Here is a 64,983-nt window from a genome sequence, read left to right on the forward strand (position 1 = left end):
ACTTCATTTCATGAAGATTTCATGTATATACACAACCAAATTGGGGTTTGGTTTTTAAATATTAATTTTCCCACTATTTGTTTGCAATATCCCCTCTCTTTTAGTAGGATATAGCCCGCATATCTCAGTATCTCAGTAGTCCTCGCTATATGAGAAGTTCCTAAATGAGCCAAATCATGTTTTGAATTATATCAACAGGTTTGTGTGGGTTTGGGCTTTGCAAATATCAACACTTCTGTACAGTATACACCATTGCGCCTATGAGATGTCCTCATTAATATAATGGAACCAACATGTTTGTGTTGATGCTTGACATGTAAACATGTTATGGTGTGTGACCTGAAATGCAAAATATATCACTGGTCTCTCCTGTTCATTTAACGGATTCTACATATTTAGTGATTTGGTAAAAAATGTTTTTAGTGCGCCTCACTTATTTTTCTCACTTGAATGTCTTTTGACTTCCCATCCCAGAATAACCCTTTTCTGTACATTAGTTGGTAAGAGTGGCACCAGATAATAGCGTGTGCCCTGCCTTCCTTATCTTTCAAATACACACTCTTCCTTTACTTGACTCTGGCAGCAAACCATTTTGCAAGCTAAATTGTGGCTATTGCGGACATTAAGATATCAATCATTTGCACGCACAACTTGCACGGATTCCAAATGAAATCATTGATGGATTTGTTCGTAGAGAGAAGCAAACAACTGTTGATGTAGTGAGAAGAGAGGAAGTTCAACAGGAGGGGCTTCAGAGTTGACAGCGTGAACATAAAGCTAGATGTCACTCAACGAAATCACACCTTTGGAGCTCGCTGTCGTCTGCAGGTGGTTTGAATATAGATTTCTGTAGTTCTGCTTTTCATTTTTTTAAGTGGCCAGCCAGAAAGTGCAAATGCGTGTTATGTGTCATTTTTAGATGAGCACTTGGTGCCTGGAAACGTATTAGATGTGGAAAAGCTATGCTGATGTGACAGGTAAGAGACCTGCATGTGTTTAAACTTTATTTGCTATGTTCATTTACCATATAGACAACTGAAATTTCTGCCACATCGCAGGCTTCCTGTAATATTATTGTAACTTAATAGGTCAAATATAATGGCATGTATTTAAATGATCAAAGGTGGAAGTGTAATGTAGCATTTACTACATGTAGCAAGTCTATTGGTCAGACTTTGAATCTTTCTGAGTAAGATTATTTGGTTTTATTAGTTTAGTATTAGAACAAAATATATATATATATATATATATATATATATATATATATATATAATATATAAGCACGTCTATAATCTAGCTTGCTATTTGTGTGTATCGCATGAAACCCTTAAAGTGTGAGATTTGCACTTTTTAGTCTTTCAGCTGCTTTTATTCATTCTTAATGATGGATAAATAAAAGCGTTTAAGCTGCACAAAATTACCCAGAACTTTTGGAAGTTAGACTTTGAGATTGTTATGCATTGCGATGATTTTGTCATCTTGACTGAAATGTTTCCCAAGAGCCATTTAAGTCAAAAATAGGTCAGGCAAATTGTAGGATGAGAATAGCATACCATACTTACATAAATCACCCCTAAATCAGACAAACAATTCTAATTTTAGCTTCAGGAAGTGGATGAGTTTCTTCTATGTGCATTTTAATAGAGCACTTCCTTGTCAGCTGAAGGGTTACCATAGTGATCCAGCCCAGATTGAGTGCAGCATGGTTTCTGCGGTAGCATATAACGAAATGGTAATGATGTTTCGGTATGTGTTGAGTTCATAAAAAAAAAAATACAGAGAAGGACACTGCAGAAACTGAAAAGCCATTTAATGTCTTCTCGCTCTAGAGGAACTATTCTGAACTATTTGTAACTGTTTTTTTTTTTACTGGGTGACTGTGCAAGTACTTTTACTGGCGGGGGTAAAGTAAGTCCTGCATTGCTGAACCTATTGGACTAAGGACTGTTGTGATACTTTTTGGCTTAAAGAGATAGTCTCTTCCCCCCAAAGTTACAATTGTACAATTTATTTACAGTTACAATTGTAATATAGATATCTACATAGTTACACTGTATTACACAACCCTGGTTAGCATGCATACTGTAGTGTAATTTTGAAACAAGCCTGTTCTGGAACCATTGATATTCAATATTCCAGTTTCAGAACTGATATTCTGTCTCATCCTCATTATTCAGATGTCTCAACATCCGCACAGGAAGCTGGAGAGAAGGAGGGAGAGCGCACAAGTGGGAAAACAACCATTTAATCAGCCTTTGAATAAAAAGAAGAGTGAACAGAGTATACTCATATTTTTCTTTTTCTTTTTTTTTTTCTTTTTTACAAATATATATATTTTTTTATTGTATACCAGTGTCAGAAAGTGGGTTTTTTTTATTAATTTTTTGTTAAGGGTTGATATTTGGTCCGATGGATTGATTTTCAGGGGCAAATATATTTTTTTTGTATGTAAAAGAATGGCTTGTCTATTTATTTCCAAAACTAATTAAATTGCAACTAGAATGCTTACTCCAGTGTCTGAACCCATACAGGCCTAGAGTAGAATATTATGAAATAATTAAAAAATGTCAGATAAACATTTATTTTTTGCTCTGACATTTTTCATCTGCATTTTTCACCAAGCCGTGGTTCATTTCTGACCCTGTTGTAGGCTATACTGTAATTCCATATGGTGTTTCTAATTTGTCTGGTCTGGTGTGATTTGATGATTGTTGTGATTGGCAGGTGCTGTCGCCAGTGACCAGGTGAAACGAATACTAAATCTACATATTCGCAAGAAGCAGATCAGGTTACAAACAATAAAAACCTGCCATTACTGTATCCTTACTGAGATCAGAAATATTGGTGCCCTTGGTAAATAAATATTAGCAAAGCAGGCTATGAAAATAAATCTGCATTGTTTATCCTTTTGATCTTCGAAAAATCGAACCTTTCATTGACAAAACAATTGAAAATGGTGGGAATATCTCATTATGAAATAAATGTTTTGCTCCAATACACGTTGGCCATAATTATCCCTTTTATTCAATACTTTTTGCAGTCTCCATTTGCGAAGATAACAGCTCCAAGTTTGAATATCACCTTAGTTCACCCCACTAATTTTCTGTAGGGTTCAGGTGAAGAGACTGGAATTGCCATGGCAGAACCTTCATGTTGTGTTTAATGACCCATTTTTGTGATCATTTTTTATGTTTGTTTTAGATCATTGTCCTGATGGAAGATTCAACCACGGCCCAATTATAAGATTTCTAGCAGGGGCAATCAGGTTTTGATTTTTTTCATCTTGTGGTATTTTATCGAATCCATGATACCATTTATCTGAACAAGATGTCCAGGACCTCTGGCAGAAAAATAATTAAGCATTATATTTAACGGTGGGCATGAGGTACTTTTTGCACTAAACCATCTTGTGTGTTTTCTGCCAAAAATATTTTTGTTTTAGTGTCATCTGACCATAGAACCCAGTCCCGTTAGAAGTTCCTGTAGTTTCTGGCATGTGAATATGCTGGAATCTGTTTTTGGATGAGAACAGAGTTTTTTTTTCCTCAAAACCCTCCCAAACAACTTGTGGTGATGTAGTTACCGTTTGATATAGCCTATTTGTTTTGAGGCTTTCTGACACCAAGACTCGACTAATTTCTGCAATTCTTCAGCAGTGATCCTTGGAGAGTCTTTGTATACTCAAACTATCCTCCTCAGCGTGCATTAAGACAATATAGACATGCCCTCTTCCAGGCAGATTCATATAGTTGATTGGAAATAATCACTGCCCTGATGTTGGAAATGGACATTTTTAATGCTATTTTCTTACAGCCCTTTTTTTTATTTTGCTGCACATCAGAAATACAAAGTTCTGTCATGAAACACTAGACGGCACATGTTGATAGGTCCTTAACTCAATCTACATGCAATCATCATTCTCTATAGGGCACAGCTGATTGGATCCTCCGTATCGGTAGCCAATGAGCTCACTGCTCAACCTTTTTAAATACTTGGTCAGCATTTGCTGTTGCCCTCCACCTTCCCCAGCTCCACCTGTAAAGATCTGCTATGGGTAATTCATGTATGCTATTTTGTACAGCAGCAGCATGTCTTACTTACTTACAGCAGCATGTCCTGTATGTATTGGCAGTAGCAATAACCAACAGCAGCAACAGCAACAGCAGCAGCAGCAGCAGGATAGCATAACTATTTTGCCAAGACCAAACTTATCAACATTGTTTATATCAATTACCATGCACTTTGAGAGTTGTCATGACAGAACTATATCATTTGGGGTTTTTTTACCCATTGTGATTGATTATTTAGGAAATATTTATACTCCTGTGAAACAGGAAGTCATGGCTGGCAAGTTTCATGTTCCTAGTCACCATGATGTGCTAAAAAAAAAAAAAAGTAATATGAATGGGAATATACTTAAGAGACATTTTACTCATAAGAATTTCTAGGGGTTCTGTTAACTCTGGCCAACATGTATTGGTAAAAACATTTATTTCATAATGTAGTTTCCTCCCACTTTAATTTTTTTTTGCTTCAATGACAGGTTTCGGTTTTTGTGATTTCTTTTTAATGAAGGATCAAAAGGATAAACAATTCAGATTTATTTTCACAGCTGTCTTTGGCCATATTTACCAAGGGGGGCAATAATTCTTACCTCAACTGTGTACACATATACTGTAGGTTGTGCATTTTAATTGTTTTAATTCTAATTTTAAATTCTTGTTTCTCAGAAAATCTGAAAGTCAGGATCCACAACAGCTGCGTGCATCTAACACACCTGACTCTTATTTTGAGGAGGAAAATCCAATAAGAAGAACAGGTGACACATGTACATTTTCAAATAAACATGTGAGCTTGAAATGAGCAAACATCGAAGGACTTCATGTGTCTTCATGTGTTTATACTGTAAACATAAATTTGTGTGTGTGTGCATGTTTGTGAGAAGCCTCAGAGCCAATTCTAAAGCTGCGACCAAAGAGAAGTGTAAACTCAAGACAGAACCCACTGCAGTGTAAAACCAGTGCGCCCCCTGCTGTCAGAGCATCTGACTTTATGGGTGTGTATTAACTTAAGTGCTTTCAAAAGTGTCATATTTTTCATCTCTATCATAAACTTAAAAAGCAAAGATCCTGTGGTGACTTGCTGTTTGCATTTTGTAGAGGTATCTTTCAGTTCTGCTCCAGTGTACAAGAGAAGTTTATCACCAGATAAAAGGATGAGCCATCAAGAGCCACAGACCTATAGCACATCATCATTCAAGGTCCGTTATTGGTTCTAAAATGATTAATATTTAATTGATGTGAAGCTGCGTAACAGTGTTTTTAAATTGAGAGAAAACTTAAATAAAATTTTATAGAAATGAAAAAAAAAAAAAAAAAATATATATATATATATATATATATATATATATATATATATATATATTAGGGCTGTGAAAAGATTAATCGCGATTAATCGCATCCAAAATAAAAGTTTGTGTTTAAATTAATATGTGTGTGTACTGTGTATAATTATTTTGTATATATAAATACACACACATGCATGTATATATTTAAGAAATATTTGCATACATATACTGTATATATTTATATATAATTTATATTATATATAAATATATATTTTTTATATATATAAATAACACATTTTTCTTAAATATATACATGCATGTGTGTGTATTTATATATACAAATTTAATTATACTCAGTACACACACATATTAATTTAAACACAAACTTTTATTTTGGATGCGATTAATCGCGATTAATCTTTTCACAGCCCTAATATATATATATATATATATACGTACATACATACTTGGAAAAAGGTATCTTATGGTCACAAAGCTTCAAATACCGTAATAATATAATTTCATTACAAAAATAAAATAACTTTTTCCTGTTTTAAGATATTTTCATATGTAATTCATTCCTGTGATGGCAAAGTTAAAATTTCAGCATCAATACTCCAGTCTTCAGTCTCACATGATCCTTCAGAAATCATTTGAATGTGCTAATTTGGTGATGATGAAACATTTCTTACTATTACCACAGTTGTAAATGGTTGTGCTGCTTAACAATTTTGTGGAAACTGATTTTTTTTTTTTATTATTATCAATGTTGAAAAACGTTGATCATTTATTTGAAATAGAAATCTTTTGTAACATTATAAATGTGTTTACTGTCATAAAGAAACCCTGCTAAAAAAAAAAGAAAAAAAAAGAAGTATTCATTTTTTTTTTTTTTAATCATACTGACCCAATCTTTTAAACGGTAAGTTTAGAAGGTAATGCTACGATAAGCCTGCACCCTGCTCATTGCTAATTGCAGCTTCTTTTCCTCAGGATGAATTTCCTGTACACATTGACGTTCAGAACCCCATCGTCTTGTCTGAATGTCCTACCGCTCATTTTCAGCCACTGCGTACACAGGTCTTTACCATGCATTCACCACCTATTATTACAGGTAACACACACATTCACTGATCTTTAGAGCAAAAAAAAATTGGTGTAAAGAAAAAGTAAGTTAGTGTAATTTGCACTTTCTCTCTCACAGTCCCAGAACATTGTGTAGTGATGTCTCATAGGCCTTTGAGCAAAACCCAGTCGGCACCTTCTTTTATCCAGCATTTTACGCACATACACACTCAGACTCTTATGGTTCCACACCCCATGTACCATCATCAGTGGCCACAGGAGGCATTCCAACAACACGCTCCAAAAAAGGTGAGGCGAATGCAAATATTTTTGCACTCAAACACACAGAGTTCTTTTTCACAAGCTCTATCTCTTTATAAGGTACCTGTTCGCTCAGTGTGGCCTGTTTCTCCTGGAGAGCTGGAAAGGGACAGACAGAGAGCAAGAGAAGCAGTAAGCGTTCCATCTCAAGCCCCGCTTTATAACTGTTGCAGTAATACCCCGGGAGAACTGCACAGTGATGAATATTGGGATTTCCAAAACAAAAAATACCACCGGAAACTTGCACGTGTGCAATCCACTCCAGACACCTCTGACAGAACTCTGCCATCATATTTAACCGCACCTCTTGCCTGGAATATAAGGAGCAAACCAAAATACACCACAGGTAGGAGGATAGAAGTTGTCACAATAAAACATCCACTTAAACGCCCTGTGGAAAATATTTAAGAAATATTTAAGTCAATAAGTCCAATCAAATAAGGAAATTTGTTTCATTGAGCATGTGAATTCCTTTGTACAGATGGTCAGGTGTTCTAGCTCCCATTGAAGCAAAAGATCATCAGGATTTAGACAAACTTGAAATCATGCATCTCAAACACTACTGTCATAAAAAAGGGTGACATGCAAAATACCAAACAGTATATTCTAAGTACTAAGAAGTTAATATTAAAGTGCAAGTTCGCCAAGTTTCAACCCGCTTTGTATTGTTACAATGTCGGTAGTATATGTAAATTAACAAAGTTTACTCTATATTTGTATTAGCTAGGCTGAGAAATTACTGTTAATAACTACAGATTATATTTTGCATTTTTGCATCCCTGCCCACAGAGGGTTAACAAAACAGTTATTGTAAGAGTAGGTTTATCAGTGAAAATTGTATCAAACTTTGTCTTCTCTTTAAACGGCATTATGATAAAAATGGAACACTATGGCAACAGCTTTATTACCTATACACGAAGGGGTTTTGCTTTGAGGGGTTGGACAGAAGGCGTTCCTTGTTCCTTTTCTTCTGAATTAATTTAAAGGAAAGTTGGCTTAGAAGTACAGTATTTCCAACTCAAACAAGGCAGTATTTGTCTCTGGTCAAGCCTGTTTGACTCCCTCAAACCTAACCATAGTGTTGCCCAATGGCCAATCAAAAACAGCCCAAACGTAGCCCAAAGACCATATCCCAAATATACTAAAACTCAAAATATGGCATCCCCATACTAACAATTTTTTTTTTTACAGTCACTTTTATACAAATTGAAAACCACTATATCATGGGGATTATAAATATAATTTAAAAGCTCCCTACCAGTGGTCCTCCTTCACAAAACTTAACTTCCAGCACAGTTTTATCATTGGTATAAGATAAAATATTTCAATACAAGCATTTCAGTCAATCTAATTTATGCAATATGTCAAAACTTTAACCTTCAAGGGAAAAAATCAACCCGTGGCAACAGTTTAAATGTAGCCCAATTCAGTGGGGAAAACCATAAACTTGGCAACCCGTCCTATCCAATAGGAGCAGACTAGGAGTGGCCTTGGATGGCAACATGCCCAGTGCATTATGGGTGCTGAAGTTTTCCTACCTATTTGGCACAAGGGTAGACAACAGCTCTTTTTCTCTGTGTTCTCTAGTCAGGTAACACTGATTTTAAAGAGAAAAAAGAAGGAAAACAGTGTAATTGACAAAGAAATGTCAAATTGATTAGATAGAGAAGTACAAGTTAATAAAAGTATTTATACCACTAAATGACAGACTGACTATCTGTCCGAAACACACAAACACAGATAAGCGGAGTGATAGGAATTCCCAGTGTTGTTGGACTGAATATCAGCACTCTTGTAACTGTTGTATAAAATGCATTTATACTGTATATAGTATGTATGTGTGTGTGTAGGTTTGGTGTATGACTCTCGTATGCTGAATCGTGAGTGTGACTGTGGAGATATCAGCTTTCACCGTGAACATGACGACAGAATTAGGAGTATCTGGTCAAGATTGCTGCAGTGTGGCCTCAAGGATCAGTGTGAGGTAAACAATGCTGAACAAAACATATAGCTGTAACTATTATTGCACTGGTGAGAAGTTACATCCATGTGTGTGTGCTTGTGTTTTAGTGGGTTAAAGGCAGGCTGGCCACTCCTAAGGAACTGTCAGTTCTTCATTCTGGGCTCTCAAAAACCATATCAAATAGTTCCTGCAGCACAGCAGCACTGCATATGGCATTCGGCAGTGTGATCGAGCTGGCTCTGCATGTGGCTAGCGGAGAGCTAAGGGTGAGATTCCTATTGTCCACAACTCTTTCTCCTATAACCACAAAGATTCTCACTTCTTCTTTTTCTGACTCATCCTTAGAATGGGTTTGCTGTGGTCACAACCTCAGGACACCATGCATCACATTCTCAAACAAAGTGAGTTGCACTTTACAACATCAACATGAAATGGTGTTCACAGCCACTTTCGCGTAAAGTAAAACGGGATGTTCAGCAAGAAAATATATAGAATAATATTTGATATTGTGATCACACACACTACCGTTCAGAAATTTGGGGTCAGTATGATTTTTTTAAAATCTTTTATTCAGCAAGGACACATTAAAATAACTTTTACATCGTTGCTTTGCCACCACATGAGTAAATTACATTTAAAAATATATTAAAATAGAAAATGGTTATTTTAAATTGTAGTGATATTTCACAATATTGCTGCTTTACTGTATAATTGATCAAATAAAAGCAGCCTTGATGTGCAAAAGAGACTTCTTTCAAAAACATTAAAACATCTTACCCGACCCCAAACTTTTGAACGGTAGCTTATGTAGGAAGCTGCTAAATATGTAAGGGATAATGTAGAGCGAGGCGGATGTTGTCTTCAGGCAACGTATTCGCTATAACAACTGCCTCGCTCTACATTATCCCGCTTAGTACATGGCTAGCTACCAAATAAATCAATAATTTGACACAAAATATTGATTTAAAAAGGAGTTTATTGATTTAAAAACGATTGTATTGCTTCCGCTAAAGAAAATAGTCTGTTCCGACTCTACGGTTAGAATCCTGCGTCCATAGCAACGCTCTGTTTTTCATGGCAACGGTGTGTTATACTTAGCAGCGGTCTGTTATCAAGAAATAACAGACCGCATTCTACATTAGAATTCAACCAAGCCATGTAATAATGCTGTATATTACTATGTGTGTGTGTTTTTTTTAATAATGTACATCAATGAAACTTTCACAATACGTTCAGGAGGGTTTTTTTTCATACTGACTTTAAGTAGCACTGTAAAAAAACTGATCTCTCTCATTATGTCTGTTAAAGTGACTCCACTATGTTTAATTCTGTGGCCATTGCTGCTAAACAGCTTCAGGACCGAACAAAGCTTAAAAAGATCCTTATAGTCGACTGGGTAAGACACACAAAAACACAGTATTTGCCTTTGTGGATTTATTTCCACACTTACACATATTTCCACTTACTGATAAAGGGTATTTGACCATGAGATTTTACAACCCCATTTCCAGAAAAGTTGGGACATTTTGTAAAATGCTATAAAATTCACAATCTGTGATTTATTTATTTTTTTAATTCTCTTGAACCTTTTTTTAACTGACAAAAGTACAAAGAAAAGTTTTCCAATGTTTTTCACTGAACAACATAATTGCATTTTGTAAATATAAGCAAATTTTGATATTGATGGCTACAACAGACTACAAAAAAGTTGGGACAGAGGCAAATAAAAGTGAAAAGATTATTAAGTTTTAAGTTAGATTATTCAACTCCTTTGATACAGTCCACAATGAGCAGGTGAACTGGTAATAGTGGAAGGTATCATATTTGGGTGTAAAAGAGCTTCTCAGTCTTTGCAAGCAAAGATGGGTCATGGTTCACCACTTTGTGCCAAATATCATGAGAGAATTGTCAAACAATTCAAAAATCACATTTCTCAATGCAAGATTGCAAAGAATTTATGTCTTTATGTCTGTGTAGGGCAAGGCAGGAGACCTCTGTTGAATGTGCGTGACCTTTGAGCCCTCAGATGACATTGCATGAGAAACTGTGTTAAATATAGCCACATGTGCTCAGGAGTACTCTAGAAAACCATTTTCAGAACACAGTCTGACACTGCATTAAGAAATGCAACTGGAATCTCTGTTACGCAAGGAGAAAGCTATCAGTTCTATGCGGAGATGCTGCTGAGTTCTCTGGGCCTAAGATCATCTCAGATGGTCTAAAACACAGTGGAAATGTGTGCTGTGGTCTGATGAGTCCATGTTTCAGCTTGTTTTTGGAAAAAAATGGACATCGAGTTCTCAGTCCCAAAGACGAAAGGGACCAACCAGATTTTCATCAGTGACAGGTGCGAAAACAAACATCTGTCCTGGTATTGGGGTGCATCAGTGCAAACTGCAAAATTTTACAAAATGTCCCAACTATTCTGGAAATGGAGTTGTAGATTTAGATACAGTATATAGTGTATATTGTACTGTGCCTAGTCAGGGTTTCTTAAGTTTTAAGCTTCACCTGATTTCTGATCTCCTTCTTGCCTTCAACAATCATACTTTTTGCAATTTAATTTGCCGATAATTCCCCAAAAATTACACGCTTCAGCTTTTTTTTTTGTGTATGAATCAATGAAGTTTCCAAAAGGTTTGTGTTTTTATTAAACATTGCACTCCTCTGCACTTTTGTCAGGATCTTCATCATGATAATGAAACTGAGCAGATGTTCTACACCAATCCTAATGTCCTCTATATATCTCTGCATCACTATGATGGTACTGGAGGACCCAACAGGGTTTGTTTTGTGTATATTCTTCTATGAAACTATAAAGTGTGTTTGATATTTGAGCAAAGCTGTGCTTTCTTTAAGTGTCATACTGCTATGTCCGCATGTATATGTAAACTAACTGAATGTATTGCAGACAGGATCTGACAAAGGGGAAGGCTATAATGTAAATGTGGCGTGGTCAGGAGGGCTGAGTCTTCCAATAGGAGATGCAGAATACCTAGCTGCATTCAGGTAATATTCTGCAGTCATTTTAGTGTGTTTAGTTTCATTCTGATCTCACGTTAAAGGGATAGTTTGGCCAAAAATGGAAATTCTGTCATCATTAATCACCCTTATGTTATTCCAAACCTGCATGATTTTCTTTCTTCTGGGAACCCGTTTGCAGTTCTATCTGGTGCCACTATTAAGTCTACATGTACTAATTAAAGGGGTGGTTGAATATGATTTCACTTTTTTAACTATAGTTAGTGTGTAATGTTGCTGTTTGAGCATTTACAACATCTGCAAAGTTATAACGCTCAAAGTTCAAAGCAAAGGGAGATATTTTCTTTTAAAGAAATTGCTTTTTAAGGACTACAACTAATGGCTGGTAGGGACTACACGACATTCCTCCCGGGTTAGTGACGTCACTAACCCTAAAATTTACATAAACCCGCCCCCGGAACACGAATTGTAGATGATCAAGACTGAATATGCTAATCAATGACTAGAAGATAACTGCACATAAGCTAGGCTACATAAATACATCAACTAACCATTCAGAAATGTTGTCTACATGTTTTCACTTCTTCTTGAGTCTCTCCATCTTTCTGACTCCGGTTTGTACATAAAAGGCTAAAAGTTTTTGAAATTTTCAGTGCATGTGTGTGTGAGGTAAAAGGACACAAGCTGTTGAATCTCCGCCCTCTGTGCTGGGAGCAGCAGCTCATTTGCATTTAAAGGGAAAGACGCAAAAACTGTGCGTTTTTGCTCGCCCTCAAAAAGTGACAACTTTAACATGCTATATAAAAATATCTGTGGGTATTTTGAGCTAAAACTTCACATACACACTTTGGGGACATCAAAAACTTATTTTACATCTTGTGAAAAGGGCATTATACCATATATTTAATCAAATATTGTGTCTCTCTTTATAGAACCGTAGTTATGCCTATTGCTCATGAGTTTTCCCCAAATGTGGTGCTGGTTTCAGCTGGTTTTAATGCTGCAAAGGGTCACTCAGATTCTCTGGGAGGATACATGGTCTCAGCAAAATGTACGTATTAAAAATACAAACTGTGTAGAGTTTGTGTCTTCAATTTCCAAATGATAGTGCTATATATATATATATATATATGGGTTTTTTTGTTTGTTTTGTTTAATGTTAACTACATTATGAAATATTACTCACATTTTATTCCTATTTAGTTTACTGTTAACATGTTTACATAGTACTGTAATAAGCATGAAGATACCTAGCACATAAATACTGGTTAAAATTATTATTATTTTTTATATTACCTTGCTGTATTTTTTGAAATATTTAATAATTTAAATAGTTTTTAATGATAATTTTCCGTACTGAATAAAATATTATTTTATTTATAATCAACTTTTTTTTGTTGCCTTATTAGCTCACTAGGTTTTGCAAGAGCATTATATTATCTGAGCTTGAGAGTGTTTGTGCTTGTCTGCATTTTCTTGCTCTGTAGGATTTCCCCTAAGAATAAAAATAAGAGTCCTTCAGATGGGAAGCAGAAGAGCTTATAATGACTTTGCATTTTTGTTGGGACTCAAACGTTATTGGCTTAATCATGACTGTTATGCCCATGTCAGCTATCGCGAATGTGTCAAGTCATTAAGGCTCTCATATGACACATATTAAACTTGTATCAAGAGTCGCTGATATTTTTGTAACTAATGACTAATGTGACTGATACCTTTAGGGTGTGACATTTGTGTCCGTATGTGCCATTGATTGGTTTTGGGTTTATAAGGTTTTATGTGAAATTTCTCAGGTTTCGGGGTCTTGACCCAAAAATTAATGGAGTTGGCTGAAGGTCGAGTGGTGTTGGTGTTAGAGGGAGGTTATGACCTCATATCCCTCTGCGATGCATCTCAAGCCTGTGTCAGTGCTCTCGTGGGAAATGAGGTGTGTGTGTGTGTGCTTACAGATGCCAACATGAACATGTTTAACACAGTGGGTATTGCATGAATTGAGTATTGTTTGTTTCTGCAGCCTGAGCCTTTAGCTGAGAAGGAACTACAGAGGAGTCCCTGTGCCAACGCGATCGAATCTCTGGAGACGGTGCTGCATTTTCAGAGTGAGAATCGCTCAGTTTGTGTTGTTTATGTTTATTTTCTGTGGTCTTGATGATCTTTTCTTTTCATACTACTCTCTGTCTCCCTCTCAGGCAGGTACTGGCGTTCAGCGAGCTTTATGCTGAAGACTCTGTCTTATGAAAAAGGAAAGAGGAGATACTCGGCGGGCACTGAAGCTGCTTTAGTCCTGGGTGGCCTTACTATGAATGTTCCAAACAGAAGCCGGTAAGACAAACAGTATAGAGTGCAACATTCAGAAAATTCCACTCATTTTCTCCATAAGGAAATTGATTTTTAATAGTAACTTTTATAGACAGACCTGCCGTGAACTCTGAGGTTGTAAATCGAGGGTATATGCTTTTGCTGAAGCCATCAGTTTGCATTACTATTTGTATTCAACTTACTTTTTAAAGAATCTTGTGTTATAGTGGAATTCCTGGTAAAAAAAAAAAAAACTACATTACCCATGATTCTTCAAAAATCTCCACCAATCAGAGTGTCACGATGAGCAAAAGAGCTCTACAGGGAACACCCTCTCCCATGAAGCACCGCTATGGATGTAATTGAGTCTTGTCACACTATAAAAAATACTTCAATATTTGTATATATCTGCATATTTTGCACTGAACTTAAAATATATTATTTCTGTATATAATATGCAACTGCAAATTAATACATTTATATTTCTCTATTGTTTTTAATTCGATTACCGGTATGTCATTCACAATGCTTCATAGGATTGTAGTTTTTTTGTAGATTGTCAAGTACACAGTCTTGTTTTTCAAATACATTTTTGCTTCAAACTTTGTAATGTGACTGGTTGCTTTTGTTCATGGCTTATAACACTTTAACAAAGACTTTTTTTTAAAAAAATCCCTATGGGAAAATTGAACGGAAAAATACTTCCGTAACCAACCCTGCTGAAAAAGCGGTTGTGCACTGTTGCACTCTATGAGCTTTCAGTTTTAGCATATTGGAAACTAACTGAAACTAACAAAACTATTGAATATATTGAGCTTGCTCTTGCTTTGTATCTGCTTTGTAGTTTCCCAAATGAGCCAATGGAGCATGATGAAGATGATGTAATGTAGAAGTCTTACTCCTTTTGTGGGAGACTTCATTCCTCTCCAAGCAGAAGCAATCCAGAAGACATCCAGACTGAAGCTACTGTAATATTACTATGTGAGACAGGAGACAATCCTCAGGAACTAAGATGAACAAAATAACTTTACTGTCATAATCACATCTAGTGTGTGATTTATTCAAATGCTGACTCATTTTTTTGATTTTGCAATTATAGATTGCACATGAAGCCATAGTGAAAATGTATGAGAAACATTAAGTGAGAAACAGAATTGTTTTTATAGGAGTTTGATCATCTGTTTATACCATAGAGGTATTTACACTACCGTTCAAATGTTTAGGGTCAGATAGAGTCTTTTCTAAAAATAAAAATAAAATAAATAATTAATGCTTTAATTCAAGGATGCTTAAAGCTTTGTTTTGTAGCACGGTCAAAAATGTAGCACGGTTTCCACAAATATATATATATATATATAAACATATATAAACAGCACAACTGTTTTCAACATCAACAGTAATAAGTGTTTCTTGATCATCAAATCAGCAGAAATAAGAATGAAATCTGAAGGATCATGTGACACTGAAGACTGGAGTAATGATGCTGAAAATTCAGCTTTGCCATCACAGGAATAAATTACCTTCTAAAATAAATTAATAGAAATTTTTTTTTTTTTATTGTAATAATATTTCACAGTATTATTCTTTTACTGTATTTTTGGTTAAATAAATACAGCCTCGATGAATATAAGGGTTCTTTGAAAAAATCGTACCGACCCCAAACTTTTGAACAGTAGTGTAAAGGGTTACCATGTGGATTGTTAAATGACTACAATTTTAGGTATCTAAGTTTTATATTCAAGTCTTTAAAATGACAGTAGTCCTCTGGCCTTAGTGCATTTGAAGGGTCTTGACAATTTATATCTAAAAGCTTTAGTTAATTGCACTTTATATTCATCCATTTAAAAATGAAAAAAAAAAAAAAAAAAAAATCCTGAGACATTTTACATTGTTTTTTATTATTATTAATATTGATTTCCCTTCAATGAACATGTAAGGCAGCTATCCTTGACTGTAAACTACGTATATAACAAAGAAAAGGGTACAAACTGCTTTTTGCTATGTCAGTTTGCAAGTCCATTTGGGTTGATATTAATTTCTGAGGATATTCATTTTTTTTTATTACCAAATTGCTCTACAATTACATTCAAAGCTTTTTGTGTGAAATGCCATCACATAATTTGCCTGGATTTTTATGTTTTGTAGGCTTTTCAGTTTTCTTCAACATGTTTTGCTGTTCTCAGAATTAAATAAAGCTGTATTTTTTAAAACAGTTTGGAAATCAAGAAGCATGTGTCTGGTTGCCATAACAGGTTATTTTATTAATGGCCCGCTCACACATACATAAAGTTATTAATTTCATAACAATACAATATAATGGATATGTTCACAAAAGTGTCTGAAATGTTAGGCAAACGCCAACATCACATTCAAACAGTATATCACAATGTAAATATAAAAAGAAATCTCAACATTATATAAGATATGCATGCAGTATTATCTGAGTGAATGAATTTATACTAAACAACACTCAGATGACAGACATGTGATGGTAAATACTGAAATCACTAACCGTTTGTAAAAAAAAAAATGCTACAAAAATCATTGATTGAATCATTCAATTCAAATGTGTGCTGGATGTTGCTTTGGGGTCATAAAAGTATAAATAAGAAATAAGAAACAAAAAGCCTTTCAAACAACGTTTCCCTCCTCAATAAAGCCTCAAGATTCCCACACAAGGTTTGCGATTGTGATTGCAAATGTTGACTACATTGTCTAGACAATAAAGTGCTTATTTAACAACCAATATTTATCAGTTTGGACTACCTAAAGCTATGCAGCAGCAGGAGAAATCGGGTTTTAGTGACAGATCAGCTTAATAAAAACCTGTGACATCAATATCCCATAGTGAAACTGCAGAAAAAACATTCAGGACAAAAGAGCAGCAAGGAGAAAGACAAAAGACTCCTCTTAATACCTATAAACGATACATACTCAAAGTGAAAATATTGACATTGATCAGAGCTATTAAAAAGTCCAAAAATGTAAAATAACAGATGACATCCTTCAACATACTCTTGCGTCTAACAAGATCTACAATAGACTGTCTGAACAGACAACAGTAGAAAGAGAGAGAAGTGATACACTAATGTCATATATTGATATACTAAAAACACGAAAGCTTTCTGACTCTCCACGTTGAGTTTTCCTGGTCCAACAGCCAAGCATGTCTCCGTTCTCTGTGGGCACAGTGTGTTATTGTGTGTATATTTAAAAGTCACTGAGGATGGAGATGTCGGCAAATTCTTTGCGATATCGATGAGAATAGAGGGCCAGCAGGAACGCCCACTTCAAACTCATGAAGCTCCACACACACGACAGGTACAGACTGGCAGGATTTGTGAGGGCTGTAGACACACACACACACACATTAAAAAGAAAGTGAAACAGTTCAAACAACCGTCCTCCTGTGAGTTTAATGTCCTGAAGGCCACTCTCTCTTCAAAACATTTCATCTCAGACTGATATGAATGAAGTTCACACCTAAATGTTACAAATACAATGCCTTTCATGTGCTTCAGTACGGATCTCTACTCACATTCGCTGTGGGAGACGGCAACACAGAGGAAGGAGATGAACGCTATGATGGAGACCATGGAGAAAATGACGCCTGTGACCAAGAAGAACTTCAGTCCCTTTAGCCATGTTCTCCAAAAGTCCTGAAGGTACATTATGTGTGTGACCAGAGTCCACAATGCCAAAACACCTGGAGAAATACATGTATAAACACACAATGAGCAATATGAAGTTCAAAGCACATACTAGTTTTGCACGTGACTGAATCTATGAGTCTGCAATTTATTATTGCTTTGTCATATTCTCACATGCATGTGTAAACTGCTGCGTTCCTGTTTGATTCTTTTGACAGCACTTATTTGCTCTCAGTTCTGCATGTGCTGCTAGATTTACAGAAGAGCACTTTGTGATATTACACAACAAACCATAATCTCCCTGACCAACACCATCATATTTTCATTTTTTTAAACAGCGGTGTATGTGGGCAGGATGTTTACTAATCAAAAGTTTTACTTGCCCTCTTAAAAAAAACCAAATTCTATAAATAATAGGTTAGTTCATGTGAAATATCAAGAAGTGACTGCAGTGTGACATGCTTTATTATTCCTGTATAATTATTATACAAGCCGTTTTTGTGACCACGCACATATAGGAATATTTTTGTACTTATAAAAAAACGACCATTTAACTTGTGTGCATCAATTTAAAAAAGTTACTCTGAGGTCCTTAGAGGAATAAAATGTCCATGTCAAAAAAACTGTCATAAAAATTGGAAGCTTTTGAGCTTTGCCAAATTTCCCGAAAATGCTGAAGTTACTGCATTAGACTAAAACTTACTGACATTACCACGGGTATAACTACTTCCCCAAAATTTTGGGAGAATTTTTTGAGATCCCCCTCCCACATACACACATTTTTTCCACACTATTACACTTAAAAAAATGGATATAATGAAAAAAAAAAAAAAAAAAATTGTAAAAGACAAAAATGTCCTTAAGTGAACTGCAAACAGTTAAAAGGTGATTTTAAGCGGTGGCCACAGTTACAACACCTGAAATATGCTCTGCTTTACATTTTTTAACCTAATATTTGTTGAAATATTTAATATGACTGGTCAACCATCTAATAACTGCACAGACCAAAATTCTGTAAAATCATGCCATCATTTGCAGTAGAAGCTAGACTGACCAAAGTATAAAACTTGTACTCAAAGTACAAATGCACAGACCATACTTGCATAACACAAACTCAAAGGCCCTGAGTTTGAAGAGCATAGTGACGGATCAAAGTGCACTGAGGAACAAAGGTTTAGTGAAAACCACTGGTCTGGGCGAAATCTCAAATCTTTTGCTGGCATTTATTAAGGTAAAGGTGATACCCTTCTTATCCCAAACACAAAGATTTTGGACTAATTTGCTTTAGATATGGAAACAATGATGATGTCAGGCCAACTTCTACGTGTTCGACACAACCCAGTGAACATGTTGAATGGTCGTCTGTGGACGGATTTGTGTGAAGTACCTTTCAAAAGTTTTGGGTCAGACTATTTGGTTGAAAGAAGTCTCATGTTTTTAATCTTTTTATTTAATTTAATCATAAACACAGTAAAAACAGTAACATTGTGAAATGTTAGTACAATTTAAATGAACGGTTTTCTATTGTAATATTTTAAAATATAATTTATTCCTGTGATGGCAAAGCTGAATTTTCAGTAGAAATTAGTGCTCAAGAAATTAACATCACAGTGTTACAGATTGTAAAAGTCTTTACTGTCACTTTTGATCAATTTAATGCATCCTTTCTGAATAAAACGATTGCCTTCTTTTTTTTATCTTACTGACTCCTCACTTTTGAATGAAAGTGTGTAAATACTACTTGCTACTCGACGAAAGGCACAAAAGTAGCAATTACAAGCAAAGTTTACTTAAACTCCATTATCTATTTGAACACTGTCCTAGGCTAAGACTAATTATTTGCCAACCTAGACAACATTTTAGCATCCCAGGTGCGTTCAGCATCAGTTTATGATGACCAGAATGCTGTCTAGGTAGGCGGCTCACTTGCATTTGAGACACAGCCAAAGAATGTACCTGATAATCCACCCATCGCGGCTGTCCACGGCTGTTTATAGGCGATGTTCCACACTAGAAACGCCGAAAATCCCACCAACATCCCAAAACACGAGTAGCCCACGCGTACATACGTCTTATTGAATGCCATTCCTGTCGTCAAATATACATGAATAAGGGAAACATTATTGAAAAATCCCAAAACAACAAAGAACTATCCAGTTACTAAAAATAGTTGTTCAGGAGCATCCGCTCTTCTGACCTGGAGACAGCGCAAATCCAGCTGCAGTAACAGCTACTAGTGCAGAATTGACATTGACCGGAGTTTTATGAACGACAGTAAGACCGCCTCAAACGACCAATCCACGTTTACTGTCATTTATTGCTCCATAATCCGCGCTGACAGCGTGTTATTGTTGTTGCTCTTCGCCGATGTACAGCAGAGGAGCAAAAGTGAAATAATGCGTCCGTCTAACAGAAAACAGCGACTCCTGCAGGTATGGATGAAAACGACACGTCTTTTAGAGACTGACTTGAGTAAGGCTTGAATGCGCAAAATAATGCTAACTAAATGTTTCGAGAATGACGTGTGATATTAGGCGATGTTTTGAATTAAAATGGTTATCATTATCATGACGGCAAATGTAAGAAATATTAAGTTAATATACGAAACCTTTATTTTTTTAAAAAGTGTAACAGTTATATGTGACCCTAGACCACAAAACCAGTCACATGGGTCAAATTTGGGAAATTGAGATGTATACATCATCTGAAAGCTGTATAAATGAGTTTTTCATTGATGTATGGTTCATTGTGATAGGACATAATTCAACTATTTGAGGGTGCAAAAAAATCGAAACACTGAGAAAATCACCTTTAAAGTTGTCCATTTATGTTCGCGTTTGTGCTGCATTCACTTACAAAAATAAATGTTTAATATATTTACAGTAGGAAATTTACAAAATATCTTCATGGAACATGATCTTTACTTAAAATCCTAATGATTTTTTGGCATAAAAGAAAAATCTATAAATTTGACCCATACAAATATACCTGTGCTAGGCCTACTTAATTGTGACTGGTTTTGTGATCCAGGGTCACATATATTTTCTTAAATGCGGTAGCTGTAGTATTAGAAGTAAAAGTAATAGTAGTATTAATATAACTAATAATATCTAGGACTAAGTAATCACAGCTGTAGTAGTGGAAGAAACGTGGCTGCTGGTGGTTAGCAGTATTATCTTGAAAATTACACGTGCTTAGTTGCACTTTTATTCCATATAAGCTTTCCCTGCCATCTATGTTGAGCAGGTAATATCACCTCTATGGTAATTTACAAGCGAGTCAGACTTTACTGGTTAATTAATAATAATAAAAACAAATAGATGTATAAATAAATGTAAAAAAAAATTGTTTTCTCTACACTATGGCAAAAAAAAAAAGTGTTTTTTTTTTTTTTGCCATAGTGTAGAGAAAACAATAGTATGTAAACGTTACAATATACAGTAAACATGTGCATGCGCATATTTTTAGTCGCATCATCATTTCTCTGTTGTATGAGAGTGTTCGTGTTCTGTGGTGTGAGAGCGTGAGGCAGAGCGCCAAAGGCGGGAGACTTGCCAACCCTCTATTAATGTTAACTGTGCAAATTCCACTAATGTCCACTAGATGTCACAAAAACTTAAACCATGTGCTCCACATGTGGTTGGTCACATGTGCTTGTTACCCCAACAAGTTTGGTAACCATACTTTCCGCGAAAATACCAGTTTCTCCATCTATAGTCTCTAGTACATTTTAGGACATCCTCAGACCTCAGACATATGAAGACAAGGCATCATGCCTCAGACTAAAAAGCTTCAGGTCTCAGGAAAAACAATGTCAGGTGTCAGGTCTCGTACAATTAGGCATCAGATGAAACAGCCACAGACAAAAAGGCATCAGACGAAACGGACTCAGACTAAAAGGCATCAGACGAAATGGACTCAGACTAAAAGGCATCAGACAAAAAGGCATCAGACGAAACGGACTCAGATGGAGTTTGGAGATTCGCATTGCCCCGCCCCATATGACATCACATGTACGCGGTTCATAGCTCGAAAGAACGCTTTAACTCCACGATAGTTTGCCAACATACAAACTAGCTAGTTGAAATATGGCATCTAAGTTTTTAAATGTGCAAATAAAACTTGCGAAATGCATGTTCTCTTCTGTAAACAACTTAATTAGTGTAACATTTCATTAAAGCATATATATATATATATCGGCTCCACCCCTAATATATATATATATATATATATTATATATATATATATATATATATATATATATATATATATATATATATATATATATATACTGTATACAGTACAGGCCAAAATTTTTGAAACATATACAATTTTTTTTTTTTAACAAAAAAAGTTTTTAACCCTATACAAATATGGGATACATGCTAGGACAGAGAGAATGTTTTTGAAAGAAGTTTCTTCTGCTTATCAATCCTGCATTTATTTGATAAAAAATACAGAAAAAAAAATGTAATATTGTGATATATTATTACAATTTAAAATAATTGGTTTTCAATTTATTATACTTTAAATTATCATTTATTTCTGTGATGCAAAGCTGAATTTTCAGGATCATTACTCCAGTCTATCACATGATCCTTTAGAAATCATTCTAATATGATGATTCATTATCAAAGTTGGAAACAGTTCTGCTGCTTAATATTTTTTCATAACCTGTGATACTTTTTTAGGATACTTTGATGAATAAAACGTAAAAAAATAAAAATAAAAAAAAGAAGCAAATGTTTTAAAAATATAAATCTTTTGTAACAACAATATACACTGGTCAGTAATTTGGGGTCAGTAATTTTTTTCTTTATTTTTTTTAAAAATAAATCAATACTTTTATTCAGCAAGGATGTGTTAAATTGATAAAAAGTGATAGTAAAGAAGCAGGGGCGGATCACCCCAGTTGGCAGCAACGAATTAAAAGTTATGGCCAATTTAACTGTGATTAAATTCAGTATATATACATCTGCCATATGTTGCCACCCCTCAAAAATTCCTGCACCCCTCTCGCCACACCATAATATTTTTCTAGATCCGCCCCTGTAAAGAAGATTTATATTATTAGATGTTGTTTATATTTTGAATAAATGCAGTTCTTTTTAACCTTTTATTCATCAAATATATTAGGCAGCAGAACTGTTTCCAACACTCATAATAAATCAGAATATTAGAATGATTTCTAAAGGATCATGTGATAGACTGGATGTCACATGTGACACTGAAGACTGGAGTAATGATGCTGAAAATTCAGCTTTGAATCACAGAAATAAATGATAATTTAAAGTATAACAAATTGAAAACCAATTATTTTAAAACGTAATAATATATCACAATATTACATTTTGATCAAATAAATGCAGGCTTGATGAGCAGAAGAAACTTCTTTCAAAAACATTAAAAATAGTAATGTTTCCAAACTTTTGGCCTGTACTGTATATACACTAATTATGTTGAAGAGAACATGCATTTCACAAGTTTTATTTGCACGTTTAAAAAGTTAGATGACATATTCAGCTAGCTTGTATGTTGGAAAACTATCGTGAAGTAAAGCGTTCTTTTTTTCTTTTTTCTTTTTCTTTTATTGAATATGTATCAGATAACAAGCGGATATAAAGGACATAGAACTTCTACAGGAATTCAATTATATCAAGTATATGTAAAGCTTCACATATATAAAATAAATAAATAAATAAAAGACATACACAGAGGAAACATTATGCATCAGTGGTATTGTCAAAAATATCATCATAATATTTCAAGAATCTGTCACTTTTCTTGTTTTTAATCAACCTTAGAGACTTCAGAAATGAATCAAGTAAAGCGTTCTTTCGAGCTATGAATCGCGTACATGTGATGTCACATGGGGCGGGGCAATGCGAACCTCCAAACTCCATCTGAGTCCGTTTCGTCCGATGCCTTTTAGTATGAGTCCGTTTCGTCTGATGCCTTTTAGTCTGAGTCCGTTTCGTCTGATGCCTTTTTGTCTGTGGCTGTTTCATCTGATGCCTAATTGTACGAGACCTGACACCTGACATTGTTTTTCCTGTGACCTGAAGCTTTTCAGTCTGAGGCGCGATGCCGTTTTGTCCAATGACTGAAGCCTTTTAGTCTGAGGCATGATGCCTTGTCTTCATAGGTCTGAGGATGTCCTAAAATGTACACCGTACTCTAGCCTACAATCAGTGTTGCCAGATTGGGCGGGTTCTTGATTGCCGTCCACCTGGACATTTTAGTCATATTGGCTAATTCTCCTTAATTATTGCCCTGTTTTGATCTGTTTTCCTGGAAAATTTATTTATTTTTTATTTTATCATCGTTATTTTGTTTTAAGGAGATACAAATTGTGCTTATCAACCTTGAATGACATGGTAATGAAATTATAGCACATTATTTTGGCAGTAAAATTTTGGGCGGTTTTTTCTTGTAGTGGGCGGGTTTTGGTGAGCTTTTGGGCTGGAAATCACCGTCCCAATCTGGCAACACTGTCTACAATGAAACAAAAGAAATTTGGTAGAGTCACACACCGTTTCTCATATTAATTCAGTATAGTGGAATACTTATACAGCCAGTAAACTGGTACCCTGTGTCACCTAATATATTTTATTTACTACAGAAAGTCAAAATCAGTATTTAATGATTGTTGATACTGAGAGAAGCAAAATAAATTATGCAAATAAAAATGACACTTGCATTTTTTCCCCCACTTTGAGCACTGGACATACAGTAACAATTCAATATAGAACTTTTTCCAGCAGTCAACTTTATTATAGTAAAATTCATTTATCTTGTTCATTTAAGAAAACGGTTTCAAAGTAATACTCATATAAACACATTTTTTGGTCCTGTAAACACTGTAAAAAGCTTGGTAGTCTATCTTTAACACTGAGTTTATAAGAGAAACAACATTGACAACAACATTACACTGTTAATACACACATAGAGAAGAGATCACAGCTAGTTCAACAAAACACCAGAAAGTGCAGTATGTTTTGAAATATTTTTGCATAATACACAATTTTTTTTTTCTGATACAAAATATGTGGCTTCATTCGTGCAAATGAAACAGTGAAGAACTGTATGAACAATGCAGAAATCCATTGATCAAAATTCAAATCTATAAAAGTCAGAAAGTCAAAGATACAAATAACAAAGACTACGCAGTCGAGGCTGCGACAAGAACTTGTAAAGACACCATATCCTAAAGAAGTCAGACTGCATTTCATGTCTAGTGGAAAGGGCAGACAAAGTTCATATTACGACATCCAGTCATAAGTGCACTCAGACGGGCACTCAAGGCACCTCTGGTTCACATGCCATCCTCTATCTTAATCAGAGGTGATGCGCTCAATCATGGTCTCTTTGACAATGCCAGAGAGCAATGTTAGATCCTTGTACTGGATCCAGTCCTGCTCTCTCACGCCCCATACTGTGCCCTCCGGCTGCAATAGAAGATTTTCACAACATTACAAGAATGTTGAAAAGTACTAATAGATTTCAGACTGATTCATTAGAATGAACAAACCATTATCAAAGCTAATAATAATAAATTATGAAATAAAAAGAACACATTTACAAAAAGGACAAAGAAAGCACTTATGAATGTAGTCCATACAAGCTATTCACTGATAAACTTCCTAAAATTCTATTTGACGTGTGTATTCTATTCAAACTCGCTGCATTTTGATGCCGATGCCAAACACAGCTGTTTTTTGCGCATGAGCATGACACGGCAAATGTGAATATACAAAAGCATGAATGAGATTTGAAAGCCATGATGGCTTAAGTTCATAATAATGTTAAGTTATTCAGGTAATAATAACTGAAATTTGGAAAGGAAAAAAATACACACTACTGTTCAAAAGTTCGGGGTCGGTAAGATTTTCTAATATTTTTAAAGAAGCCAAGGCGGCATTTATTTAAAAATACAGTAAAAACAGTATTTTTGATATGTATTTATTTTATTTTACAATTTAAAATAATGTTTTTTTTTTTATTTTAATAGATTTTAAAATGTAATTTATTCCTGTGATTAAATCCGCAATCTGAATTTTCAGCATCATTACACCAGTCTTCAGTGTCACATGATCCTTCAGAAATCATTCTAATATGCTGATTTGCTGCTCAAGAAATTATTATTATAATTATCAATGTTGAAAACAGATTTTTGTGGAAATTATGACTTATTTTTCAGGATTCTTTCAAGAAATAAAAAGCAGCATATTCAAAATAACAGCATTTATTGGAAAAATAAATTGTCTGAAACATTATAAATGTCTTTACTGTTACTTTTGTTCAATGTAATCCATCCTTACTGAATGAAAATCAAACAAACAAAAATCTTAAGGACCCAATATGCTTAAGGACACAACAATTTCCTTAACAGTGATGGAACCAATAACCTTCCAATTTCAAACCCTGTTCCCAGATGCAAGAAAGTCCTTAAGTTAAGTAAAAACTCCTATGCCATACAACAAATATATATAGACCTCACCTTTTCTTCTTCATCGACATATATAAGGATCACATCTCCCTTCTCAAACAGCAGAAGCACACCTTCATCTGAGTCCTGGTTCTCCAGAGCAACAGCCTATGGAAAAGAATAAAACACAAAAACAATGATTACCCACACAAATACAAATCAATGACTTTCCTTGTTTTAACACTTCCAAAGACACTGTACCTTATCGAGGAAGCCAGGAGGATTTTCATACTCTGTCTTTTGGGCTTTAACGTCTTCCTTTGCTTCCTTCGTCTTGCTGCATCTCGTTGTATTTTGATCCATCTCTCCTTCATTTTTCTTGGAGAAGCTGGGTACTCGAGGACTGGGGACAGGTGCTGTTTTGTCTTTGTCGCCCGATAAGGGCTTAGCCTCATTGTCTCCATCTGCAGATGCATGATGGGTGTCTTCTGATTTACTTTCCTCCTCTTCACAGTGCTCAGTGGCCACTGAACCTTGATGTTCCTGGCCGTTTGCTTGCACAGACTCATCAGCGGTACTTTCTGACATGTTTTCAGCGGCTCCCACGGAACGAACCCCTTCACCCTCCGAACACAAAGACTGTCGTTTGGGTGTGTTGGGCTCACTGTCAAAAGAGTTCGACTCAGAGTCTGATATTTCAGATGCTGTGCTTCCTGTGCTCTTGGAGGAAGTGTGCGAACGCGTGTCCGTGTGCGTGAGGGTGTCGGGCATGCTGAGCTTGCTAATGCCCGGATGATCCGAAGGGAAGGCGGTGTTGCAGGGGATGGGCGCAGAGATCGTGACAGACTTTCTCTTCTTAGATTTAGAACTAAACAAAAGAGGAAGAAAACAAGGGATATAAAAAGACAGTACAGAGATTCTTTGATTTCTATGGAAGCTTCCACCACAGGATAAAAAATAAAAAAGGAAGTTGCGACTTTTTATCTCACAACTCGGAATCGCAAGAAATAAAGTCCTTTCAATTCTGAAAGTTCTAAAATTTTAAATTTCTTGCAATTCCCAGTTTGTATTTCACAATTCTAACTTTATTTCTCACAATTCTGAGTTTATAACTTGCAATTCTGACATTTTTTTCTCAGAATTGCAAGATATAAACTGAATTTTGAGAAAAAAAGTCAGAATTGTGAGATACAAACTCAATAAAAAAAAGGAAATTGCAACTTTTTATCTCACAATTGTGAGTTTCTCTCACAATTCCTACTTTTTTCTCTTTATTGGTACACCGACGTCCTACTTTTAAAGACGTGCAATATACAATGGCTGCAAAAAGTATTTGAGCACTTAATCTACACTTACGTAAATCGATGATTCAAGATCTTTACTTATAATTAAGTTATACTTTCCTTTGCAATGCCATCTAACCAACTTGTGAAAATGTCATTTTAGAGAATGTATGAAGTACACTATAGATCAAAAGTTTAAAATAATTATTTTATGCTATTTTATGAAATATTACAATTTAAAATAAATGTTTTCCATTTTAATTATTTATTTATGTGATGGAAAAGGTGAACTTTCAATCTAATACGCTGATTGGATGCTCAAGAAATATTAATTATTATCGATGACAGAAAACAGTTGCTGGGAAATGTGATACTTTTTTTGTCATGATTCTTTGATGAATTGAAATGTGAAAGTTCAAAAGAAAAGCATTCATTTAAAAAGTTTTGTAACCATATAAATGTATTTACGGTTACCTTTCTTTAATTGAATGCGTCCTTCGTGAATTTTTTTTATTTATTATTTTTGAACGGTGAAGTAAGTTTTCTTCAAATTCGTACAGGTGTCCTATCAGGGTAACCAAAAGTAAGATGTTCATCATGTTCCATTAAGTTGGCAACCACAAAGTTTTGTGAAAGGTTTTACTGGAAAAGTATTTGTGTTATCCTTCTTACTATTATTTTGTATGAAATTACATTCATGCATTTTGAATATGGACCAATAGTCTAAACTTTGGGGCCACAGTAGATCTTCATAGAAATGAATTATTTCCAAATAAAGATATTACCTGTTCAGGCCTTTGATGATGAAGGGTTTGGTGGAGTGCTGATCCTCAAGCTTCTTCATCATATTATAAATATTGTGATTTAACTGAAACATGAAATTAAACAACATTAAACATTAACATTAAACAATGTTACTGAAAAGGAAATGTTGCGAGTCATAATGAGGTGTATTTTCCAAGTTAAATAAGTAAATGTAATTAATAAAACCCTGGCATTTCAATGACAGAAAGAAGAGAATACTATGTACAGTGAGGAAAATAAGTATTTGAACACCCTGCTATTTTGCAAGTTCTCCCACTTGGAAATCATGGAGGGGTCTGAAATTGTCATCGTAGGTGCATGTCCACTGTGAGAGACATCATCTAAAAAAATAAATCCAGAAATCACAATATATGATTTTTTAACTATTTATTTGTATGATACAGCTGCAAATAAGTATTTGAACACCTGTCTATCAGCTAGAATTCTGACCCTCAAAGACCTGTTAGTCTGCCTTTAAAATGTCCACCTCCACTCCATTTATTATCCTAAATTAGATGCACCTGTTTGAGGTCGTTAGCTGCATAAAGACACCTGTCCACCCCATACAATCAGTAAGAATCCAACTACTAACATGGCCAAGACCAAAGAGCTGTCCAAAAACACTAGAGACAAAATTGTACACCTCCACAAGGCTGGAAAGGGCTACGGGGAAATTGCCAAGCAGCTTGGTGAAAAAAGGTCCACTGTTGGAGCAATCATTAGAAAATGGAAGAAGCTAAACATGACTGTCAATCTCCCTCGGACTGGGGCTCCATGCAAGATCTCACCTCCTGGGGTCTCAATGATCCTAAGAAAGGTGAGAAATCAGCCCAGAACTACACGGGAGGAGCTGGTCAATGACCTGAAAAGAGCTGGGACCACCGTTTCCAAGGTTACTGTTGGTAATACACTAAGACGTCATGGTTTGAAATCATGCATGGCACGGAAGGTTCCCCTGCTTAAACCAGCACATGTCAAGGCCCGTCTTAAGTTTGCCAATTACCATTTGGATGATCCAGAGGAGTCATGGGAGAAAGTCATGTGGTCAGATGAAACCAAAATAGAACTTTTTGGTCATAATTCCAGTAAACGTGTTTGGAGGAAGAAGAATGATGAGTACCATCCCAAGAACACCATCCCTACTGTGAAGCATGGGGGTGGTAGCATCATGCTTTGGGGGTGTTTTTCTGCACATGGGACAGGGCGACTGCACTGTATTAAGGAGAGGATGACCGGGGCCATGTATTGCGAGATTTTGGGGAACAACCTCCTTCCCTCAGTTAGAGCATTGAAGATGGGTCGAGGCTGGGTCTTCCAACATGACAATGACCCGAAGCACACAGCCAGGATAACCAAGGAGTGGCTCTGTAAGAAGCATATCAAGGTTCTGGCGTGGCCTAGCCAGTCTCTAGACCTAAACCCAATAGAGAATCTTTGGAGGGAGCTCAAACTCCGTGTTTCTCAGCGACAGCCCAGAAACCTGACTGATCTAGAGAAGATCTGTGTGGAGGAGTGGGCCAAAATCCCTCCTGCAGTGTGTGCAAACCTGGTGAAAAACTACAGGAAAAGTTTGACCTCTGTAATTGCAAACAAAGGCTACTGTACCAAATATTAACATTGATTTTCTCAGGTGTTCAAATACTTATTTGCAGCTGTATCATACAAATAAATAGTTAAAAAATCATACATTGTGATTTCTGGATTTTTTTTTTTTAGATTATGTCTCTCACAGTGGACATGCACCTACGATGACAATTTCAGACCCCTCCATGATTTCTAAGTGTGAGAACTTGCAAAATAGCAGGGTATTCAAATACTTATTTTCCTCACTGTATGTCCATCACAGATGTACTCTATGTGCTTAATGTTTGCTGTTGCACTTAACAGACTTTCTGTTATGTAAGAAAAGGAGCATCAAAGTAAAATAAAACGCAAATGTTGCATTCTTACCACACTCATTTCCTTGTAGAAGACATCCCGCAGGTTTGAGATGTTCTGGAACATGGTGACGTAGCAGCTTATACGGCTGAAAACAGGAAGACAATGTAGCCAAATTAAATATTACATTATTATTATTATTATTATTAGAGACCTCGTTGACAGGAAGGAATTGGCTGAATTTATCTCTTTTATGGGTGTGTTCACACGTGTAGTTCGGTTCTCTTGGTTCTTTTGGTCCGGACCAAAAAAGAGAAAACTATACATTTAGACCTGGTTCGCTTTGCGTTCACACTTATTAATCCAAAGATTAAAAAAAACAGCTTTTATGACATGTATTTTGCGACGAAACTTGGGCTAAATACATTCGCTGTATATGTGTACTATGATGGTATATGATGGAGCTGACAAATTGTGAAGCGCTTATAAAATGTGTAAATGAGTCAAAACAGCAGCAGGATTCCCTCCGTCACACACACAAACTAAGATCTGCTGCGAGGAGACACGGTCCTAATGCCCGTACCGAACTGTGATGGGCAACATCGCAACTATGACAAGAAAAGACAGGTATGCTTGAGAATTCTGTCTTTTTTAGGCTCGCATCTAGTGACATAATGTCCTGGTTTTGGTTCGTTTACAGTACATGTCTTTGTTCAATGTTGCGTTCATATTTTTTTAGCGGTCTCGTCTTTTTAGCGTTCACGCTTATTCAAATGAACCGTACTAACAGAGCAGATGCACCAGGGTTTGTTTCATTCGAACCAAACATTCAAAGTGTAAATCACACCCTAAGTTTCATTTTTGTTAATAAAGCTGTACCAACCTTTGATAGAGGACAGGCAGCTCCTCTCTTAACTCCTTGTTAATTTCTTCAAACACCTCCTGGGCTTTACTGAACTCCTCCTCGGCCTGAGAGGAATCAGCACCAATGGTCATGTGATGAGCAATAACAAACTAGCAATACGAACCTTTTCTAAAATGGGAGATTTAAATGATCAAATGCGAACTGACCTTGCCTGTTCTGGCCTCATCTCTCTTCTTAGCGTTTTGTAGCGCCTCCAGATGATGACGAGCTGAATCATAATCAACCAGCTTCCTTCCTCGTTTAGCCACTCTTTCCTGCAAGATTACATTATTAGAGAATTTAAAGCTACAGTAAACTTAAGAATGATTTTGAAGTACCATGTAAATACTATGAGAATTTAATAAGCATTCAATGCTTTGGTATGTATCAAGATACCATGATATTAGCATCTTATACTATCTATCACTCTGAACTAAAGCTGTGACAAAGTTATAGCTCCCCTAAGGATTTTTTGTTTTGTTAAACAATATCAAAAAGTCTAAGAAAACTTTAGATAACAGCCAAATTGTCAAGGCTAAAAACAGTCATTCAACACCAAGCCTGACAACCTTTCAAAAACACACTAAACAGACCTAGGTTACAGATAGTGAACACATAATTGATCACGTTCAGGTTTGTAATTTGGCAGCTATACAAACTTTGACATCTTGAAACTGTCCAGTGTAATTCTCCATTGTTCGAACGACTTGATCACTCAGCTTCTCCTCATAATCATTCCACAGGAGATCCTCACTCTGTAATATCAAGCCAGAGAGATGATGAAGGCAAGGAAGGTAGAGATTTCAACTATTAAATGTCATAAAAAAGGCCTGATCTACCTCCATAATGACAGTCAGATCTTCGACTCCATGCCAGTCTGGTTCATAGATATCTTTAAGAGTCTGGGACAGGCGCTTGGATGATTCATGCATCACTGAGAAACAGGGAGTGTACAAAACATCACGTGAGGACTTCTTTTAAAACTGTTACACAATTTGGCAGTAGTACTAAAACTCTGTCTATTCCCAACAAGTCATTGCAAGTAACAAAGCTGTGACTGTATTAACAAGAAATTATGAAATCAACCAATGAGCATTCTTAAGTATCTTATCATCAAGCTCTGCAAAACATACAGTGCTGGACGGAAATTTGATTAACAATTACATTCAATGTATACACCATCTTATAAATTAATAATCTGTGAATAATCTGTTCTCTAATACGGCAGTTACATAAACTGTTTTAGATTCAGCCACATTCAGAGATTTAGCAAAGATACCAATTCATCCTTTTAGAACACCTGTGAGATGAGGCTAAAAACACATGCGGTGACTTTGGTTTCTATCAAAAGCGCGCAAATGGTTCGCGTAATGAGACCACGAACATCTTGCGTCTTCCTCAAACTCAATAACCTCTTCATATTTTCATATAGCTCTGCAAACATACATCTGGGCCGTGCGCCCACAATTCAGTTGGGAAGGTCACCTATTCTTGTAGACATTTACACAATAAGCATTTTCAGTTCCATTATTGACAGACATTCACTTCCCCAAATGCTGAATCGGAAAAACACAACCAACACCATCTCATATCACTTTCACTCTCACCCAGCAGCACAATTAGCAAGTAATTGCAAATCTAAAATCTGAATCAATTTAAACAAGTATTATGAAATACAAAGTTCTGTAGAGTGCCAAAATTAAGTTTTCAATTGATTCAAAAGATTCAGTCAGTAGATTTCAATACAAAAAAAGTCTGTATTTCAATTAAGTACCTTTAACAGCATTGTAGTACGCTTTAACATCCTTAAAGAGTCTGACGCCATCAGTCTGGAAAGAGAAAAGAAACAATCACATGTTTGTCTAAAGGCTAAAGGTTTATTAAAGGGATAGTTCACCCAAGAAGAAGAAGAAAGAAACTCATACAGGTTTGGAACAACTTGAGGGTGAGTAAGTGATGACAGAATTTCCATTCCCGCAAGTTGTTCCAAACCTGTATGAGTTTCTTTCTTCTGTTGAACACTAAAACAGATTTTTTAAATAATGCTGGTAATGAAACAGTGGACGGCACCCACTGACTTCAATAGTTACTATGGAAGTCAATGGGTGCCGTCAAATGTTTCATTACCAACATTCTTTAAGATATCTTTTTTAGTGTGTCATTTTTGGGTGAACTATCCCATTTCAAAAATGTTTGGTTACTTTTATAGTCAAGTGCATTTTGAAATGTGTACCCTCAAGACACATAATACAGGCATATTATGGAAATGGAAACTTTCTGAATAAAAATAGAAAATGTGTAGGTGGTAAGGAAATTAGTTCAATGTTTGTGATAAGTGCATTAAAATAAAACATGAAAACTTCCATGTATGTAATATGTAAATGTGCATTTTATTTATGGTTGAAAGTAGCAGCCTCTTGACTTGGTTGCATCTACAGAGTGTAAACCATCTATGGTAATATATTCTCAGTGCTACGAAGCACGCAGGACATGGAATAGGATGTGAAGTTCCTAAGTGAGAAACTACATCAACACAAGTGTACTATAATAAAAGTTTGTTAGTGTTATTAATGAAAAGCATTACCAATCAAGTATAGCATTTTATAGGGGGTTCTTGGGTTGGTTGAGGGAATAAATGGGATCAAATTAGGCCAGAAAAGGTCAACCTTTGATAATGTAAAGAAAGAGAAAGCTGCAGAGGCTTATTGACATTTTCTAAAGGTGGAGTTTCCTGTGCTACTTTCAATAATCATTCTGCCAGTGTTCATACAACACAACACAACTCACCCAGTCCAGTTCCTATAAATAACAATGTTCTAATGTTGACCGGTGACCCCATTTAATGCAGCTGTCAATTGTTTGAGGTAAAAAAAACTGCATGTTTTTCTCTCTCTCTCTCTTACATACCTGTTGCTTGTTCAAGTTGGAAGAGCACTCCTCAAACTGCTCATCTTTCGTCTCCATGGCTTTGCCCAGCTTCTGCATGACCTACAACCAAGTTGATCACACTGCAGTCAGACATGATGTCAGGTAGAAGATCAAGAGTTGTCACTGTATGGCCACTGAAATATGACTCGCCAGGCAGTTCCCCATTTATTCTCGAATATCAATTGCAGCAATTGTTCCTTGTGATGAGGAAAGATCAGAAATGCTCTAGCGGACACTACATTTCCCAAATTAAAACAAATGAGTGGTTTTAAGTTAATAAGATACTGTGTGCAGTCTGCAAAAGAGTGAAATCTAGAAGAGGAGGTAAGCTTAGGGAGGAAGTGATTGAGGCAGGAAGTGGCAGTCCTTGTGTTCACAAAAGTGAATTTGAAAAAAAAATAGAAAAAAAATTAAAGAACCAGCTCTACAACTCACAATATTTTCATATCCTGTGTACATTTGTACCATTTTTCTTCAGGACTTATAAATACGTACAAGTAGAATAATGTTGGATAGTCACACACAAAATACACATCCAGAGCAGCATGACCTGAGAGCCAAGGTCCTGAACTAAACCAAAAACCACACCTACCTTCTCTTGTGCTCGGTTCATTGATTTCTGAAAGCGTTTGGCCAGGATGCCAGCTCCCGCGCCGATGTTGCCCCCAATGTTGGCACCTTGTTTTCCCTCTGCCATCTTCACTTCTGATCAGCTGGCACACAAAGCGATCCTTCACTCAGATGTCTCAGCGCTTCCTTCTATAAACTGACGGTTCCTGGGCGGAGTGAGCAGAGAGAGTGGGTGTGAAAGCATTCGTGGTGTGGTGCTGTTAGTTTCTACTTAATAGTTTCAAAGCCTCAAACTTACGGGACCCCACGTCACACTAACCGATTGTGCAACATTCCACTGTCGTGTTCAAACGCGTTTGGTATTGTCATCGACGTGCGACTGCACCATCATCAAGAAGTTTACTAGTCAGCAGTGTTTCCTGTGGGTTTAACGCTAGCAAAAGTGACAGCTATATTTTAATATAGTCATGTCACACTAAAAACCTTTAGCGCTATAATGATATGCTGTGCACTTCAGACTGAGCGGATTATGTTTGCTGGACAATTGTAACGTTTAATGGCATAAACACCCGCTCGAAACTGTAAAAACTAGTCATAATTTTAAGTTAATTGGCGGGCGTAATTTTTTGGAAAACAACGTATAAAGCCTCCGTACAACCAGACTATAACAGAAATAGTCCGATAGACTCTGTAAACATAAAATGTGACCACATGTTAAACAATCTGAATACTTTGAGACGGCTCTCTGAAAATGCCGTTAGTTTAAGGCGGGACTTAAAATGAGCACATTGATGATTCATATATCATATTATACCACTCGTATACTTTATTCAATGGTAAGAGTAGTAGTATTTAGTATGCAATTTCGAATTAAGCCAGGGATCGGCTGGTTAGTTAGTTTTTTCGGTCTAGAACAAGAACAATATAAATCTTTAGGATTAGCCCAATAATAGAAAATACTAACATAAGTTTTTATTAGGCCTAATATTTTTTTCCCCTCTCAAGTCCTTTTATTTTTGCTGTAGGCTATGTGATCAAACTCAAACTCTCCTTATTAATCTCTAAATCACTACATCCACAAAACAAGCCAAAACTGATATGAGATAGCCTAGGCTACACATTAAACTATTTGTTCTACAAGAAGTAGATATAATTTCAGATCTCATTTGCAGGCAAAACAAAGAACGGTCTTGTTCTCTGTTTAACTCAGCTGGAACACGATACCTGCACGCACATTTGTGCTGTCATGCCAAAGGTGTGGAGACAAAAAGGCATTTGCATTGTAAATCATTTGGTGTCACACTATACTGTTTTCTCCTTCATTGTATTATAGGCTACACTGCTTTGAATTTAATAATATATTTTTTTACATCAATCATTGTGTTAAAATATAATAGCAATGCAGATAAAAACGTTCTGCTTTTGTCTGAAATACATAAGCAGCATTATATAAGCTTTTAGCATATGCTCCCTGCCCTTTATTTAAACTGCTCAGGATCATATCTTAAATCTAAAATGACATAGCAGCTCTGCAAGTGTTTACCCTACATTTACTTAGGGCTCTTAAAGTCATCATGACATCAAAATGGTTCATTATGGAATATGCCATATTTATTATAAATGATTTATCTGTGCACATTATTATTATTTTAATGCATGTGTCCTTAAAATCTTTAATCAAAATAACTTCCCATCCTGACATCTCGGCTGCGTCCGAAATCACATACTCTCTTGAGTATGGGGTTCTATTTGTGCCAAAAATGAATAGACTGCTTTGTGCTAGGACATTTATTTGTCCTTGTCAACAGTCAGTGCCTAGTTGTTCAGGGAAATTAGTATATGTTGATCTGTATGTTCTCTGTTTATGTCAATTTGTTCTGTTGTTGTCATCTTGCTTTGCTGTCCTTAATGTCGTCCTGTTTTGTTGTCCTTACTGTTATCTTGTCATCATTACTGTCATCTTGTTCTGTCGTCTTGTTCTTTGTCCTGTCCTGTCGTCCAAATTGTTATCTTGTTGTCATTACTGTTGTCCTTGCTGGAGTTTTGATCTGTTATCTTGCTCTGTTATCCTTACTATCCTTTATGTAAACTGTTTCAAATGTATTGTCTACATAAGCAGACACAGACCTCAGGCAAAGCTGTCAAAATTAAAGCAAAGTAGGTTTACAAAAAAAGTACATTTACAAAATAATTCCATTGATGTGAGAAGGTTATGAGAAGCATGGGGATCCCTCTAGCTCTGATAACAATACCACAGTAAGGACAACAGAGCAAGCTGACAGTAAGGACGACAGAACAGGACGACAGTTAAGATGACAGTAATGACGACAAGATAACAAGACGACAGTAAGGACAACCGAGCAAGATAACAGGATGACTGAACAGGACGACAGTAAGGACAACAAAGCAAGATGACAGAACGACAGAAAAATACGAAATAAACAGAGAACATACACATCAACATATACTAATTTATCTGCAACTAAAGGCAATGACTGTTGACAAGGACAAATGTAGTACAAAGCAGTCGACTCATTTTTGGCACAAATGTAACCCCATTAAAGGGTTAGGGTTTTTTTCTTGTTCAAGAACCCATCTCAGTCACAACTGGAAAGAAAAGACTATCGCAACTTCCATGCCAACTTTAAAAAGACTATCTGACCAACAGCACAACAAAAACAGCATTAATTAGGCTACTGCTCCAACATCACCACAAGGAGGCAGCGGTGATCATCTTTAATCGAATTGTATGTTTATTTACTGTAAAAGCAATGTGATTTTTTTTGCATGATCTATAAAACATTAATTGAAAAATCACACATTTAGCCCACCGTAAAAAAAAAAAGTACTCTCTTGTGCACTTTCTAGGCTAACGATTCATTGGCTGCATGTTTGGTTGTTGCCTATTTAACATTTGATTCAACAGTACAGTGTTACATCATCAACAGTTTCCATTTGCTAATTAGATGATAATATGTCTCTTTGTGCAGAAGCTTTTAAAGATGTGAGACAGAGAATGATGAGTCAGCACGGTGTATCAGCTATTTCACGGCACAGCTGCTTTCACCACCCTTTTATGTTTCCTTGAGGCTCAAGCTCTCATAAATGCCAAGTTTGCCAACCATAAATCATTCTCTGCCTGAAGCTTTAAATCAAAGAGTTTGTTTTCACTCAAATCCCCTTCTAACTTGAGAATAGTTGATGCTGTTATTTAGACATCTTAAATTAGTTAGTCTGACACAAGAGTTAGATTTATAACTTGTCACTTTTTATTGAATTGGGTTCCGTATCTATTTTGATCATACACTAGCTCTTGTATTTTGCTGACAGCAGTTTCATGATAAACATGATATATATATATTATAATCTAGAATCTTTTTCTGTGATTGCATGTAGACAATCAAAACTCATCAGTGCCCGTCACTGATGTCGCTCGTCCGGGATTGGACTATGCTCCATTTAGAGTGACCTAAATCCAGTGAAGCATTATTCATGATGCCGCATTCTACGGCAAGCTTCCAGAAACACTCATACCAGTGACTCCTGTTCCATCGTACCTGAAATGCATATACGATTCCTAAAATCCTTCACAGAAAAAGTAGAACCCTTAAATAAGCAGTTAGTTTAGTAATGTTTAATGGAATCCATGTTAACCTCTGTGAGCCATAGATTCTAACTAATCCAACCCTTTTAAACACAACCCTTCTTCCACTCATCAATCCAGAAAACAGAATGAAATGACTTATGAACATATGATGTGCCTGCACATATATTGTATTATATTATATTATACATTATATTGTATTATATATTGTCTCAAGTCTCAGTTTGACCATTCTAAATGGTTGTGATGTCTTGGTCTGCGTTTTAGGTTTGTAATATTCTGAAATATCCTTAAAAACTGGTAAATGAGTTCAACAAACCTTATAACTAGATGTACATATCACTTAAGATATCACTCAATTATTCAACAAATTGTATTCTGTCAAAAATATAGACTATTTTAGGAAGTTTGATGGTTTAATATGACACTAACAATCAAACAGGCGCTATTTATATATTACATGACAAAAGCAGGGTGAAAGTCTGTCCTGGATATCTCTGTTTAGTCACTTTGCAGATGGACATGAGCCATTTTCACTACTGGTCAAATGTTTGGAATAAAGATTTTTTAAATGTTTTTAAAATAATTGTCTTTTGCTCACCAAGGCTGCATTTATTTGATGAACAATGCAGTAAAAACAGTAACAATTTTTATGTTACAAAACTATTTGTTAAAAAAATAAATAGTTTGGAACATTCAAAAACTGTTTTCAAGATTGATAATCATAATTGATAATAATTGAGCACCAAATCAGCATATTAGAATGATTTCTGAAGGATCATGTAACACTGAAGACTAATGTTAATGGCTGCAGAAAATTCTGTTTTGCCATCACAAGAATACATCACATTTTAAAATAGAAAAGTTATTTTGAATTGTAATAATATTTCACAATATTACTGATTTTACTGTATTTTTGATCAAATAAATGTAGAGGCTTATTTACAAAATATTAAAAATTCTTAATTATTCCAAAATTCATCAATGAAGCATGATACAAGCAAAACATGATTATGAGTACAGATTAGTGCATTATGCACACTAAATTATTATTTAAACCAATTAAATATATTAAAGATGGTAAAAGAAAATAAATATAATTCTTTGAAAATTAATGTGCCATACAGCGCTTCCATTTAATATGACATTCAAATAGACATTCAATATAAATGAGGAAATAGGCTGGAAGTGATATTTATTACATGTATACATGTATTAATAAAACATTTAAAAGGGTGTTTAGTTGAGAAGCAAGCAACAAAGCATCACAAGACACACATTTATGGTTATGTAATGACCTTATAAAGCTGTTTTCCCTGCATCATCGGGGTCAGTGAGTACATAGACTCCCCCGTCATATTAACACACAAACAGAAGACCTCCCCCCACTGCATACCATGACCATAGACTGCACATTCCCATCCCCACTGTCTCCTTGGCTTGCGCTCTTCAAGACTCTTTCTTTCTGTCATTATTCCAAGCTTAAATATGCAGTTTTCCTCCTTTGGTGGAGCCAATATACTTAGCATTTTTTCATGACCATTGTAATAGTTTTTATTGTGAGAATTGACAGTAGGTTAGGCCCAAAATTGTCAGAACGGATATTATCAGTCTAGCAGGCAGGTGTTTGGGTGTTAGTGTGGGAACAAAGTGTCCTCTCACGCATGACTGCCAAATACAATGGATAACAGCAGTCTATGGAAGGTGATCGCTTTGTTTTAAGAGGGGATTTATCTTGTCTGAACTGATTAGTATAATGTGGCTGTTTGTGGTCTCAGGCGACAAAAATCAGACAAGTATTTAGTAGCCGGACCGTGGAAATCAAACTGAAGTTCGGTCACATCACCATGACTCTGGACTAAAGGATTACATTAGGATTTGTTTAGTCTGTCAGGGCTTAAACAAGCACATATGCTGTTGGTCCTCCATATGCAGCCAAAACAGAGCCTACCCGCCGAGGCATGGATTCTACAAGACCCCTGAAGGTGCTCTGTGGTTTCTGGCACCAAGACGTTAGCAGCAGATCCTTCATGTCCTGGAGGTTGTGAGACGGAGCCTCTGTGAATCTAACATTTTGATCCCACAGATGCTCAATTGGATTGAGATCTGGAATTTTGAGGCCAGAGCAACACCTTGAACTCTTCATCATGTTCCTCAAACCATTCCTGAACAATGGGTGCAGTGTGGAAGGGTGCTTTATCCTGCTGAGAGAGGTCACTTCCACCAGGGAATACCATTGCTCAGGCTTGTCGTCCCACAGTGCCATCACTTCCCCAGGTGCACACGTACACGTGATGTAAAAGAAAAAGGGACTCATCGAACCAGGTGACCTTCTTCCACTGCTCCAAGGTCCAGTTCTGATGCTCAAGTGTCCATTGTAGACGCTTTAGACAGAGTAGATTGCACTGTGTGTTGCGACACATTCCTCCCATAACATCATTAAAATTTGTGTGTGACTTGAGCCACAGTAGAACTTCTGTTGGCTCGGACCAGACAGGATAGCCTGCGCTGCCCTTGTGCAACAATGAGCCTTGGGTGCCCAACACCCTGTCGCCGGTTTGTGGTTTGTCCATCCTTGGACCACTGTTGGTAAATTCTCACCACTGCTGAATGGTAGCAACCCACAAGACTTTCAGAGATACTCTGATCTAGTCACCTTGCCAAATAACAATTTGGCCCTTGTGGCTCAGATCTTTATTTTTGCTCATTTCTCCTGCATCCAACATGTTAATTACAAGAACCGTTTGTTTGCTCAATTAATCTACCCAGACCTTAATATGTAAGATGATCAACGATATTGGCTTGACCGGTGACTGGTCATAATGTTTTGGCTCATCACAGTATATTATACAACATCTAGTATTATTATGTTTCGACAACAGATAATCAGTGTAATTTATACCGGTTTGTCCTAACAATGACAGGATGGCGCTATTTTTGCAACTGAAACACTGCACCTTTAAAACAACTTCAAATGTAAATATGTTAGAAAAACTCTATTGTATTCTGTAAATTGTCATCTTAAAGAGTAACATAAACATTGCAAACACACGTAAGTTTTGTTTTTACATGGTTTATTGATCCAAAACATCAAAACAATAAGAGATGCCACCCAATAGAGTGAAGCTTTCAACACAGCTCTAGTGTGCTTTACACAAAGGAAAGTCTGTAAAAAAAAGTCAGACTTTCACACAAAAAGCACAAAGTGCTCCACAAAAAGGTCATTAAATGAGCACAAAAGAGTAACAAAAACGTTAAGGTCTGAAGAGGCTAGTTAAGAAGAGCAGCATCACATAGTGTCAGAGAAGGAAAGGTTGCATAGACGAGTGCGTTGTACAGTCAAAATTGGACCACAAGGAATACAAAGAAAAACATGAGCAAAAGAGAGGATACAAGAGGAAGTGAGCTTCTATTATGCTTGGTTCACTCTCCTCAGCGCAAGTGCAGTCTAATACTGTGGTTCGTCTGACTGCTATGACAAAATTATGTTTCTGCCCTCTGAAACATCCAAACTGAAAAGGAGTAACTGAGTGAACAATAAAGAAAATGTAAAAACATTGACCAACTCTCACCAGGATTAACTGACCCTCATTAAGCATACAATCATTTAAAATGCCGTTCGGGAAAATAAATGTGGATTAAAAAAAAAAAAAGAAATGCTCCCATTAAAAACAAAAAGCATTTCCTGATTGAAATGTGAACATATAAAAAGTAACAGAACCATTTTTGTTCCCAAGTGAAGAACCATACGGCCCAGAATATTACAACACCTTAAACCTGAGGGTGATTCAATCCCACAAAAATTAAATAAAAATCTTGATCTCACAAGCCTCAAGTTTCTTCTACAGCAGACAGCAATAAGCAGTAAAAAAAAAAGGGAATAAAGGTACTAAAAGTTTGACATTATAGATTTATTATTCAAAAAAATATAAATAAATAAACCATCTGGAAAACATTAACTACTATTCTCTCCAAAAACAGCAAGCACTGCTAGATCATTTAGTGAAGTAGTTACTAAAACACAAGAGTGTTGAGGTAGAATTATAGCACACACAAACTGTCAAGCAAAATCACACTTGGAAACAGTCAAACACACACACAGACACACCAACTTGTTCTCCATGAAGCATTTAGTATGCGGATACAAGAATCCAATGGTACCATTATGAAGCTCCCATCCTGTTTTTGAGAACAATTCCAAGTAATCAGCTAACAAAAAGGAAATATTCATAATCAAACCATAACCTTCTCTTCCAGGTCCAAAAACAACTAATCTGTGAAACTGTATTCGTGTATGTGTGTGTCTGTGCAGCAGGGATGTTCACACGGTTTTACATAGTTGACAGTGGCATTATAAATGGACACCAGAATCAATAAATCTTTTTGGGCAAAAAAAAAAAATCTCACACAATGTAAAACTGGCACCTAAATGGTTAAACTACACACGCCTAATATGTAAAGTGTTTAAATATTAAAATCTTGGAGAATGTACTGCATGTTTAAAAGATAAAGCTGTAAAACAAAACAACAACCTAAAATAAAATCTCAATATCACTAGACTTCAAGGCACCAGAATAAATCTGCATTCAAGGAGGGGGGAAAAAATATCAATAATGGGCTTAGGCTTAAGATGAGCATTTTAATAGCAATTTAAAATCAAGTTTTGAAAGTTAGTCTTTAATTATAATTTCAGCTATTGCAATGCGACATAGCAAAGATAAATATTATCAAGTCCAGTGGAGTTTAGTTTTTAACTCAATTAAGACCAACTGGTTAGACAAGTGTAAGACTATGAAGCTTGTTTGGTGACGTGATGAGCTCAAAATGTAGTCAAGTATCTAGTATTGCAATCTATGTATTGCAATTTTTTTTTTAAATAAAATAAAAAACAAATATCACTGAAACCTAACATCTGTGAATTGTTTGTGCACTAAAACTGAAGTCTTGAAAAAAAACTTTAATGTTTACTGCTCATAAAACTTGATAAATTAACTGAAATACTTCTGTTGACTGATCATGGCAAAAGATTGTTTTGAGAATATGAGCAACTCGGGAAGCTCCATGAACAATTTTAGAGTCCTAGTCCTTCAGTAAGACTAATAAATAGCTTGCTTGTTTTAGCTTGATTGTACTCACTGTATCACAACATTGTTTTTAGCTTTACTTCACTTTTAGTGACGTAACTGATGATTGAGTCAGGCTGAACACTTCTGGGCTTGCTGAATGATTCGTTTAAATCACTACTGTAAACAAAAAAAGTGAAAGGTCAGTTGAAAATCTATTTGTATTGATGTTCAAGTTGAGCACTTTGTACTCTTCACATTAAATCCGCAATGGAAGATTCACAGTTGTCCAAGCAATGTGGTCCCTTCTGGGCTGATGTGGAAAGGGAAAACCTAAAAAGAATGAAAACAAAAACAAACAAAAACAAGTCATTAGAATTAGTATTTAAATGTGTCACACATTTGATTATAAGGACTTTTACTAAGAACATGAAAGAAAAAGAAAAAAACATGTTTTGACCAATTCATTTTCATGATTTTTCAGTCATGCATGATTACTACTGCATAGGGCTGCCCCCTAATAGTCAACTTGAAGAGGCTATTGGTCGTCCAAAATTTTATTAGACGGTTAGTCGCAGAAAGAAAAAACCTCCACAGGAAGAGGCAAAAATCACACAGTCCGTGATGGAAAGATTGTTAATGGCAGGAAATCCAAAATCGACCTCAAATATGGCTTATCACTTGAAACATACAAGTAGTAGCAACTTTACAAATCCGCTCGCACTAATGTTAACCTATCAATGTGCGCTATTATTAAGCGCGTGTTTGTGTGGAAAGCGCGCTTACTGCATGACATACAGGCGCTGGCGCCATCACTTGTTTTTAATTTAAAATAGTCATTTTTGGTCATACAGATAAGAATAATGCAAACTGTATAGGGTCTACCTTTATTTCTGTAAGCTCACAATAACAACAAAACGTTGTGCTTTTGTAAAATAATGAAAACAATCAGGATGCGCTTTCTGCCGTCTCGGTCTCTGTGAACTTGAGCACGTCACAAAAATGAACGGAAACTCAGTGTATACTTGCCTCACAATATATAGAAAGCTTGAAATGTCTACTTTTAAATGAACCAATTCAAGTGGAGAACAAATATTCTCAGATTATGTAATCCGTATGAAACGTGCATATATGCGTGTCCTCTACTGCGGAGATGACGAGTCAGCATCGAAAACACAGAAATGATATAGCTATAGGCACTTAAAGGCTCATTGTTATATTTATGGCTTTATAATGTAAACGTGCGATTAGTCGACTAATCACTTAAATGAACACTACTAGTCAAGCCCCGAGGAAAGCCCTGCTACTGGGTAAGGATTTCAAAAACAGCAATTCCCATCCAATTAAATGTCTTTAAAAATAAATATAAATAAAATAAAAATTCACCCAAAGAAAATCATGATTTCCTGATATTTCCAGGTTTTCCACTGACCATAAGAACCCAGATAAGAGAAAACCACACTTTTCACAAACAGAGAAAAAGAAAAAGAAAGAGAAAAAGAAAAGAGGGGCCATGTATTTTCCATCTTTTGAGTGACAGGCTAAAAAAAAAAAACACAGGAGTGGTGATGTTATGATAGCGTTGCATAATGCCTCAAGTGGGTCCGAATCTCAGATTGCTTGTTGAGTAACCAGATTTTCAAGCATTCAAACACAACACAAATAATAAAAGTCTTTGCAGGCTATCTGTCATTAATCAGCACGAGTGCAGCTTGATCTCAGCTACATACAGTATAAAGACCTCACCCCTCCTCCTCATATCCTGCAGCTCAAACTATGTGCTGAGTCAGGAATAGCTATTAAAGCCCCGCTGCAGTGACTCGATCTACAAACCACACGCTCTCACGCCACACACACACACACCACTGTCTGAGAGCAAATTATCCAAGAGGCTCCATGCATGCAGTATTCTATTCCGCTTTGAATGTAGCAACGGTAGGAGAAGGAGAGGGGGATGGTCAACAAAAGACGACCGGAGGGAGAAGCAGACAGCTGTAATGTCCTCATAATGGCTGGGGAACTCATGAGCCCCCTGCCTTTCATATTCATTAGCACACAAATAATATTTAAGTGACTGATATTCAACCCTAAAATACATCATTTTAAATGCTATGTTGAACCAATCCATCTTAAAAACAACATTTCGCAGGTTTACTATGAAAAAAATTAATGATGTGCAGATATTAAAAGTGTGGTCAATACCAATACACTGTTAATTATATTAATGCTATAGTTACTAAGCACTAAAAGGTTGATATTTAAATCAAATAGTACACCTAATGCACCTTTAGTCTAAATTCTGGTCTCTGCAAGGAACTGTCAGTTGTGTGTAGCATGTCAAAACAAAAATCTTTCCATCTTTGAACTAGGAACAACTCCCAGTCTCCTGGTCTGCCTGATGAGCACTGTCCCCCGGGGCAAAGGGTATGGAAAAGAGAGAGAGAATAAGGGATGGGGAGTGTTAGAGGAGGGGTGGTGGTGAATGGGTGTGGTTGTATAACAGCTATCCCAGCATGCACTTTTAAAAACAAAAGAGGCTCTTATATCACGCCAACAGGAGCTCTCTTAACGTCTGTGAAAGAATCACATCATGATAGAGTCCGGTCGAAACACATAACACTAGTAATAAGTAAAAAGAACAGAAACAACTGGCAATATATCCCGCATTGCTGTGGAAAGACAATGAAGATGTTATCCAAAATCGATAACTTATAATTGTAACGTATTACTTATGATATTGCAGAAGTGTGCAGTGCATGGTTTTACTTGGATTCAAAACCTAGAATATCACGTCTTATTTTTTTCCACCCCACTCATGGTAACTCATCAAAATAATCACACCCCTGGGACAGTCGTGTGGAAATAGAGATGATGTTGTTAAGGATGCATCAATATTAAAATTCTGGCTGATATCACCGATAAATGCCATGCCAAATGTTATAAACTCAGACTAATATGTTAAAAACAACTTTAAAACGCCCTTAAAACAGTTACAGTATCTCACGAAAGTGAGTAGTACACCCCTCACATTTCAGCAAACATTTTAGTATATCTTCTCAAGGGACAATACTATAGAAATGAAACTTGGATATATTTTAGAGTAGTCAATGTTCTGCAGCTTGTATAGCAGTATACATTTACTGTCCTCTGAAAATAACTCATCATACAGCCATTATTGTCAAAATACCTGGCAACAAAAGTGAGTCCAAAGTGATAATAGCTGTACTATTCATCATTTTCATGTTTTTGTCTGCTTGACAGGACCATATAAATTTGTGCATCTTGTATTACAGCAGTTAAAATTTGTGCTTTGAGTACAGTTCTCTCATGCTGACCACTAGATGTTCAACATGGCACCTCATGGCAAAGAACTCTCTAAGGATTTGAGAATTAGAATTGTTGCTCTCCACAAAGTTGACCTAAGCTATAAGAAGATCGGTAACACCCTGAAACTGAGTTACAGTACAGTGGCCAGGGTCATACAGAGGTATTCCAAGGCCTCGCAAGGGTCAATCAAATAAGTTGAGTCCTTGTGCTGTGCGTCAGGTGCAGAAGCTGGCTTCAAAAAACAGATGCATGAGTGCTGCCAGCATTGCTTTAGATGTTGCAGAAGCGGAAGGTCAGCTTGTCAGTGCTCGGACCATACACTGCACACTGTAACAAGTCGGTTTGCATGGCCGTCGTCCCAGAAGCAAGCCTCTTCTGAAGCTGGCTCACAAGAAAGCCCACAAACAGTTTGCTGAAAGCAACCTGTCCAAGAGCATGAATTACTGGAACCATGTCCTGTGGTCTGAAGAGACTAAGATAAACTGTTTGGCTCAGATGGTGTCCAGTATGTGTGGCGACGCACTGGTGAGGAGAACCAAGAAAATTGTGTCTTGCCTACAGTCAAGCATGGTGGTGGTAGCATCATGGTCTGGGGCTGCATGAGTGCTGCTGGTACTGGGGAGCTGCGCTTCATTGAGGGAAACATAGATTCCAACATCTACTATGACATTCTGAAGCAGAACATGATGCCCTCCCTTCAGAAACTGGGCCGAACGGTGTGATAACGACCCCAAACACACCGCCAAGATGACAACTGCCTTGCTGAGGAAGCTGAAGGTGATGGAGTGGCCAAGTATGTCTCCAGACCTGAACCCTATTGAGCACTGTGGGGCATCCTCAAGCGGAAGGTGGAGAAGCGCCATCTGTCTAACATCCAGCAGGAGTGGAAGAGGATCCCAGCAACAACCTGTGCAGCTCTGGTGAACTCCATGCCCAGGAGGATTAAGGCAGTGCTAGATAACAATGGTGCTCACACAAAATATTGACACTTTGGACTAGGGATGTTAACCGATGACCGTTTGACCGATGGTTGACCGTATCAACGTTAACCGATCAAAGTTGTCGGTAGTCGGTTAAAAAAAAAAAAGTGATCTCTAAATTAGGCTATTATAGACAGTGGACTAAACGCTACTACAGTTAGCCATCTCATTCCAAGATCTTTTTGTGTGAAGTGAACAAATATCTCACACTCAATTTTTCATAACTCGCCTGTTTGTACTTAATAAACCATAGACTGTAAAGCAGGGACGTGCACAGGGGGGTTGCTCAGGTTGCCCGGGCAACTGCCCATATGCCCTTCTCGACTCACGTTGCCCTTCCGAGGGGGGAAAAAAATAAATAAATAAAAAGTACAATGGATGCAGAATTTCACGTAGGCATAGATAAAAAAAAAAAAAAAAAATCGCAAAGCCTCATTCACTTCCATTCGGGCACCGAAAGTGAAAGTCAGTAGGGGAAGGGCAAACTCTGTTTACTTGGCTGCAGCGCTGCACACGACCGGCACCTGCGCTGAGCCTGCATGAGCAGCCCTAGATCGTCGCGGTTGTCGGGTGAGACGACTCAACGTTGTCGGAAAAGGTGAGTTTGTGATGTATAACAAACGAACGATCATCATCAGGGTTCCAGACTGCGACCATTTTTTGAGAATGTGCGAGTTAAAATTTTATGTGGTCGCATTTGTGCGAGTGCATGGTCATGTACTAAATTCACGCATGAATTTTCCTGCATTGAACTTGTTTTAGCGCCCGCCAAAGTGAATTTTTGTTCCGCCAAAGTCTTATTTGATCGGTGAGTAATGTAGATGAACTGCTGCGCTTGTGATGGCGCATGTTTAACTGAAAGAACGAGCAGAGAGAGAGAGAGCCGGTCGCGCGCGCGCACACTCTCTCTCTTCGGAGCCAGGCGAAAGTGTAAACAAGACTTCACCGTCTCCAAACTAATCGCTGTCTTTCTCTCTCTCCCTCACACATATTAATCAAAATAAATCGACACTGTGGTAAAAGGTCGGAACACCAAAAGTTTCATGTGGAGCATTCTGAGATTTTTTTTTTCCTGAATTACCGCTGGGCTGGGTGTGAATTGTGCTAAATAAGTTGCCTTATCTTCTCTGAAAAGCGTTCCGGACATTCAGCTGACATAAAAGAACACTTTAATTAAACGAAAAAAACTATCCAGTGATGAAATGTTTTCTGTGTTGACACAAATCTTGGATGTGTCCATGTCCTAACGCTGGAATAATCACACAACGCGCACGACACGTCCAATTAGCGAACTAATGACTCCTTTGAACCGATTAATTTTAATGAATGGTTAAAACAACTGATCTTTCCAACAGTCTGAATCGGTGTATAACTAATCAGTAACACTTTACAAGGTTCTATTTATTACATACATTACATAAAAAATACAATTTGCTTACTCAAGCTTAAGCTTTAAAATAAATAAAACAAACCACTTGTTTTTTTGAAAAGCATATGACTACATTTTTCCACACAGTGCTATCAAGAAGAATCGGGGGGGGGGGGGGGGGGGTATTTTGTATTATCTCGCCCTTTTTTCAGGTCAGAGCAACTGCCCCTCAAAATTCCTGTGCACGTCCCTGCTGTAAAGTAATAAACCAATAAAAACATTTGGCGCGAGGTCACAGCGTTTGGGTTCGGGCGCTCACAAGGTTTGCGAAAAGTAAAGGCTACAGGCTAAAACACTCGGGGTTAGAGCCAGGGCAGACGACAGGATGAAGCGTGCAAAGAAAAGTAGCGTGTGGGACCATTTCACCAAAAAGAATGACACAGATGTAAGTTGCAACTTGTGTGATACAGTGCTTAAATACAGTAGTAGCACATCATCTATGATGTATCACCTGAAAACGCGACACCTGATGATCATCATCTTTCTTTATTGTTGTTAGCACTACCTCAAACTAAAGCGGCGTCTCTTCGGAGCTGTCATTTTCTTAAATGAGCCGCGGCAATGTTTCATATGAGCTTCTAACGCTAGACAAACGTCCAACGCGATCACCTTGTACCCAAACCATTTCGAAACTAAGGAGCCATTTGTCCTCCGATTACATACAAGCTCCTCGGCGCCGCGTTTGCGGGACTCATGTTTCGCGCTGTAGGGGATTAAAAAAAAGTGACGTGAGTGAAAGGGCGGCAGAGAGATGCGACAGAGTTGCGAAATTGCAGGCGCGGCTCGAAATGGCTGTTATTTCAAATAGCGTAGCATATTTTAAACTAATCGGTTAACCGGTTTCAACCGGCTAATGAGGCTCGGTGGTCGGTCAAGAAATGTTTTAGTTTTCGCCATCCCTACTTTGGACACAGTTTTGACATGTTCACTTAGTGTGTACTCACTTTTGTTGCCAGCTATTTTGACAATAATGGCTGTATGTTGAGTTATTTTCAGAGGACAGTAAATATATACTTGCTATACAAGCAGCACATTGACTACTCTAAAATATATCCAAGTTTCATTTCTATAGTATTGTCCCTTGAGAAGATATAGCCTACTAAAATGTTTGCTGAAATGTGACGGGTGTACTCACTTTTGTGAGATACTGTACATGTGCACACACACACATCAGATCACTCCAAAATGCACTCTTTAATGGCTCTTTAAAGTGCTCCTCAAGAAATAGAGCATTTAAGGGGTAAATAATAATTGCCAAAATCTATCGTTATCATTTTAACCTGGTACTAGATGATGATCTAAATATTAAAACAGGCACCCCTCACTCACCCCTATGTGTAAATGTGTTTGTCTTTAAGAGAGATAATATAGTATAGTATTGTTATTAGCTGCTATTACTGCATCTGGAATCATGAACCTTCACACAAAAACATAAAAGCCAAAAACAACCATATCTGTACATTTATGGAAACTTCACTGGCAAAGACATACCTGTGTGTGCATTCAGGTCAAAGTTCAGATTTTACGCTGCACATGTGACCTTTCCCATTCTGCTGTGTAGCTCTAATGCGTCTGGTCGGTCCTGAGGATTGACGGCCAGCATGTCCTGCAAAAGTTTCCGGAGCGCCTCGGACATGTGTGAGCGTCTGCGCTGGGGAATACTCAACACCATCTTTGGGTTCTCCAGAAGCGCCTCTCCAACCGGGACAATGTCAGAACCCTGCCGCACATACGTCCCGAGCAGTTCCCTCTTCGATTCAGCGTCAATGAACGTGATTCTCTCGATCATGGCCCAGATGATAATGCCCAGAGCAAAAATGTCTGCTTTGGCTGTGTAATGTCCTTCCCACACCTCCGGTGCCATGTAAAAGTCCGAGCCGCATGCCGATGAGAGCCAGAACTTGTTGATGTTAATACTATTCTTGTTTTTGTCTCGTCCCTCCTCTGGGTCCCGTACTCCGGCACCAAGACCAGCACAAACTTTGCTCAGTCCAAAATCAGCCACTTTCAACACAGGTGTGCCAGAACGCTGCGAAATGAGGATATTATCTGGTTTAAGGTCTCGGTGAACAATGTTGTTTTGATGCAGGAATGCCACAGCACTGCTCAGCTGCATCATGAAGCTGGCATTGGTGCAGGGATCGGGCTGACGAGACAGGATGAACTGATTCAGGTCGCCTCCCTCGCAGAACTCCATTACAAACCAGAGGTAGCAGGGCTCATCAGGACATGACAATACACGCTCACCTGAAAGTACACAAAAAAACATACCTAGAGATTAATATAATTGAGTGTGTTCAAATCAGTTAACAATGTTAACAATTAAGAATGTTCCTTTCCCTAATAAGCACATGCCTCTGCAGGCATTAAATTGTGGCTGTAACATAAACCAGAGACTGTATAAGGCAGAGACGGTCCACTCATTAATGAATGGGAGAAATTGTAATGCTCAGTATAGCAGCTGTAGTTTCGCCTTACAGTTTAAAGCACCAATCCTCTTTTATGTCTTGCTGTGCAGTTGAAAGAGCCAATCTTCTTTTTCTTTGTTTACTCTAGAATGCACATTAGCACAATTTATGACACCATTGTTGTCAAATTGCTGATTTGAAATGTGTAACTGAAATGTAACTTTGACAAATTATTAGTTGTGTGAGCTGTACATGCATGCCTGGAAATAGCTGCCCAGGGTGTTATGAATATGGCCGTGAACCGATTTGTCTCAAAGGGACTTTGAGGTAAGCTTCAGGCTTTTAAAGAAGGGTTTGGCCCTTCACTATGTAACGCACCAACCTTCCGCTTTAGGAAAAGAAAACAACAACAACACAGGAACAAAAACTGTGGGAAAACCTTGCACATAACATTAAAGTAAACATATTAAAAGGTGAGAGAATGAGAGCACCAGACAAAAGAAGGAGTTAATGCAATGGAAGAATTGCTTTGTCATCAGTTTCAGAGGCTGAATTGCAGTGGAACCAGTTTGAAGCCATTTTGGTTTCTTCTCACAGAACTGGACTAGCTCCCATAATATGAACAACAAAGACTGACTTGTATTTCCTGATACAAGTCAAAGTGCCTTAGTGTAATTATAAATGTGGTCCCGTGCTTTCATGGGTTTTATTTTTATCACTTCCTATGTCTGAGCAAGCATTACCTGAATCTGCACATGCTGCTGTAAATAGAAATAAAACATTTGTGAATCTCACAGTTCTTTTTCAAAGGTAAGGGTGCTATCATCACAACACCACAAAAATAGTCTAAAGCCGGGCATACACTGTGCAATTACAGCAATGTTTTTGTTAATATACAATCTCTCAATGTACGAGTAGATCGCATGCAATGTAAAGCCAAAGAGCTGCGACTTGACTGCTCACAATATACATGTGAAATAAACATGTGGGACCCATTCGCTTGTGCCATGAGAAGCGGTTCCACTCGCATAGTTACAAAAAATGCTTTGGCCGATAATTTTCGTTTATATTTCGTAATATATTAGTGCTGGGCAACGATTAATCGCATCCAGAATAAAAGTTTGTGTTTACATAATACATGTGTGTGTACTGTGTATAATTATTTTGTATATATAAATGCAAATATTTCTTAATACACACACATATGCGTGTATATATACAAAATAATGCACACATATATGTGACATAATAATACACACATAATAAAGTACACATATATATATTATGTAAACACAAACTTATTTTGGATGTGATTAATCAAGGTTAATCGTTGCCCAGCACATATAGGCTAGTATAGCTATTTCATGCCACCATGGTCTAATTTATGTTAAGGCCGGGAGACCGTCGATGTCAAGACGGCACATCATAACATGAGCCACTTAAAATGAAGAAAGTTATCAACATAACTGATAGGCTATTCAAAATGGTAAGCAAGCACTGCTTTGTTAACTTTTCGTATATCTGTGCGCTTCTTGTGTATCCTTGTTTCGGTTTCACCTTTTGAATGACGTATATAGACTACTGATACCTGCTGATATAGGCAGTTAATTCCTTACACACAGAACGCACGTGCTAGTTTGCAGTTGACTGTAGTCTGTGCTGTCCAGATGCAGGCGACGCGAGGCGAAAAATCCGTCGGTTTCCGTCGCCGCTAGTTCTTTGAAGTCGGCTTGGTGTGTCCCAGGCTCTAAACATGACTTAGAAATCAGCTCAAATTTGGACGAAAATCAGTGTATGCCTGGCTTAAAGCAGTGGTTCCCAACCCTGGTCCTGGAGTATCCCCAACTCTGCACATTTTGTATGTCTCCCTAATCAAACACACGTTTCAACTCATCAGCTTGTTAGTAGAGACTTCATATATATAAATATATATATATATATATATATATATATATATATATATATATAAAGTAGTAAACAATGTTTTAGAAATAACTTTAGCATGAAGGTGGATTGTCTCAATATTGCGGTGTCCTGTTGTGAGAATATTACTCAAGATTTAATTTAGTGTTTTATTGTCTCACAAATTCCATACACTGTGCTGCACTTGAAGTTGCAGTGACTCAAAATACATCAAAATATATTTGAGTAAAACAACAGTGTTTTGTGCATCAGTAACAAAACACCTGTTATTTAAGCAAGAAGTAAAACCCCTTGCTTGACTGGTTGAAGAGTTGGGAGTGGGACTTGCAGTTATTTTCACATAACCAGGAGCTTTTAGCCTAAGCCATCATTTTTAGACTCATACAATCATTTAAACAAAAACTGTTCACTACAGCAACACTTGACAGTGAGACCACCATTTTTAGAATCACTTTGCTATATTTAAGACAGAAAACTTCAGAGACTGCGCTTTTGAAACACTTAAAATCACTTATTTATTCATAGATAGCATGTAGCCCATCTAGAAGTTAAACATCTCTTCCTACTTTCACTCCCATGTACACTAAATATAGACTAGGCCAACAGCTTCCAAGCAAATGCCTCAAGAAACACTAGTATTATACAGTACAAAAAACTACATCATGATTCAGATCTGCACGTGAAAGCAGTCACACAAAGAAGACAGTCCAACACATTAAGATTAATGAGATCGAATTGGCCTCGATTATCTGACCTAAATCACCACTGTCTCTCTTTCATTTGTAAGATCATTTACACAGTTGTCATGTAAGGAATCAAACTTCCTTCATTGTTCTAACAGTGTGGAGAAGGTTTGACCCCAACACCAGCACCAGCACCTCCCCCACTTCCCAAACTCAAGAGTTTCATAACCGAGAGGAGGGTGGGGGAGGGCAAATCTGACCGACATTTGCCACATTCTTACATAAAATGTAAACAATCTTAATGTAGAACAAAGACATGCGCATTATAAACGTCCGGTGTCATCGCCGAACGCCATATGACTCACTGCCAAACAATGGATTCTAACCGGTTTTGTTTCAGATTACAATGAGAAATTACTCAAACTTGACGTGATTCAGATTTTGAATGGCCAAAATGTCATTTCTACCAAATGAGTTAACTGTCACAAACAAAAGCTAACGTTAGCTCGTGACAAACCATTCTTCAACCGCTGACCTTCTAGAACAAACATCTTACCTTTCAACGAGGTCTCCACCAACCTCAAATACTGCTTTGAACGCTTATTGCCATGGCTCATTTTCTGGGCCATCCCGTTCCTCTGGAGCACACACTCCTCCAGCTGCACCACATTCTCATGGCGTTTCTCCAGGCTGGTCAAAGCCCAAAACTCCGCCAGCGCCAACTCCACATTCTCAGGCGCGTCACAGCGCAGCTTCTTGACCGCCACTCTCGCACCTGATTTACGGGCAATGGCTTCGTACACAACGCCATAACTGCCCCTGCCAACTTCACGAAGCAAGCTGTACCGCGGTGCAAAAAGCCGCCGTTCAAGACCACAATGTTTACCCCGGTCCAACTCGTCTCCCATTGTCTCATTGTCGTCGACGCTGAGCGAGCGCAGGACACTGGCGCTTTCGGTTCTGTTGCAAGTGTTCCGTGTCCGTTGCCGCTCTCTGTTCTTTGCATCCATCCCGCCTCCTCACGTTTTGTGCGTGCGTTTGGAAATATCTTCCGCGTTCATATTTCTAGATCTTGAGGACGTTCAGCAGCTCTTAAATATTCTTTGACATCTGCATTTTTATCACACAAGTAACAGTGGGGTATCGTGATTCAATCACAGTAGAGCTTCTAGTCTGACTCTGAACTGAATGAACCTTGAATGAAGTGAGAACTTGACTGGATCATCCCACTCTCCTGTACAGGGGGGGATTCCTGACCTATGAGAACACACGCAATGTAAACGCCTATTTTGGTACGTTAAATCAGTGGTGTTAAAATGTTGAGGTGATCCAAATATGATGAAACCTCTTGCGTAATCACATATTTTAAATTAAATAACTTTGTATGCTTTCTTTGTATTTATGTGAGTTTCGTGCATTTGAAAATGAATGAGCGTCGCTTATACCATTTACACAGGCTAGGCTACATAAAATCAAACGTTTTCAAGCATTTTAAAGGTATTATTTATTGCATTCTTTTTTCTTTTTTCTTTAAATATATATATATATATATATATTGAGTTGTGAATATCAAGAAGTTAAAAGTTATGTTACTCCATTTGACCTGAACACCAACATGTTTGGCTATATAAATACCACAATTTTTTAATATTAATTTAGAAATGAATAACTCCAATACACGTTCAGAAATACATGGGCTACATACAATCAACAAGGATCAGGTTATGTCCCTGTGGGAAACCTAAATACATGTACATACGTGGACTGTCGTCACCCTTGTTGTGGACTAGATTTGGTTTAGTCCTTCCAGCATGTGCTCTACTACAGCTCAGCGCACACACGTGGTCAGACCGGGTCAGACACGACAGGGAGCATTATGAGGCTTCCCATCAGTCGAACATAAATTAGAAATATTTTTTCACATTTTTATTTTTTCTTTCTGCTATCCGTTTGATTCATATACATTAAAATATTTGTAGTAAAATGTATTATCATTAAATAAATAAAAAGTTACAAATGTGTGAACAGTGAGTTCTTTATAAAGTTTATAATTTTGTTGAACTTAAATTTATATTTAATAATAAAAATATTTGTAGGATATTACAAGACGATAAGCTTTGCAGATAAAGTATATCAACGTTCAGATACTGATGGACAGGATTTACATGGATTACATAAGAAGACAACATTATGAGGTGGCAGATGTTGTTGCTCATTCTCCTTTTAGAATAAACAAACATTGTCTTTGTTACTGTATTTATGTTGTTAACTATTTATGTGCATCTGCATATAACAGTGATTTCATAAAAAAAAAAGAGGACGACCCAGACCTAAAAAATGACCTCAAATGTCATCACTCATCCACATTCACATACAGGCGTGAGGGCATGTCTGAAAACACTGCCAACATCAATGGCTCACTGCTTACATGGGTCAATGTTTTGTTTGTCAGTGAGGAAATCAGATGCACTTTATATAGGTTAGATAAGCAAAACTGTTTCTTTTGGAAACTTGCAGCTTGCTCCAAAAGGTTTTTTATTAAACATTTTAATTTCAATGTTGTGAGTGTTCTTTAAACACACACACACACACACACACACACACACACACACACACACACACACACACACACACACACACACACACGTTGGGTTTTTTATGTTTTATGAGCACATTCTATAGAAATAATTAATTCTGTAAAAACTGTATATTCTATTCTCTAACCTATCACAGAAAACTTGCTGTATTTTTAGATTTTCCAAAAGGGATCACCACTTGTCTCTGTGGGAGACATTTTGTCCCAATATCCACACACACACACACACACACACACACACACACACACACACACACACATGGCATTCACAAAAACAACCAATTTTACTTCCATAGTAGGGAGATTTAATTGCATCCATTTAGTCCAGTCATTTTAAGCCAAAATGGGGGTCAACCTAGGACAAATTGCAACAGAAGCAAACTCAACTGATTTTGTATCCTCAATATGTCCTGAGTAAGGAAAAAAAAGCCCTGAAGAATCCCATTTGGGGAAAGTTTCGAAAAAGACCCAAATATATCCTAGTCATACGCCTATTTTCTAACGTGAATAGGGTAAAAATTTAAACCTTTAGATATCAGCATGAAAGAGTTGATTACTTACATCAAGACAAACAGAAAATGTATAACAAGTTTTTTGAAATTGTTTGTTAACATGGGCAAACGGTGCATAATCTAATTACGTATGTGCTAATTTGCATAAATACCACAACAGATTTAAACATTGGGTATAGCCAGGTAAAAATGTCTTGTTGAATCTTGTTGACATATAACAGTAAAAGACTTAATGTTAAGGTCTGAATGGAACCCATTTAGGCTACCCATGAGCATTAATACATAGAGGAAGAAGTAGGCCTACTTTAAACCATAATTATTATTGCAGAGATAGGGTTTGGGGCTGGGTCTGTGGGACTGTTTCTGGGGGTTCACTTTTTATTTTACCTACCTTTTGTCTTCTGGATTTTCCTTACCCTTGTCTCCTGTTCTTCCCTCAGACTCATCCCCCAGAAACAGTCCCACAGACCCAGCTCCAAACCCCATCTCTGCAATAATACATAATAAAGGCTGGTTTAAAGTACTTCTTCCTTGTAATTAAACTTGTAATACTTTTTTTTGTTTGTCTTGATGTAAGTAATCAACTCAGTAATTTTCATGGTGATATCTAAAGGTTATTTTTTTTACCCTATTCATGTGAGAAAAATAATGAATAGGCGTATGAATAGGCTATATTTGGGTCTTTCTGAAACTTTCCCCTAATGGGATTCTTCTAGGGTTTTTTCTCCTTACTAAGGACATAATTGAGGATACAAAATCAGTTGAGTTTGCTTCTGTTGCAATTTGTCCTACCTTATTTCATAAAATGACTGGACTAATTTGCAATTAAATTGACTGTAAAAGTTCAAGTTAACAATGGACTGATGAAAGAAAACACGATTAAAGAAAATGCATTGTGGAAAATCTCCCAAAGTTTTAGGGGTAAGTCAGTGGGAAAAACTTAGTCTCTTGCTCCACCTACTGGTTGTAAATTATATCATTAAATTATTCAGTTGCATCTTGCACTGATGCATTTTGCTCCAGATTTACTAAACAGGGCAAATTAGCGTGATTCCGCAATATTAAAGTGCTGATGGGCGTGGACAGTTCTGCGGGTAATGAGAGTAGTTTTATACAGTATCCAAACATGTAAAATTGGAAAAACCTGACTATAAAGTTAAAAACATTTTTAAACGACCGGCAGTAATTCATTGATGTAAACTAGGCTACTTAACTTTTTTGTCAAATTTGGTCATTTTGAATTTAAAAAATATGCGTTCGAAAATTTGTTCCTTTAGGGAAGTCCTTTAATGCCTCTGGGCCCCCTACACAGTTCCCCTTTCCCCCACAAGCCACGCCCCAACAGGAAACACTGCTAACACTTATATTTTATACTGGGATATTTCTGGGGTGCCAATGCGTTTTCTTAGGATAGCAGTTGCCGTCAATGCCAAAATGATTGAGATGGCCACTGAGACGTTTAGATGGCTATATTTTGAATTGAAAATAGCAAATGTAATATAATTTCCTCAAGGTCAGGTCAGAATTGGTCAGCTGGCGAACCCACAAAATATTTTTATTAGGCTATTCTGTGTTATTTAGTCTCTCACATCCACTAGGGGGCCTCAGTAAACGTCATTAACAGTGAAATCAAATTTATTAAAATATTTTAATTAAATCATAAAATTTCAATCAATTAAATTTGAATTGCTAAATCATTGGGAGTCTTGCAAGATGCCAAGACATGGACAGGCCATCGATCTCAGCCCGCCAGACACTGAGCTGAGGAATGAAGAGATAGGAACCTCTGGGGGAGGCAGAGTTGCCAAGTCTGCTTATAATAGCCTACGCGACTTTGGGCTTCTTTTTTTTTGGCAAGTCGTGTTAAAAAAATCACGGGTCGTGGGTTGCAGTTTGTTTGGGCTTATTTAAAAAAAATATGGTTGATTGTTAGGAAAATTTGACAAGCAACTTCGTTTCTTTACATTTATGGTCGCTGTTTTCTCCAATACATTGATTGACACTCTCCTTACAGCTAATAGCCAATCAGTGCAATAATAAAAGTGCTGTCATGTAATTCTTCCTTCCATAAGAAGAATTCGACCATAACAAGTCCGCCCCAATAATTAGAAATGGCCAAATTGTAGCCCCAGTATTTGAAATTATTGCACTGCTCTGCTGCACTACATTATGCAGCACTTTTTTATTAGGATGACAAAAAGGTTTAAAAGTGTGGATAGCAAAAGGGGCCAAAATGTGTGAAACTAACATCTTAACTTGTAATTGCATATAAACATGTTAATTACATGTTAAGACGTTACTTTCATATGTTTTGGCTCTATTGGCCTTCCATAAAAAGTTAAATTTTTAGTCTGGTCTGACTCAACGGTCTAACACAGCACTCGTCAATGTCAGGGGTTTTTTGTTCACAGAAGCAAAGCGTAAATTCCAACGCAAAGTGTCAGTTTAAAGCTGCAGTCTGTAACTTTTTTTTTGTGTTCAGAATGTACAAAAATTATTAACGAGTGTATCACAGAGTCAGCCACACCGTCACAGCCCCAATCATCAGTCAATCACCACGAATCAAACAAATAACCTATTTTGGATTCAAAATCCTGAATTTCGCCGAAAGGTGACAAGTTTAAATCCCTGTGAATAAACTTCGTGCCTCTGTGTTATTCTATTCAGTTTCAAAGCAAGGTTTATAGATGATAGGGAATTGCTGTTAGAAAATGTGGCCCTTATGTTTCAATTTACATGTCTAATATAGATTTAGTCTGAATTAAATGAAATTAGTTTAGTTTTAAATATAATGAAAAAACAAATTATGAATTATTAATAAATGTATAAGAATTTACTATAAATACTAATCAAAAAGGCAAAATTGTATGATTTAAATGTGGTTATATCACCTTTATAGTCAGGTTGTAATTAAATATGTTAACCTTTTATAAAGAGGGGGGTAATGTAAAATGGCTTAAAAAATCTAGGGGTGCTCAATCCTTCTTGCCGATCGACTGTCCTGCACAGTTCATCTCCGACTCCAACCCTAATCAAACACACCTGAAGCAACTAATTAACCGTCTTCAGGATCACTTGAAAATTAAAAGCAGGTGTGTTTGATTAGGGTTGGAGATGAACTGTGTAGGACAGTCGATCGGCAGGAGCAGTTTGGAGATTTCTTCCATGTCTTTTTATTATTTTGCAGAGTAGGCCTATCCTGTAGATGGCAGTGATGTTATTTTAGTACATCGGTTTCTTCTGAAGTGTATTTGCAGTAATTGAATGAATGAACCTAATCTTTACATATGAATAATACATTCTTGTAAGATTACAGCAAACATTTTTAAAGTAAGTTTTAAAAGTCCAGCCTTAAAAGCAGACTTAAATGATATAGTCAAGGTATAAATTGGGACTTCCCTGCTCAGTGAACCTGAAAGTGCTTGGAGGATTTTTTCTTCACTAACAAAGGATCCAAGGTATGTGTAATTATGCAAAATTATGCAAGTAAAACAGCTCTAAATTGGTGCAACCTCAATGCTTTGCATCTCTATAGGAAAGAAGATACATGTTGTGTCACATTATGTGTGACGCATTCAAATGAAAAGATATTGGAAACATTTGGCTGCTGTGTGTGTAGTGTAGCCTTGAAGGCAGAAACCACCGAGAACAAGTGGCGTAGGAAACGAGTGTGTAGTACAATAGGCTGGTGTGTGCAGCTCTGAAGTGGGCAATAGTGTGCCACACTCCTTGGTTTTGTGTGGTTGCCATGGCAACTTAACAATCACAAAGGCCAGTTACATTTATGCATGTTTTTATGTTTGGTTGTTGTTGTTTTTTTTTTTTTACTAACCTCCTGAGTAATAAGATAAAGTAAAAATAAAATAAAATTGTCTAATGAAATAATAATGGATTAATAATAGTCATAAATAATTAATTTGAATAAATTAGTATTATTACTGAACCAATAGGGCTTACCTTCATTGTTGGGGGGTGCAAATCGGGCCCAAAATCTTCAAGTAGTGTGTAGCCAGCATAAAAATAACCATTTTTTTCTTAGTATAAAGAATATTTTATGGAATGGAAAGATTCCATAGATGTTAAAGTTTCTTCATGGAACCATAGATGCCAATAAAGAACCTTTATGGCTAGAGTTTTTTAAGCTTGTGCTGATGATCAAAGATTTACTCACTTGATATTAAGCTGTTAACAACATACTGAACTGTAAGTCAGAAAAAGAGTCAAGAATTTTTCCATTCTTTGATTGAGATTGCTGTGAGAATGGAAAGATGTGATGTTGTGCGTATGTTAAGGGATCTGACATTGCTTTTGCCTCTGTCCACCTCTTCAATTTGAGAGGTTGTTGAAAAACACAATCACTGCAGGAGTAATCAGGACACAAGGAGAAGAGAAAGGCTTGATGCTGATGGAGGATTAGGCTTACACACACACACCTCCACACACACATATCACTTCACTGCAATTACTCTCTCCTTGAATTTGAAATGCAGAGTGATTGGCATGATTACATTAATCTCTTCATTGTTTTTTCCTATATCATTACCAGAAGGGGCCGGGATAGTTGTTGGCCTCAAAAAGAGTCAAAAACCACTTTGCGACAGGATTTATACAGACATCTTTATAGGTCTTTTTTTTTTTTTTTTACTTCTTTGGGATCTAATTATATTGTGTAGTTTGAGTGTAAATACAAAAGTAGACAGGGTTTTTTTTTGCTATATAATGCCATATGTCAATGCTATATTTATTAGACAAGCACACATGGTATGAGATTTGTTTCATCTTAGTTACAATCCATTCATGCTAAGGTCTCCTAAATCTAATTTTGATTGAAATATTAATCGTGTTGTGAAATTCAATATATTTTCAAAGCCTTCTAATCAGCCTGGCTGAAATGAATTCCTGCGATGGGTTCATGTTTGCTGCTGTGGGAAGGTTGAGGCAGGTGAGTGTTCAAGCATTATGGTTGCCATAGCAACCTCTCATCACCCTAAGAACACTATTGTCATAATCAGCACTTCTGTCAAAAGAGGGAAATCTGCCCACATGGTCTGATGTTTACATGGAAACTCTGAAACACACAGATGTCCCATGCACTGCTACAAAAACTAATCTCCTTATTAAAAGAAATATTCAGAGATAAATAACCATGTATAATTAAGTTTAACTATTGTTTTGTTTTTTTAATTAACTTTAATTATCAGTATTATATTGTGCACACTTTAGGTCTCATAAGGATTTTAATAATAGCTGCTTAACATATTGTATACATGCTGATATTAGAATTTGGTCATGCATGCCTAATGTAAGAAAAGTTTATGCGAATGTAAGCCAATATTACATTTTCAAGAAATCTGAAGAAAAATATTCACTGTAATAAAAAGAATAAAATTAAATCTACGCATGTCCACATACATAAATTAGTATTAATTATTTGAAATAAATGGAAACTGTGAGCAGAATAATAACTAGAATATAGATGTTATTTGGAAAATGATGTGCACGTCTAAAAATAGAGAGCTGTGTTCTTAGTTAGAAAGAGTTGGAGGATCATTTAACAGGTTGTTGAGCTGATTCTGTAGGAGATGTAGAGCAGAACAGGATAACAGCGTTTAATGCTCCGGGTCAAAGCTCTTGCCTTCAAAGGAACAGCAAAACTGCGCTGTAAAAAGCCAGCCATCTTCCTAGCATTATTCCCGCTCATTTGCAGGGTCCGCTTTACACACATTTGATATGGCACAGGTTTTTACGCCGGAAGCCCTGGGACAGATACAAACATTACATATTGGTTGTTTTATGGGACTAAACATACAATTCCTACAAGCAAGTGCAATTTATATCCATGTACTTTGAAATGTAGGCCTATATGCTAGTGACTACAGCAGACTGACTTTCTAATCAAGCATGTGTTTTACAGTATTCCGAAATGTGCAATGGTATTAAACAGATCCACTGCACAGCTGTTTAATTGTTCTATTTTTTTTTAATCAGTTCTGCCTGCGAGAGAGTGGCAGAAAACCAAAAAAACAAAAGAGAGCAAATCAAATGAATACGTATATCGGGTTAGTCAGTGACCTCCTGCTGACCTTAAGTGAGCGACAGCTGCAGTGATTATAAAATAAGCATTTTTCCTTCTTCATGGGAAATGTAGGCCTATATGTTTTCCAAAAACCTTCTGCAAACACAATACAATAGCATTCTGCTCACTTCTGCCACATAGTTCTTTCCCTGAAATATTCCACAGAAAATCAAAGGCATTATCACAGTTTCAAATGCATTATCAAACTTTCTACACAGGTTCAGTTCACATGAGGTTTGAACATTTGTAATGATTTTGGGTGGAACAACATGGCAAAGCGTTTCAGTTTAGGGCGAATGCAGTCTTGAAACTATTATAGAGTGAGTGAATGCGAGTAAGCAAGAGAGATATAGGCAGACAGTAGAGTGTTTAGAGATAGTGATTATCTTTACCTTCTGGCTGCTTGAGCTAAGAGGCTTTTAATTGATCTGAATGTTTCTGTACGTGATTCCAAACAAACGCAGTGGGACTCCGTGATAGTTTTATTATCATAACTGAATACTTAATTAGTAAGTATATATTTTTAAGTTAATGACCATTGAGTATCTGTTCATTCAGTCCACAGTATAATCAATAGACATAAGGTGCATTTTAGATCAGTTACACACAAGAGTTAATCAGTATGTCCCAACACTGGTTGGAATAGGTGCCTTAATCTGAGTGAAAATTGAGGCCACAGTGGCATAACACTTATGCTAGTATGCTAGTCAGATGTGGCTGCATTAAGCATCACCAGAAATGACTCCAGTAGAGTCTATTTAGAGACAAAACCGACAATTACCAGCTAATTATAGCACCTGTGTGAAAAGCAAATCTGGATTAGCCCATACTCTGCAGCGACATCATCAGTCGACTATAGTCACTATAGAAAAATATTTCTTACGGTGTACTACATCATTGCTTTTCCCTAAAACAGTGACGTGCTGCCTCTGTCACTTAGCTTAGCTACACTTAGCTAGCTAAGCTACACTTAGCTAAGACACTTAGCTTCCTCTGAGATGAAAGAGGATGGCTGATAAGGGCAGCACTGCAGTAAATCAGATTGGTGGAATGTAAGAGAAATGTTTGGATGAAAATTGATCTAATCAAAGTCTGTGCATAATATTCATATCTACATTCAGAAAAAAGGTACAAAAGGTGTCACTGGGGCGGTATCCTTTCAAAAGGTACACCTTTGTACCTAAAGAATGCATGTTAGTACTCCAAAGGTACATATTGGTACCAAAAGTGCACATATTAGTACCTAATTGGTACATACTGGAACCTTTTGAAAGGATACAACCACAGGGATAGCTTTTGTACCTTGTTTTCTGAGAGTGTATATGGCTTCCCCTTGAGGGAAGTGTAAAAAAAAATAAAGTGTAGTACCGTTTACTTGTTTGAATGATTAATGTTTCATGGTCTGCATTAAAAATATAAATAATGAATTAATGAATAAATACATAAATAAATGAATAAAAGGGGAAAATAAGAACACAATCATTCAGAGCTCAAAAAATATCTTCCTAGATTTCAATCAGGTTAGAACAAAGATTGATATCCATTCTATGCTTTATAATTCAGATATTACGAATTACAAGGCTCTATAGTGCTGCTTCTGATATACCAAAATATATGAATTACATATTAATTCTTTAGTGTCATTTTTAACCAAGCTTGTGCAAACAAGGCAAAGCAAACTTGTAAAAATGTGAGGCTCACAATCACATAGGCCTATCTTAGCCATAAAAAATGTAATTACAATAGGGTATTTGTTTAGTAAAATAAAGGTAAGATGAACCTTTAGCTGGAATTCAGATTTTGTATCTTGCCTTGAGATCTGTGACAGATGGCAGATGTTAAAAGGCGGCTTAATCCTTATTAGGGGAATTTAATAATTTTCTATTGGCAGGTGACATGCTATTAAAAGTTATGTCTTTGCAAATGTTTCAATATATTATATATTCATTTCACTCACTCAC

The 64,983-nt window shown here is 36.7% G+C and overlaps 4 protein-coding genes across 5 annotated transcripts; 1 reads left to right on the forward strand and 3 right to left on the reverse strand.

The window, feature by feature from the left end:
* Window positions 1–568: 568 nt before the first annotated feature.
* hdac7b (histone deacetylase 7b) lies at window positions 569–15,519 on the forward strand. 2 transcript variants are annotated; one of them, XM_084129226.1, is made up of 21 exons: window positions 569–828; window positions 920–977; window positions 2,178–2,280; window positions 2,725–2,788; window positions 4,731–4,819; window positions 4,946–5,056; window positions 5,160–5,260; window positions 6,341–6,461; window positions 6,552–6,721; window positions 6,794–7,079; window positions 8,584–8,717; window positions 8,804–8,962; window positions 9,042–9,097; window positions 10,005–10,092; window positions 11,379–11,480; window positions 11,608–11,705; window positions 12,611–12,729; window positions 13,472–13,605; window positions 13,693–13,777; window positions 13,868–14,000; window positions 14,821–15,519. In XM_084129226.1, exons 3-21 carry the CDS (start codon window positions 2,178–2,180, stop codon window positions 14,864–14,866), a joined length of 2,199 nt encoding a protein of 732 aa, XP_083985352.1. In that variant the 5' UTR covers window positions 569–828; window positions 920–977; the 3' UTR covers window positions 14,867–15,519. The 2 variants fall into 2 exon arrangements, with proteins under 2 accessions (XP_083985352.1, XP_083985353.1); XM_084129227.1 differs by lacking the exons at window positions 569–828; window positions 920–977 and having other exon boundaries at window positions 2,175–2,280; window positions 2,725–2,744.
* Window positions 15,520–16,211: 692 nt separating this feature from the next.
* Window positions 16,212–20,054, reverse strand: slc48a1b (solute carrier family 48 member 1b). The gene is made up of 4 exons (XM_084129260.1): window positions 19,824–20,054; window positions 19,583–19,714; window positions 17,515–17,682; window positions 16,212–17,323 (listed from the first exon to the last, which is right to left on the reverse strand). The coding sequence occupies exons 2-4, from the start codon at window positions 19,710–19,712 to the stop codon at window positions 17,187–17,189; spliced, it is 435 nt and encodes a 144-aa protein (XP_083985386.1). The 5' UTR covers window positions 19,713–19,714; window positions 19,824–20,054; the 3' UTR covers window positions 16,212–17,186.
* Window positions 20,055–24,374: 4,320 nt separating this feature from the next.
* bin2b (bridging integrator 2b) lies at window positions 24,375–34,817 on the reverse strand. The gene is made up of 13 exons (XM_084129239.1): window positions 34,720–34,817; window positions 34,444–34,627; window positions 33,831–33,911; window positions 32,698–32,752; window positions 31,763–31,857; window positions 31,583–31,678; window positions 31,091–31,198; window positions 30,903–30,988; window positions 30,092–30,167; window positions 28,123–28,205; window positions 26,316–26,922; window positions 26,127–26,222; window positions 24,375–25,074 (listed from the first exon to the last, which is right to left on the reverse strand). The coding sequence occupies exons 2-13, from the start codon at window positions 34,546–34,548 to the stop codon at window positions 24,961–24,963; spliced, it is 1,602 nt and encodes a 533-aa protein (XP_083985365.1). The 5' UTR covers window positions 34,549–34,627; window positions 34,720–34,817; the 3' UTR covers window positions 24,375–24,960.
* Window positions 34,818–41,082: 6,265 nt separating this feature from the next.
* stk35l (serine/threonine kinase 35, like) lies at window positions 41,083–55,039 on the reverse strand. Its single transcript, XM_084129251.1, has 3 exons — window positions 54,395–55,039; window positions 50,316–51,071; window positions 41,083–43,421 (listed from the first exon to the last, which is right to left on the reverse strand). The coding sequence occupies exons 1-2, from the start codon at window positions 54,846–54,848 to the stop codon at window positions 50,347–50,349; spliced, it is 1,179 nt and encodes a 392-aa protein (XP_083985377.1). The 5' UTR covers window positions 54,849–55,039; the 3' UTR covers window positions 41,083–43,421; window positions 50,316–50,346.
* Window positions 55,040–64,983: the final 9,944 nt, after the last annotated feature.

Source organism: Abramis brama, assembly GCF_963993115.1.
Source record: "Abramis brama genome assembly, chromosome: 11".
Taxonomy (NCBI): Eukaryota; Metazoa; Chordata; class Actinopteri; order Cypriniformes; family Leuciscidae; genus Abramis; species Abramis brama.

Bases quoted from the DNA above. Each gene is read 5' to 3' on its own strand.
- hdac7b (XM_084129226.1), top strand. From the start codon at position 2,178: ATGTCTCAACATCCGCACAGGAAGCTGGAGAGAAGGAGGGAGAGCGCA. The intron at 4,820-4,945 runs GTGACACATGTA...GTTTGTGAGAAG, and splicing joins AAATCCAATAAGAAGAACAG to CCTCAGAGCCAATTCTAAAG. The intron at 7,080-8,583 runs GTAGGAGGATAG...GTGTGTGTGTAG, and splicing joins CAAACCAAAATACACCACAG to GTTTGGTGTATGACTCTCGT.
- slc48a1b (XM_084129260.1), bottom strand. From the start codon at position 19,712: ATGGCATTCAATAAGACGTATGTACGCGTGGGCTACTCGTGTTTTGGG. The intron at 17,683-19,582 runs GTACATTCTTTG...GTATTTCTCCAG, and splicing joins CGCGATGGGTGGATTATCAG to GTGTTTTGGCATTGTGGACT. The intron at 17,324-17,514 runs GTGAGTAGAGAT...GTGTGTCTACAG, and splicing joins TGCCGTCTCCCACAGCGAAT to CCCTCACAAATCCTGCCAGT.
- bin2b (XM_084129239.1), bottom strand. From the start codon at position 34,548: ATGGCAGAGGGAAAACAAGGTGCCAACATTGGGGGCAACATCGGCGCG. The intron at 33,912-34,443 runs GTAGGTGTGGTT...ACTTGGTTGTAG, and splicing joins TGAACCGAGCACAAGAGAAG to GTCATGCAGAAGCTGGGCAA. The intron at 26,923-28,122 runs GTAATATCTTTA...TCTTTTGTTTAG, and splicing joins ATCATCAAAGGCCTGAACAG to TTCTAAATCTAAGAAGAGAA.
- stk35l (XM_084129251.1), bottom strand. From the start codon at position 54,848: ATGGATGCAAAGAACAGAGAGCGGCAACGGACACGGAACACTTGCAAC. The intron at 51,072-54,394 runs GTAAGATGTTTG...GTGTACTTTCAG, and splicing joins GGTGGAGACCTCGTTGAAAG to GTGAGCGTGTATTGTCATGT.